This window comes from Salvia hispanica, chromosome 4 (assembly GCF_029641045.1).
Source record: "Salvia hispanica isolate PSC_SH4W2 chromosome 4, Shi_PSC_v1, whole genome shotgun sequence".
NCBI classification, from domain to species: domain Eukaryota; kingdom Viridiplantae; phylum Streptophyta; class Magnoliopsida; order Lamiales; family Lamiaceae; genus Salvia; species Salvia hispanica.
The window spans coordinates 37508154-37558796 of NC_142695.1; the positions used below are offsets into that span (position 1 = coordinate 37508154).

General features: G+C 35.4%; 4 protein-coding genes across 8 annotated transcripts; 1 reads left to right on the plus strand and 3 right to left on the minus strand.

Annotated features, from left to right (window-relative positions):
- Positions 1 to 9726: 9726 nt before the first annotated feature.
- LOC125192593 (Pentatricopeptide repeat (PPR) superfamily protein) lies at positions 9727 to 14018 on the minus strand. Of its 3 annotated transcripts, XM_089069753.1 has the most exons (7): positions 13778 to 14018; positions 11532 to 13672; positions 11323 to 11394; positions 11111 to 11254; positions 10530 to 10826; positions 10260 to 10373; positions 9727 to 10080 (listed from the first exon to the last, which is right to left on the minus strand). In XM_089069753.1, the coding sequence occupies exons 1-2, from the start codon at positions 13941 to 13943 to the stop codon at positions 11613 to 11615; spliced, it is 2226 nt and encodes a 741-aa protein (XP_088925879.1). In that variant the 5' UTR covers positions 13944 to 14018; the 3' UTR covers positions 9727 to 10080; positions 10260 to 10373; positions 10530 to 10826; positions 11111 to 11254; positions 11323 to 11394; positions 11532 to 11612. The 3 variants fall into 3 exon arrangements, with proteins under 3 accessions (XP_088925879.1, XP_047946171.2, XP_047946172.2); XM_048090214.2 differs by having other exon boundaries at positions 11532 to 14018; XM_048090215.2 differs by lacking the exon at positions 11323 to 11394 and having other exon boundaries at positions 11532 to 14018.
- Positions 14019 to 15945: 1927 nt separating this feature from the next.
- LOC125196979 (synaptotagmin-5-like) lies at positions 15946 to 23444 on the minus strand. 2 transcript variants are annotated; one of them, XM_048095658.2, is made up of 13 exons: positions 23118 to 23443; positions 22901 to 23005; positions 22755 to 22805; positions 22541 to 22661; positions 22156 to 22277; positions 21121 to 21222; positions 20787 to 20861; positions 19897 to 19976; positions 18635 to 18785; positions 18304 to 18534; positions 17175 to 17471; positions 16905 to 17018; positions 15946 to 16407 (listed from the first exon to the last, which is right to left on the minus strand). In XM_048095658.2, the coding sequence occupies exons 1-13, from the start codon at positions 23220 to 23222 to the stop codon at positions 16264 to 16266; spliced, it is 1698 nt and encodes a 565-aa protein (XP_047951615.1). In that variant the 5' UTR covers positions 23223 to 23443; the 3' UTR covers positions 15946 to 16263. The 2 variants fall into 2 exon arrangements, with proteins under 2 accessions (XP_047951615.1, XP_047951616.1); XM_048095659.2 differs by lacking the exon at positions 21121 to 21222 and having other exon boundaries at positions 23118 to 23444.
- Positions 23445 to 25041: 1597 nt separating this feature from the next.
- Positions 25042 to 28982, minus strand: LOC125197349 (calmodulin-binding receptor-like cytoplasmic kinase 3). Of its 2 annotated transcripts, none has more exons than XM_048096085.2 (8): positions 28802 to 28982; positions 28163 to 28452; positions 27780 to 28025; positions 26883 to 27166; positions 26225 to 26390; positions 26049 to 26138; positions 25564 to 25859; positions 25042 to 25485 (listed from the first exon to the last, which is right to left on the minus strand). In XM_048096085.2, exons 2-8 carry the CDS (start codon positions 28401 to 28403, stop codon positions 25279 to 25281), a joined length of 1530 nt encoding a protein of 509 aa, XP_047952042.1. In that variant the 5' UTR covers positions 28404 to 28452; positions 28802 to 28982; the 3' UTR covers positions 25042 to 25278. The 2 variants fall into 2 exon arrangements, with proteins under 2 accessions (XP_047952042.1, XP_047952041.1); XM_048096084.2 differs by having other exon boundaries at positions 28163 to 28557.
- A 5177-nt stretch (positions 28983 to 34159) lies between these two features.
- Positions 34160 to 35920, plus strand: LOC125196510 (heptahelical transmembrane protein 1-like). Its single transcript, XM_048095046.2, has 3 exons — positions 34160 to 34627; positions 34720 to 34812; positions 34989 to 35920. The coding sequence occupies exons 1-3, from the start codon at positions 34335 to 34337 to the stop codon at positions 35719 to 35721; spliced, it is 1119 nt and encodes a 372-aa protein (XP_047951003.1). The 5' UTR covers positions 34160 to 34334; the 3' UTR covers positions 35722 to 35920.
- Positions 35921 to 50643: the final 14723 nt, after the last annotated feature.

A 50643-nucleotide genomic window follows, 5' to 3' on the forward strand; every position in this document is an offset into this window, starting at 1 on the left:
CTCTGATGTGAGATCTGCTATTAAGTATGGTAGAGATACTGTCTCAATAGATTTGATTAGGCCTGTCAAATTGGGTACCCGATCCCGAAATTCCCAAAATTCAATACCCGATACCCACCCAAATTTGATTTCGGATACCCGGATACCCGACTCGGGTATCCAGGCCCGAAAAATCGGGTATCCAGGCCCGATTGTGATTGTAATTTTGATTTTTTTTTTTTTAAGAAAATTAACTACCAACTTTTAAAATTTATTTAATATTTCAAATTTAACACAAATTAAGTTAAAGTATTCAAGACAAAAACTAAATACAAAATGAGCATTTCACAATTATTAAAAATATATGGCAAATATTAAGTTACTACTACTGTATTCTGCCAATTCTCCATGTACTACCAAGTAGTAGTATTAAAAGTTGTGTCAGCAATTTTAAATATTGAGGTAGTGACGGGACTACTGTTCCGAGAGGAGAGGGAGAGACTGGGCAGTAGAGGATAGAAGAAAGGGAGAGCGGCTGGCGGCGACTGAGAGGAGAGGGAAAGACTACCGAGAGGAGACGGCCGGCGGCGGTGGGAGGCGACGAAGGGAGGCGCAGCGAGAAAGCAGGAGGGGGGAGGGAGGTGCTGTGAATTTTGGGGTATTTAGCCTAATCCTTTATGCTAACTATTACAGTAGTCGGTAAGTATTAACTATAAAGTAGAGTAATTAAGAAAGAATTTTACATTAACTAGAATAAAAACAATTTATTAATTTTTAAAATAAATCGGATAGTTCGGGTATACCCGATCGGGTATCGGATAACCCGATATCCGATAATCCAAAATTCTCACTACCCGATCCTGATCCGAAACCTGAAAAATCGGGTTTCGGGTATCCAATTACCTGACTTTTTTGGGTTTGGATACCGGATATCCAATACCCGCTATCCATTTTGACAGGCCTAGATTTGATTGTGAGCTCTTTGAAATCTAAGGAGTTAGAAATAAAAAAGAAAGGGGGTGACAAACCTTCTTAGAATAGAGCCTTTCATGTTAGAAGTAGATCTAAATCAAGAGGGGGAGGTGATTCTTCAAACAATGTTAGTCACCAAGGTAGGAAAAAGTTCAGAAGTAGATCCAAAAGTAGGGATCCTAAAACCCATAGGAGGTGTTATAATTGTGGGGAAATTGGGCACTACAAGAAAGAGTGTACTAAGCCTAAGAAGAACAAGTTCCCAAACCACAACCATAACCAAACTGATATTGTTGCTAATGTTGCTAAAGATGAAGTGTATGACTCTGTGCATATGGTTCATGATCTGTCTTTTGTGAATGTTGCTTCTGATGCTACCTTGACTGATAATGATTGGTTACTTGACTCTGGCTGCACTTACCATGTTAGCCCTTTTAAGCATGTGTTCACTGACTTGAAGCCTGTCCATGATACCTATGTGTCCATGGAAAATAATTTGAAGTGCAAAATTGAAGGTGTTGGAACTGTATGCTTAAAGTTTGCAAATGGCTATGTGTTGAACTTGCATAATGTTAGATATGTCTCTGATCTGTGTTATAACCTGTTTTCTTGTATTACCTTGGAGTCTGAGGGTTTTAAGGGAAGCTGGGGAGATGGGATTATGAAAATATGCAGGGGTTCAATGTGTTTATTTAGGGCTGAAAGAAAAAATAAGCTCTATGTGTGTTCTGCTAAACTTTTTCTCTGTGCTCCTGAACATGCCAATATGATTAAGCATGATAAGACTATGTTGTGGCATAATAGGTTAGGGCATATGAGTGACAAAGGTTTAAAAATCTTAAGAAAGCATGAAGTCCTCTCTGATAATGATTTGAGTGGTGACATTTCCTTCTGTGACACTTGTGTGTTAGGAAAGCAACATAGAGTCTCTTTTCAAACTCCTGTGCCTGGTAATGCTAGTAAATGTGTTTTGGAATATGTGCATATGCATGTTTGGGGTCCTGCTTCAGTAACTACACAATCTGGTTCTGTTTATTTTCTGAGTATTATTGATTACTTTTCAAGAAAAGTTTGGTGTTTTCTGATGAAGCACAAGTCTGATGTGTTTGATAAGTTTGTTACATGGAAAAACTTGATTGAAAACCAAACTGATAGAAGAGTCAAAGCCTTCAGAACTGATAATGGTCTTGAATTCTATAATAAACAGATGGATGATTTGTGTGTGAAGTATGGCATTAAGAGACATAAAACTACTCCTTACACCCCTCAACAAAATGGAGTTGCTGAGAGGATGAATATCACTTTACTTGAAAAGATAAGATGCATGCTTTCTAAATCTGGTCTTTCAAAGAAATTTTGGGGTGAAGCTTTGTTAACTGCAACTTATTTGATCAATAGATCTCCTTCTGTGCCTCTTAAGGGCAAGTGCCCTGATAATGTGTTCTATAAAAAACCTATATGCCTTTCTCATCTAAGAGTCTTTGGTTGTTCTGCTTTTGTGCATTCCAAAACTGATAAGCTTGAACCAACGTCCAGAAAATGTGTTTTTCTTGGTTATACTGATGGGGTTAAGGGTTATAGAGTTTGATTAAGGGATGAACCTGGTTTTAAGGTAACCATTAGTAGGGATGTTGTGTTTAATGAAAATGAATTTCCTTGCTTGAATCTATCTGTGAACCCTGCTTCTAATGCTAAGGATGATGACCCTCCTAGTGAGGTGGAGTCCTTAGAAAAACTCACTGATGTAGAAACACCTCAGGGTGTTCCAAGTGAGGTGGAGCAACCTTTTTGGAATGTTTATCCTGTTGTTGAACCTTATGTGGTGCAAAATGAAGGTGATAATCTTGGTCATGCTGCTGATAATAATAATGATGTTTTACCTGCTACTCCTGATCATGCTGCCGTGAATGATGATATTATACATGATATTGTTGATCAGCAGGCTAGTCCTGTAAGGACAGTGCCTACTCAAAATGTTATTAATAGTCCAGGTGGTGGTCAAAATCCAAACTTGATTGGCTACTTGTTTACCAGAGATAGGGCTAGAAGAGCAAATGTAAAAAGACATGCTAAATATGATGATTTTGTGGGAATGGTTACTTTGGTTAATCTTGCTTTTAATGTATTTGAGTCTGATGGGGATGAACCACAATCTTACAAACAAGCCCTGAAGTCTAAATTCTGGAACTTGTGGTATAAAGCCATGCTTGATGAAATGAACTCTCCGTGGATTAACCATACTTGGATTCTTGTTCCCCTTCCTGCTGGTGCTTCTCTTGTTGAATGCAAGTGGTTGTTTAAGCTAAAGGAAGAGATAGATGACCTTAGATATAAGGCTAGATTGGTTGCAAAGGGCTTTACTCAACAAGAGGGGGTTGACTATATAGAAATTTTTGCTCCTGTGGTCAAGTTTACTACAGTCAAATTAATGCTTGCCTTGTGTGCTTTCTTTAATTGGGAAATGAAGCAAATGGATGTAAAAATTGTCTTCTTACATGGTGACTTGGATAAGCCAATTTACATGAAACAACCTGAAGGTTTTGTTGATCCAAAGTTTCCTAATCATGTTTGCTTACTTAAAAAGGCTTTGTATGGTTTGAAACAATCACCAAGACAGTGGAATATTAGGTTCAATAATTGCATGCATGACTTAGGTTTTGTGAGAAGTACCTTTGATGCTTGCCTATATGTAACAAATCTGAGCAAAGATCCTGTGTTTGATGTTATATGCTGATGACATGCTTATTATAGGTCTTAGCTTGAATGCAATTAAGCTTGTGCAATCTGCCTTGTGTGACAACTTTGATATGAAAGATCTTGGTGATGCAAAGAAGATCCTAGGAATTAATATCTTTAGAGATAGGAAAAATTCTATTTTGATTCTTCACCAAGAACCTTATGTGCAGAAAATACTTGCTAAGTTTAATATGTTGAATGCTAAACCAGCCTATGTTCCCTTGGCTGCCCATTTTGTGTTGAGTAAAGACCAATGTCCTGCTACTACTTTTGAGATGCTTGAAATGAAGAAAGTGACTTAACCTAATGCTATAGGATCTGTGATGTATTTGATGGTCAGTACAAGACCTGATATTGCATATGCTGTGTCTTGTTTGAGTAGATACATGTCGAATCCTGGCCATGTTCACTGGGAAGCTTTGAAATGGCTTCTCAGATATTTGAAGCATACTATAAAATATGGTTTGTGTTATTCAAAGTGTACTGACAGTGTTGACTTGATAAGATTATGTTGATTGCGACTATGTAAATGATAGAGACAAGAGAAAATCAACTACTTCTTATGCTTTTACAGTGTGTAAATCTTGCATCAGCTGGAAGAGTCAACTTCAACACATTGTAGCTCTATCAACAACTGAATATGAATATATTGTTATCACAGAGGCAATGGAGGAAACAATTTGGTTGAAGGGAGTGTTGTCTGCACTCAAGTTTCTTGTGAATATCCCTTCTGTGTTTTCAGATAGTCAGTCAGCTATACAATTGTGTAAAAACCATGTCTTCCATGATAGAACCAAACACATAGATGTTAGGTTTCATTTCATTAGGGATGTGGTCGAAAAGGGGGAAGTCTCTTTGAACAAAATACACACTGATCACAACCCTGCAGACATGGGTACAAAGTGTTTATCCATAGAAAAATTACTGTCATGCATAAAGCACTTGCACATTGATTTTAGGTAGGACATTGAAGAGCGGGATTTTCTCGTGTGTGTGTGTAATAATAGTCAGACTTCTCAGATCCAGAGAATCCGCTAGATCACGGGGTCTAGGAACTCAGAGAACCCTTGAAACCTTCGGTCCTTGGGTACACAATCTTTTTCTACTTTTCAAAACCCTCAACCCACAGTACTAAAAACTAGTATAAGGAAGTAGGGATCGAATCCCACAGAGATGGAAGCGTAAGAAAACATGCAAGAGATTTTGGACACTAGTTTTGGCTTCTTCCACGCATTTTTTTGGGGTTGAGACTTAACTACTAGATTCGGGAAAAGTAAATGATCTGTCCTAACAACTAGATCTAGGCAAATATAACGAGAACATGCATGACGAAAAACAAGATGTAAACAAGATAACTCTCCAGCGATAACATTTTACCAAACCTAGTGAACAACTTTTCGTAAAAATACCTAGACAGGGGAAAGACAGATCGTGGGGACCATTTCCCAAAATAGCAAGGTACGAATGAAAAGCTGCAAAATAACTAACTAAAGGTTCAACTAACAACTAGCTTCATCTTCTCTAACAATCCTTGATCACAAAATACAGAGAAAAACAGAGTAAACTATAAAACGAAACAGAGCAAGCTAAATGAAACTATTAAACTACGATTAACTACAAAAATTAAGCAGATCTACTATCACTAGACGAGGTAAATGAGAAAACAGGACCAAACATAAAAAACCATGCAGAACTATAACAGATCTAGGCATCGGACGCTTCATCCGCTCCGGATCCAAGCCATCCACAACAAACCACGACAATTCTCATCTCCGATTTCAACGATCCAACCAAAATTCAACCACAATTCAACACCATTCACTTAAAACAACCCAGATCAAGTGCGAAAAGCATCCAAGGTAAAACAACAAGCAACGTAAACATGAAACGAAAACATAACATAGATTTCCATAGCAAAACAAGTGCAGATTCAACAGAAATTCAGCAAAATAAGGCCGAGCTTCGAACAGTGAAGACTCGGGAAATTCAGAAACGGAAATTTAAAACAGAAACTGTAAATTGTATCTTCGCCTCGCTTAGAGACGGTGTTGCACAAACTGATTCTCAAACTATGAACCGAACCGCCAAATTTTGGTACCCCTTGATGTGTGTGTAGAGTGTGAGAAAATGAGCTAAGAGCTAAAAAGATGATGGATGATCCCTCCTCGAATGCTTCTCACGTGCTCTTATTTATAAGGAGTTGAGCTTCTAGATCCTTCCTTGTATTCCCCATTCTGCCCTTTGTCTAGGATGCTCCTCCGTCTGGTAAATTCTCTTCTTTCTGCTCATTTTCTCTGCCAGACTCCTTCTCCAGGCAATCTTCTCCTTTCTTCCTGGATCTGGCATTTTCCTCTACACACCTGGCTTATAAACTGTGTTAGACCCAAGAATTTACAGAATTTACCCCATAACCAATGCACGAAATTAGTCTTATCAGACATGCATTGCATTTGGGGAACACATAAGACCTTAAGCCTAATGGGTCAGCTCTTTAGGGGCCCTCTAGTGGCTAAGGCAGTGAAAAGTCCTTTATGAACTAAGTGGGCCCAGCCTATGTTGTTCAAAGGCAAATATTTTCTTGTACTTGTCCGATGACTTAGGGAGCAATCTCTTGTGTCAAAAGGTAAAGTGCCTTGAGGGCAATGATGAAATTCACCATAACTGATAGCACTCAATGGTTTCCTATAATTAAAGTCCAAGGTGGAGAATGTGAAGATTGTTAGAGTTTGTATACTAGAAATCACGTTTCGAGTGATTGAATACTGTAAAACTCTTATTTTATTTTCCAATGAATAAAACAGATTATTTTTGTCATAATGTTGTTATGTTTTACATTTAATGGATGTTAATGCATGTTTAAATGTATAAGTCAACTTAACAAAGTCTAAGTCTTTGTTTTAGTAGACCGGTTGTGGGCGGCGTCCACTTTAAGGTAACACGGTCAGTTCTAAACAAAGAAAAAGATGAATTTCACAACCTAGTTGGAATTTGACTATCCATCGAGAAAGGTTGCAATGTCAGTCCGCATATTTCTAAGCCTTAGTGAAATAAGATGACATTGGTGTGGTATAGCACTGAACGGATCTAACAGCAACACTTGTCCTTATGCTATCTACTGAAAGGCGAGGTCTTGATAAATATTTGTTTCCTAATCAATGTAGGTTAGCATTGAGCATACGGTATTGATTATGCATTACTTTGACTTATCAAATGGTGCGTGTTTTTCGTAACCCAATGATCCTGATATATTGGGTAGTGGTGATCAATACCTAGCGGTGCTAGGATTGCTATTATATTGAATCGTGCGCGAGCTGAGTCTCATTTGATAATGTCCTCAAGAGGAGCGCGAAACAAGGTTTTATTATTCGAAACCTAGCTAGTTGGAGTTTGATTACTCTATAAATAATAAATGAGCGTTTCATGCTAAGTCCACTCTTGGAATTAATAAGAAGTTAATTAATTAAGTCCATAGCAGATATTAATTAATTAATGGAAATTTTTATCTTAAGCGCGGGAAATGAAAGTTAAACGGAAACCCGGATTACTTATAATTTCGGATTTGGATGGGGAGAGTTCAATATTACTTCTGTAGTGGCTGCTCGTAATATTCCAATTATAACTTATATTAAATTGTGGGGTTCAATTTAATTAGTAAAAAGTAAATTGGATGAGCCCATATCCAAAACCTTCCATAGATCTCTATCTGGGCCCAAAAGGAACTTAATATAAATAGGAGAATAAAGGAGACAGAATCATCACAATTTTAATTCTTGAAATTTTTGAAAATTTCGAACTCCTCTAGCTGAAGAGGATTTCGAATTCTACTCCTATTCCCAAAAGGATTTCTTCTGTCTTCTTTATTTAAGTCCTAGTATTCTGGTGAGATCAGCCCACACTGATATCGGAGTACAGTTCGGGAACCAGAGAGAAGTTTTGTGGGCTAGTATTCAAAGCGTCACGTGGAGAAGCAGCTAGCCATCTTCAATTCTTTGGAGAATTAATTAGGTATTTTTCTGCTCCGTAGAAAAACATGTTTTAGGTTTTAATATTCTTAAAGCATGATTAAATCAAGTTATGAGCATGTTACATGTAAGAATTACGCGAATAGATTTTGTCTAAATAATCTACTAAATAGATCTGATTATTATGTGATTTATTGGTGTGATTAATAATTGTTAAATTATGTTAATCCATGCAACACCGCTTCCGCTGCCAGTTCCTTCAAAGATTATGTGGACTTTATTCTTCTGGGCTTGGGTTATTGTTTCAGCCCATTGGGATTTAATTGTTGGCCCAATACTTTTGGCCTGCTTTGACCGAGACCTGATATCAATGGCTGAGATCTAGTCACGTCTCAGCTCACCTGGATCATTGATTGCAGCCGTTGGATCTAGGGTTTCCTGTTGATATGTGTGAGGTATGTGAGAGTTATTCTCATTCCAGTTTTCTCTCTCTCTTTCTCACTCTCTCGACGATGATTTGTCTTCGACCTTCTCTCTTTTCCATTCTCCGACGATTCTCCGATGACTTCTTCCGATCAAAACCTCGGTATTATTGAGTGTTGATCTGTGATGGCTTCGGCGGCGGTAACCACTTTGGTTTCCGGCGGTGACGACGGTGAAAGGCGACGATCTGTGAGATCCGTGTATGAGACCTAATTTCAACGGTGAATTGGTGATAGATCTGGTGTTTGAGGAGGCGGTGTGGCTAGATCAGCTGTGTGACTGTGTCTGGGTGTCTGATCTTCGGTGTTCTCCTTGGATCTTGATTCTGGTTGAATAACTCGGTGCTATCGGCGGTGTCTGAGCCGATAGCTTGATTTCTTGAGATATTCTTAGTTTCATTCTTAGATCCGAAAGGATCATTTTGTTGTTTTACTAACTATTTTACTTAGTGTGCAGGAGCTTCTATTCTAGGGTTTCCAGAGGTGTCTCGGAACAAAGTGACCGAAGCTATGTCTGTAACTTTGTAATAGTTAGAGACTTCTTGTTGTAATTGAAGTATTCTTTTCTTGTATTCAATTACTTGTAAATAAGCCGCTTGGGTGAGGGTCTGGCTTAGCCCTCTTACATAAGAACAAAAAGGTCCTAGTAAATAATGAATCCAACTAGTACTTACACCCAACATCACATATTCACAATAGTCACTTAAAACATGTATAGCTCAATTTGTGGAAAGGTTGTATAGCTCAAAATTAGGATTTATGAAACTAATTGCAACATAGAGCAATTCTAAAAATAATAGCACCATAGATCATCCAAACAAATCTGAGACATGCATTTAAGTTTGAAATTCCAAACATAAATGTTGAATAGATTTATAACAAAAGAAGTTCAAAATTCATGGATCTCCCAATTTAATTATATACTCCTTTAACACAATTTAATTATATACTCCTTTAACATAAGTAGTTAACTTCTCAAATGTCAAAGCGAATGAAATAATGGTTTTAATATAAGAAAATGAATAGTTTAGTGTTAATGTGGTAATAATAAATAAAAATGAGTGGCATAAAGGAATTAAATAGTACGTCTAACAACCATTTCTTATTTTTATACCCAAAACCTTTTTTTGGAGATATAGTCAAGGCTTTCCAAGTAAACACCATATTATGATTTTTTGGATTTATATGATGCAATAGAAGAAATGCCTAGGTAGGAAGATGGTGACTAGACAAAGAACGTGGACCGTAGATTTTGAGAGATGACATTCAAGTTCTTTTATCATTATAAATTTTGAGAATCAGACAAAAAGAAATCATATAAATCAAGATTATGCAAAATATATGAATTTATAAAGAATACACTGTTATAAGATTTAATCCAGCTATCCATTACATTGGAAAGTTATGGTGTAATTTTTAGCATACATTTTCAACCCAATAATAACACGTTGGTGAAACATTTTCAAGTCGTTATATCAAATAAGAGAGGCAAATTGAAATAATACCCTTTTATATATTCGAAATATTACATTATAGTATAAGAAAATGTATTTGTCTAAATTGTCTAAACCTCTCACTGAACAGAGATGAGCATGTCAGTTTAAGAATGATTTGTTTCCAAATTGGTACCATTCCACCAATCTTTATACATGCGATACATACAAATTGTTTCTGAAATCACATCACTAGAGATTATTTGTTGATGTATCTGGAAGAATTGGATATGTGTCTAATGGCTTTCCCTCTGTACATAGATTAATATATATAGCTGGACATGCTCAATAGCTTGATTGGATGTGGTATCTACTACATCCGGTATATCGGTTGTGGAGTCCATTGAGATGCACGTTGAGTTTTCCCGACTTAGCCCCATCGAGAGGGATGCAATCTTTGTATTCGCCTTCCATTAGAACCCTCGTCAATGTTAAGATGCATCTTCCCATGTAATTCTGCATTAAAACCAAATGTTTCAACAAAACACGCTTTATGATCCTTGAAGAGTCAGGTGTCAGTAGCTAACTCAACTGTAAAACTAATGACAGATGCTTGAAGAACTACCGATATCTTTTTACTTTTTCTATGATTTACTGGTATAATGCACCAATTAATTACGAAGGAAAGAAGGTACCTTCCCAAATGTATCATGGTCCCATAATTCGAGAGTAAGCATATCGTGTAGTCCATCCTCAACAACAAAATCGAAAGTCTGATTCCAGACGGGATTCAGACATTCATCCACAACCTAGAAACACAAAGCACAGATTGTAATAATTGACAATCAGAACAACAATGGATGATCTGATCTAAGATATTCTATAAAAGACGGCATAGTGCAAAGAGGAGAAGAAAACAATTGATGATGTTTTCGGGTGAAGTACTTGACCAAAGAGCAACATACCCTGGTTTTATTTTTCGATCCTGTTTTCTTCATGGTGAGAACCACATAAGGGTCAGCCTTCCCCAACAGGTCAGCTGGCTCCAAGTCTTCGGCAGAAATGACCGTAACAGAGAGTACACCTCTTACAATCACCTCCCTTCCATTGTTGCCTTCACCTCCATTTTCATTTATATTATTCCCACCATCTGATCCATGTTTAAATACCTTCTCCAGTGAAGTCATGGAGTATTTCTGGGCAAAGGGATTGATTAACCCATTCTGCATGCCGTTAGGGCAATACAAAAGCTCCAAGTGCACCTAGAAAAAAGAACATAACACCCAGGGATAAGATGCAGGCATGCACCAAAGTGTAAAATTAAGACAAACAAAGTTTCATACAATAAAACTGATAAATATAACTCACTAGCTTATTTAATACTAAGAGTTAAGAGAAACAAGTGCGCTGAGATATTTATTTACTGAATAGTACCATTAAAAAAGTGCATCAGTTAGATGTTTTCTCATCAACTTCCTCATCCTCATATTGATCAACTTCCTCAATCTTAAAAAATACTAGTTAATTGTAGAATTGTCAAACTCACAGATAGTTCAAGTTCTTCAGATCCCCCAGAGAACTGGGAATTTCACCAGTTAGCCGGTTAACAGAGAGGTTGAGCGCTTGAAGCTTTTCTAACTTCCCAACAGCGGCCGGAATAGTACCAGTGATTCCATTGTTTTGCAGTAACCTAGAGAGACACGGGAATTAGCAAAATCATACTCCATCCAAGAATCAAGCATTATCTAAACTACTTACAGAGATTGCAAGTTAGTGAGGTTCGCTATTCGAGGCAACAGAGTTCCAAATAAGCCAAGGCTAGATAGTCCTCTGGTTAAACATCAGGTAAGATCAGTGATAAGATTGAAAAACTTTTCACTATTATGCAAGCATTGGTAACAAGAAAGATTAGTGATGACATTGAGAAAACTATGTCAGGATTAGTTTCGGCGGCTGAGCAACTTTACCTGCAAGAAACACCATCAAGTTCAAGGCTTGGTTATATTCCATTTACTTGACAGACCACATTGTGTGGTCATTCTGCCAGTTTATGCAGCACTCCAACCCACAGTTTTTCTTACCCCTCTATCCTTCATCTTTTTCCTCACTTGCCCTACATCTTCCCACATGCCCATAGAGCCATAAAAGTCTGAGACCAATATGTAATACCCATCATTTTCTGGGTCAGCTTCAATAGCATGGTTTGCTATCTTCATACCCATTGCAGCATTATTATGTAATTTACAAGAATTTAGCAGAGAACCCCATATGCCCCCATCAGGGGTAAACGACATCGATAAAACAAGAGCTTCAGCCTCATCCAGATAACCAGATCGCCCATAAAGATCCACCATGCATGCATAGTGCTTTAGTGTGGGTGCAATAGAATATTCCTTCATTTGGTGGAAGATTGACTTGCCCTCATCAACTAAACCAGCATGAACACATGCTGAGAGTACTGCTAGAAATGTTAGGTCATTTGGTCTAACATCAGATTCTTTCATTCGTTGGAACATCTCAACTGCAGATTTTCCATATCCATGCATACCATAACAGGAAATCATTACATTCCAACATATGATATCCCTATCACTTAGTGAGTCAAAAATTTCTTTTGCCATATCAATTTGTCCACATTTGGCATACATATCAACCAACGATGTAGCAACAGAAACTTCACAGCCAAATCCAGCTTCTATGATATAATCATGAACTTTTTTCCCCTTTTCAAGAGATGCAATCTGAGCACAAGCAGACAACAAAACAGCTAGTGTTGCTTTGTTAGGCTTTAAGCCTCTCGTAATCATTACATCGAAAAGAGCTATAGCCTTGAGACAATTACCATTGTCAGTGTAAGATGAGATAAGAGAGTTCCATGTAGTAATGTCATGTGATGTGTGATTGAGTAACCTTTCTGCTTCATTCAACTTACTACATTTCCCATACATTTTTATCAGTGAATTAACAATTGTGACCTTCTCAAGCATCATTGTTTTCATCATACAGCAATGTATAGAACGAGCAAAATAGATGGCTCCCAATCTTGAGCAGGAAGAAATTACTGATAATAGACTGGATAAATCAGGTTTAATCCCTTGATATTGCATTTGTCCGAAGAGCATTATACATTTCTTATCTAATCCTACCTTTTCATAGCTAGACACCATTAGACTCCAAGAATCTTTTACCTGATCGCGGCATTGAATAAAAATCTTCTCAGCAAGATCCACGAGGCCAAACTTACAGTACATTGACAATAACGAAATATGTACCTTCTCATCAATCATATAATTCCTCCTTATAATAAAACTATGGAGTGCCTTCCCTTCAGAGACTCTATGTGAATTAGCAAAGCCAGAAACCAAACAACTAAATGCCATTCCATCAGGATGTAAACCAGCAGCTTGCATCCTCAAAAATATATCAAAGCATTCAACAATGCACCCCAACCTTGAAAAGACACCCATGAGTAATGTCCATGATATTAGATCCTTATCTAAAACTTCAGAAAAAGACATGCGTGCATCCTCAACACTACCACACTTGGAATACATTGACAAAATGGCAGACTGAATCACATTTGAGGATACAATTCCTGATTTTAGAGCCAGCACGTGCAAGCACCTACCTTCAACCAAAGCACACAAGTTTCCACAAGCCTGAAAACCCCCTTCTAATGTTCGGAAATTCAGCTTCTCACTATTGCCACCAGTTCTATGCATCTCACAAAGACAGTGAAAACCTTTCTCACTCTCGCCATTCTGCACGTGCCCTATCACAAGTGCAGTCCAAACAACCACATCTTTAACAGTAGTTTCATCAAACATAAGAGATGCATAGTCCATAGTTCCACATTTCGAATACATATACACGAATGAAGCACCAACAGCAGAGTTTCCATCGAAAAGATTCAGTTTTGAGATTAATCCATGAAATTTCATGCCAATAGAAAGCGATTGGAGTTCAGCACAAGCAGAAACAACCATTGGTATGGTAAATTGGGTAGGCAAAATGCCAGCAAACCTCATCTTGGAGAAGAAGTTAATAGCTTGCACATGGTCCCCATTAGAAAAATGGGCTTTGATGATGGAGTTCCAAAGAAAGTGGTCTGTAAAAGTGAGGGAATCAAATACTTTGGTAGAATTATGGGGCTGCTTGAGGGACGCATAATATGCTATTAGCTTTGATGCGATAAATTTATTGTGTGCGTTACCGGTTGTTATGATAGCGGCATGAGCAGATAGAAGGGTCTTGTGGTCCAAGTAATCGGTAGTAAGGAAAGAGTCAATGTGTTTGGTAAGGTAACTCGATAGCGAATCGACAATCGAATTAGATGAATGGAGATGTTTGTGGAGCTTCGGGAGTGTGAATACAAACATTGAGTGTGGGAGGAGCTTCGGGACAACCGCGAGGCTGTATGGAAGGAAGAAGGAGCTGTGCGATGGAGGCGTAGGCCGCATCTGGGGTTGAGGAGTATTAATTTATAATTTGGTGGGCTTTTTGGTACTTATAAAATTATGTGAATTTTAGAGAAAAAAAATTAAAAATAGGGAGAAAATGAATATAATTTATTGGGAAGTGAGAAAATATATATACTTTTATTTAATTTTGATTTTTTAAATTAAATTCGATTTTTTTTAAAAAAAATTGAAAATGCTAAACGCTATGCCGTTGGCCAATCCCGTCGCGCCACGTCGCCTGCTCGCTGGCACGGACGTGCTTGATGATATATTTTTGAGTGAACTACATAAACGGTACCAGATCTTTCACTTTTGCGCATAAATAGTACCTGATCTTTATTTTATATCGTTTTTTGTACCTATTAATCACATTTTTGGTATCTGGTGCAATTTTCACCCCAAAATACCCTCTAAACAAATTCGTTTTTCCATTTGTGTCATAAAGGGTATTTTGGGCATTGACAAAACTAGTACCAAAAGTGATATTATAATACATTCTCTTGTACTCCTCACTCTTTATACTATTATTATTAATCAATATTAATATTATTATTTTGATGTTATAAATTTAGAATTAATTTATTTTTAATATCATTTAAATATATTTAATTATAATTATAGTGATAATTATATTTAATTATTATAATAATATTATTGTTATAATAGTAAAAACTAATAGTAATTAATAAATAATAATTATTGTTTATATTAAATTAATAACTAATCAATATAGTTTTAATCAAAATTTAAAATTGTGAATTGTATTCATAATGATAAAGAGTTGATTTATATTATAAATGCAATTAGATGTACGTATAAAATAAAACACTAAAAAGAGAAAAGAAAAAAGAGGACATAAACTAAGGAAGAAAAAGAAAGAAGAAAGGAAGATAAAATACTAAAAAGATTGAAGAAAAAAGAAAGAAGAAAAAACTAAAGAAGAAAAAAAGAAATAAGAAAGGAAGAAAAAAAATTACATATTTGGTTCTATTTAATTAAAATTTCCGAAAACATCCTTCATAACAAAAAAATCACTTGGTACGCAAGGTTATTTTTGTCATGGGATACCAAAAACGATATAAAATAAAGATCGGTATCATTTATGTGCGAAAGTGAAAGATTAGGTACCGTTTATGTAGTTCGCTCTATATTTTTTATATCACAAAACGCGACGTTTTTTTTGTCATGATTTTAAAAATTCAAAATATAAATTACATTACGAAGACCAAAAAGGAAAAGAGAATATTTAAGAATTTAATTAAATACGTATTTCTTATAATTCTGAATAACTTTTATAAAATAGACATAGTTCAGACTTAGTGATATGTTCCAAAAAAATAATGAAACAATTAAATATAACCATACACAAAATGTAATTTGCGTTCGAAATCGAGAAATAAAAAATAATGAAACTTGGTTAGCGTATTTAATTACGTCACATATTCACAATAGTCAATTTAAACATGTATAGCTCAATTTTTGAAAAGGTTGTATAGCTAAAATTTAGGATTGAAACTAATTGCAACCATAGAGCAATTCTAAAATAATAGCACCATAAATCATCCAAACAAATCAGAGATTTATGCATATAAGTTTGAATTCCAAACACAAATGTTGAAAAGATTTATGATATATACTCCTTTAACATAAGTAGGGAGTAGTATCTTCTCAAATGTCTAAGCGAATGAAATAATGGTTTTTATGAATAGTTTAGTGTTAATGTGGTAATAATAAATAAAAATGAGTGGCATAAAGGAAATAAATAGTACGTCTAACAACCATTTCTTTTTTATACACTGTTATAAGATTTATAATCCAATTATCCTTTACATTGACAAGTTAGTATACATTTTCAACCCAATAATAACACGTTGGTGAAACATTTTCAATTTCAAGTCATTATATCAAATAAGAGGAGGCAAATTGAAATATAACCATTTATATATTTGAAATATTACATTATATAGTATAAGACGATGTATTTGTCTAAATTGTATAAACCTCTCACTGAACAGAGATAAGCATGCCAGTTTAAGAATGATTTGTTTCCAAATTTGGACCATTCCTCCAATCTTTATACATACGATACATACAAATTTTACTTCAAAAATCACATCACTAGAGATTATTTGTTGATGTCTCTGGAAGAATAGGATATGTGCCTAATGGCTCTCCCTCTGTACATAGATTAATATATATAGCTGGACATGCTCAATAGCTTGATTGGATGTGGTATCTACTACATCCGGTATATAGGTTGTGGAGTCCACTTGAGATGCACGTTGAGTTTTCCCGACTTAGCTCCATCGAGAGGGATGCAATCTTTGTATTCGCCTTCCATTAGAACTCTCGTCAATGTTAAGATGCATCTTCCCATGTAATTCTGCATTAAAACCAAATGTTGCAACAAAACAAGCTTTATGATCCTTGAAAAGTCAGGTGTCAGTAGTTAATTCAACTGTAAAACTAATGACAGATGCTTGTTTTGGAAAGCACGATCGAAACTAATCACTCACAGTTGAACTATATTCGTCAAACCAGAATGAAACAGATTCTCGTTGAGATGAATCCATGTTTCCCGTCTTGCAAAAATGGGCTACTCAGTCTCTTAATCAGTATCATGTAACTTAGGTAGGTATTAGGTAAGGATACTTGATTCAGCCTCTTAAACTACATAACTTCCTTCACATGATTGGAGTTTATTTCTATGTACCTCATCCTCATTCTTCAATAACAACTTTAGGATTTATATGTTTTGTTGCTAAACACTAATAAGCTTTCTGTTTTGAGCATTTTATATGAAGAACTACCGATATCTTTTTACTTTTTCTATGATTTACTGGTATAATGCACCAATTAATTACGAAGGAAAGAAGGTACCTTCCCAAATGTATCATGGTCCCATAATTCGAGAGTAAGCATATCGTGTAGTCCATCCTCAACAACAAAATCGAAAGTCTGATTCCAGACGGGATTCAGACATTCATCCACAACCTAGAAACACAAAGCACAGATTGTAATAATTGACAATCAGAACAACAATGGATGATCTGATCTAAGATATTCTATAAAAGACGGCATAGTGCAAAGAGGAGAAGAAAACAATTGATGATGTTTTCGGGTGAAGTACTTGACCAAAGAGCAACATACCCTGGTTTTATTTTTCGATCCTGTTTTCTTCATGGTGAGAACCACATAAGGGTCAGCCTTCCCCAACAGGTCAGCTGGCTCCAAGTCTTCGGCAGAAATGACCGTAACAGAGAGTACACCTCTTACAATCACCTCCCTTCCATTGTTGCCTTCACCTCCATTTTCATTTATATTATTCCCACCATCTGATCCATGTTTAAATACCTTCTCCAGTGAAGTCATGGAGTATTTCTGGGCAAAGGGATTGATTAACCCATTCTGCATGCCGTTAGGGCAATACAAAAGCTCCAAGTGCACCTAGAAAAAAGAACATAACACCCAGGGATAAGATGCAGGCATGCACCAAAGTGTAAAATTAAGACAAACAAAGTTTCATACAATAAAACTGATAAATATAACTCACTAGCTTATTTAATACTAAGAGTTAAGAGAAACAAGTGCGCTGAGATATTTATTTACTGAATAGTACCATTAAAAAAGTGCATCAGTTAGATGTTTTCTCATCAACTTCCTCATCCTCATATTGATCAACTTCGTCAATTAATCATGTTGAAACTTGTTTCGTGTTCCAAATATACTTGATAATGATCTTGTCTCTTCTATAGCAACTTTTAATAACCCTCCCCTCTTATAAGGCCTTTTAAGGGGTATCAAAGCAGGCTGAAGTTGATGATGGGTTTATTTATTTCAAGTGTAGAAGTCCAATGGTTATTATTCCGGCCCACACGTGCAGGGGCACATTGAGAACTTGGCAATGATGCAGTTTATTCTATATAAGAATGGATATGTGTGGCCCATATCTAGACTCCACTAATCAATTTCAGTCCCTATTTCATGATCTCCTCCGGATCACTCTCTTCATCTGGTACAGAGGGAGCTTTATAATTATCAGTAGGATTTCATTTTAAAAGGTATTAAACCAACAATCAAGGTTTGCCATTAAAAGCCTGCCTTTGATTAACAAAGTAAGCATGTGATTTATAGTTTCAAGTTGTTCTTCTCCACTTCCCCATCTTGTCTACACACTACAATCACTAACGCTACACAGATATCTGCCAATTTTTTATGTATTAAAGAAAAAAAAAATCATGGAAAAGATGCAGGTGAAAAATATAGTTAAATCTATTACCTCCCCCCTATTTTTAGTGTCTCTCTGAATCTCCAAATCTTTCACCAATTTGAGCCACACATCCTTCACCTTGCCAGGCTGAAGCTCGGATAGCTGAACTTGAGCAGCACCAATTAGTTCAGCTGCCTGAAGCCCTTCATCATCATAGATTTTTACAGTCAAATGCTGAGTTGCAAGATCTTCAATTACAAACTCAAAATGTTCATTCCAGACTGGACTCAACTGGTTGTTCTGCAGAAAAAGTGAACAAATGAACGGATACATCTCTCTGCTCTGAAGTAATGAAGGAATCATGGAGAACTATATATTTTAAGCAGATTAAGAGTCTTACAATGGTCCTGCTTTTCTTCATTTTATCACGCAAAGGCCGCACATATAAAACAGCATAAGGATCAGATTTCCCTATAATGTCCTTATTTGTTAATTCCTTTGCCTGCACGAGCTTCACCTCCAATTTCCCAACAGGCTTCAGTTCAAGGTCACTAGAAACAAGAACTTGAATTTCAATAAAAGCTATTTCAGACAAAAAAAATAAGGTGTAACTAATAATGCCACAGATACATAAATAAATAATCAACCGAGGCAGCAGTTTGTTACAAAACTACTAACCACCCCAAGTCCCCAACATATACACATATATTTATACAGGGTTTGTTTAACTAAAAATCATTTTTTAACCTATAAAATATGAACCACTTTCAGCCCTTAGATGGTTATTATCTTAAGGACCGATTGTTTTAGATCTCCAACTTGTTATGAATTCATCATTTCCACAGCAAATTTATCATCATTCAGCAATTATTATCTAACCCTCTAGTCGTGGGTTCGAGTCCCATGGGAGGTACGAATACACTTAATAGTTCATATTTCATGGAGTACTACTTTAAGTGACATATTAGGAAATAATAACAAAAGTAGTCATGAATATAAAACACAAATGTGTATCTACATCTTGGGGCGTGTGGATTTCACGATATAATTCTCGGATATACAATGAGAGAACAGATATATATATAGGCAAAAGCAGCAAACCCCAAAAATAGTAATAATCCCAAAACTTCTAGCTTTTACACAGGGGGAGGTCCACCACTTGGCTGTCCCCGGAAGGACAAAATGGCCTCCGAAGCTTGTTAATGAGGATTGTGAATAATCCTGGGAGAACAAATTTCGTACTAACAGGTGTTACTGCTAGCTAAATAATGCATCATGACAACATTAGAATCTCCTCCCCTTGGTTGATGGTAAAATGCCTCTTATCATAATGAAATTGAACAGAAAATTTCTCAAATACGGGCTACTAAAATTGCCTTGTGTCTACTTTTCAGTTTTCATATATATTAGCCTTATTATACCTTTAAGTGTAAATAAATTTGCTTGATTGGAAAAATATCCATGTATGGATTACTTAAAGAGATACGAGGCAGGCTCTCCTCACTAATGGCACTGGCGCAGAGTGAACTCTTCTTGTTTTTTTTCCACTTTACTCTTTCAATCTCCATGATTCTTATGTTGGGCAATAGTGGTTGTTACCATGATTATGTGACTATTGTGAAAATAAAAGCAATCGAATTAGTTAATGAACATGAGACTTACCTATAATCTCCAGGCAATATAGGGATTACTTTTCGAACCGGCCATGTAATAGAATCTTCTACAGCATCTCTTATAGTACTCTGTATAAGCAAACACTCCTCAATAATCAATGTGAAAAGAATATTCAATAGATAAATCAAAAGTTGGATTTTGTGAGAGAAATAGTAAGGTTGCAATGGGTAGCTTACATATGAATATATAGGAAGGTACTAGATCTGGAAATCATCAAGCAGAATCAGGCAGTAAAAAGACCAGACTTCAGACCATAGATTATAGTAGCTATTAAAAGCAAAGATAAAATAATGAAAACTGCATTTCCTTAGAATGACTTTCAATCTACGAAAAAAATATCTAAACACCACTTTCTGTATGTATTCTGCATGTGCACAAAATGAATACATGTGCCAGAAAATTATATAGGCATCAAAAATCGAAAATTTACTGATCGTTAGTGCCATTGAAAATTCTACACATGCTGAAGCAGATTATCAAAGAGTAACAACAGTGGAAGAGTCATAGTAGTGAAGACTAAAGAGCTATGGCATCCAAGTAGGAAACAGAATTTTATAGTAGTACAAAATTAGTTGTCAACTTTGGATCCAACTATTGAATAAGATTTAACAATTCATATAAAAGTTCTCTACTTGGGCTTTCCTAAATTTCCCCATAAGTAATCATACCAATTCTTTTACATCCCTGTTAATCTCAGTTTGCCTTGCATGCAGTTCTTATATTCTGAACCAAGCCAAGCGATATGAATTAAAATGGGCTTAAAAAAATGCCAAATTAGTGCCTTATATAGTTATACTATTAAAAGCATTCACAGCCATTTAATGTCAAATCATAAATGATCAAACAAATCATGTGAAATAAAGACAAGATATACAGACCTCAATGGCATCAGAAAGGCCAGGTATCGTTGATATGTCTCCTCCCACAACTTTGAGTGTGAAATCTAGCTTTTTCTGAAAGTCAAAAATGAATTTAATTGAGATGCTTTCAAGTAAAAAATGATTTTAATATAAATGGGCAACATAATATCTTGTTGAATGTGCAATTAGTGCATGGTACAAAAACTTCAAATTTTATTAACATGACCACTAAGGTGTCATTATGGAGCATTGACAGGTCCCAAAGAAAGTAATGCTACACCTGTGCTATTTTCATGATAATAACAATTCCAAAATTATAAAGAACCAGAAACTGGATGGATAGGTACTGTACTTTGTGACGTAATGAAAAGCAAACAGCTCCAAAGCAGGGAATCTCATCCACTAACGGTCTGAAAATCAACCTGAAGACACCAGTGAACCCAATATTTTTCACCTAAATAAAGAGCAACCGTTACAAAATTAAGGACTGCAGTTTTAATAAAAAAAAATACTCCCTCCGTCCCAACTAAGTTGAGACAAATCTTTGGGCACGGAGACGGAGATTAAGAAATAGTGTTGAAAAGTAGGAGAGAGGAATAAAATAGGAAAGATGAGAGAGTAAAGTAGATGGTGGAATAAAGTAAGAGTAATTTGATGTTTTGTGTTTTGTTAAAAGAGGAAATGACTCAACTTAGTTGGGACATCCCAAAGATGAATACGACTCAACTTAGTTGGGACGGAGGGAGTACTAATAAGCGAACATAAAATTTGGTGAAATAGCAGTATATCAAAATGTAAATGGCGCAGCTGAGTGACTACCAAATGCAATGGTATTGGGTATTTTATACTCATGCCGAATAAGGTTATGAGTGGATGCATATGCAAACATTCTTTTACACGCAAAAACACACTTGCACTATGTGCAGGCAGACTCTGATAGCTATATACTCTGATGAATTTACCATGAAGATATTGCATAGTAGTAGTAGTAGTAGTAGTAGTATTTGTTATTAGCAGATGAATTTATCATGAAGATTTTGGCAGATACGGCGAGAAAGAGCAAATATATCAGGCTTCCAGTTGAAGCCTTTTATATATTCTACCATCTACAGAAAGAGCATACAAGGCAAGAGAAATGCTTATTGGCATTAACAAATACGAAAAATCTCTGTTAAGAGACAGAGAGCACATGCACAGGTTGCACACACACAAAAAAAAAGAGCAGTGGTTGGTTGAAACCATAGTCTCTGTAACCAGTAACCACATGCACTTCAGATTCAGAAAATCCTAAAGGTTTGGCCTTTAAATCATCAGTCACACTCCTGGGCTTATTCCAACAACAATGGACAAATAAAATTCTAAAGACAGAGAAATGTCAACAAGATACCTGCACGGGAAGAGCAACGCCAAGATAAGTCTTGATATCAAGTACTATATTGGGGTTACCATCCCACTGCATTTCTAATTCCATAGTGATTCCATCAATTCCATCTTCTAGTATTGAAACTCCTGAAGCATCATAACTAAAGTGTCATAGTGCAATTTGCAAACAAGATGGCAGCATTTCATATCATTCAGCTTGAGCAGAGAAAGGAGTGATAAGCTCATGAATGAATATCCTATATTGTGACATTACATTTTCTTTATCCAACCTTCAGCAATAATTCCTCAACTGCCCCCTCAATTTTTGTTGTATATGCACATTAAATTCAAGAGAGTAGGAGGGGCTACAGTTGATATAAAACCAAGTAAAGGGAAATGCAGAATCAAACCTGTGAATTGCGGGGCTACAGTTCCAAGCGTGAACTTGGAAAAGGTCAAAGAAGCTAATATAACTGGCCTATATTGCTCGAGGACTGGCTCCACATTAGCCTTTATCAGCTCCGACGCAGCCTTCAAACCGCCATAAAATCCAACATTAACACAAATGCAGCATCGAATTAGAAAACAAGAAATAGATAAAAGTAAAAATACTTAAAATTGCACCTCATTCACATATGGCCAGATCTTTTCGAGCTGAACATTAAGCCAAGTCAACTGAATTTCCATTTCCATTCGGGAAAAAAAAAGAAAGAATACATTAGTCTCAACGAATCCGCATAGATACGAATTGAATTGAACACGAAGCAAACCTTCTGGCGCTGCGAAAATACGACCCAGGAAGGATAGTACTCCGGCGACAATAACTTCCTCGAGTCCTCCACCGTCATTCTGGCAAATGAGGTAACCGTAGCAGCCTTTGAAAAGTTAACAAAATCATAAATAAATCAATAAAGTGTAAGATTCAACTACACAGAAAACAGTAATTCAACTCTAATTTGAAAGGTGGAATAGGAAAAAAGAGGTTACGAGATCGGAACGGTGCTTGGATCGGGCATTTTCGGAGCGGACAAAAGCAACAATGAGCACTAAGCCGACAACCAATCCGATCACCAACCCAGCTACGAAGGACATGTGGAAGAAAATGAGCTAGCTCTGCAGCTTCTGATTTATGAATTCGAAGCTGGTAGTGAGAGAGTGAGTGGTGTGGAGTGTGGAGTGTGGATGGGGACTTGATTCTGAGTTCTGATTGTGATTTAATGGCGGATTATAGTCTGGGATTAGTGATTTTCAGTAAGCTTTCCGCTTCTAATTTTGCCGTTGCAATCAATAGCAGTTAAAACAAGGGCTAATCATTTATTTCCACATGCCTAAGTTCATGTTGAATTGAGTACATTTCTACCTTTCTGGTCTTTTATTTTCTCATTTAAATATATTGAGCAATCAATCGGCCGAACATTTTTAAATTATTTATGATTGTGGAAAATAGTGTTAGCAATCAATCGGCCGAACTATGCAATTCTCTTGAATTAGTAAATTTTCTTGGAATAGTAATGATAAAGAGGAAATACTAATAAATGTTATTTGCAACTAATTAACTAACTGGAACTTTCTTTAGCTAACTAACTATAAGCCATTCATAACATAATCCCTTAAATCCATTCTTCTACTGCATTGTTCAACTTCATGGTATCACATCACTTTTTATCTCATTCACTACTCAAAAATAGTACAACACCACATTTCTATACATGAATTTCACTAGTTAATTTTATTTAATTTTATTTTGTATTCATCCAATTTAGTTTAAATTAAATATGATTTTAAAATCTCAAAAATGACATTTTATTGAAAATTGAAAATTACATGATTGAAATTCGAAAATTACAATTTATTGTAAGCGATAAAATATAGTACTCCGTATAACCTAAAATCGAAACACTAATAACGACTGTCAATTTCGCCCAAATGTGTTTGGTTAGATCTTCCTTGAGTCATGGGCGATAGAATTGTGAGACGACTCCCGACTCTCGATGTAGGCAATCAAATAATCTAATTCGTCAACAGATGAATTTGTTACCATCAGAGGTCATGTTTGAATTGAGAAAAAAAGTGTTTTAGAAGAGCGAAAGATAGAGTTTTTTAGTATAAAAAAATTAATGGATTTAATGAGATATTTATATATGAGCTTTTGAAGTTTTAGAGGATAATAAATGATAATTAGTTGGGCAACAAATATAATTTGAATTTTTGAATAAATATATTGTAAATGGACAAAATAGAAGCTCACTCGCAGGCAAATTAAAGGTTGTCACATTGAGGGTGGGGTGGGGGGGGGGGGGGTGACAACCCACCTCCCCTCACCCATCAGACACAACTCGAGCCAAGAGGGGCGCATCATGCAACACGTCCCCCCATCTCGTTCTGCTATTCAATGATACTATCCATTGTTGTTCATCATCTTTCCTTCCTACATGATGGTAATTTGTTGTTGCATAGCCAAAGTAAATAATAATTCATTCGTCCATTAATTGTGAAATATCGATTGCTTGTTGAACTCTATGAATTGCGTGAAAGTATGATATTCAAAATTCGGGGATCATAGAGTTTTAGAAATTTTCTTGGTGAAAAAAAAATAGAAGTAGTATATAATTTCGATTAGCATATATTTTAAGAAAATAATTGATCCATGTATATTTTTACGGATAAAGTGTATTTACCCACTAGGTAGAAACCAAGGAGTAGTACTTACTATAAGAATAATGATATACTTACTATTTATGAACATAAAAACAAGCAATTGTTATGTAATGGTGGTGTATGTTGGATGAGCACAATAATTAATGTTTTAAATAATAGTATTGGGGTTGATAAAGTTACTATGAATTTCCAAATATTTAAAAAAAGCTCGAGGCTTGACTCGATAAATCAAACTGGAGTTGACTAGGCTTGCTGTTTTTCAATTCTTTGGAGTAATATTTATCACTGTATTTGTGCAACTACACTAACTAAACTTGCCAAACATTTATATACACCATTCATCTAAAAAAACACACTAACTAATATGGAGAGGGAGAGGGAGAGAGAGAACTTTATAAAGGGTAAATATGAATGAAATTGATGCATGAAACTCTATAAGAATAGTGATTGAGCAGCAAACAAAGCATCAACACAGCACAACTTACGTTCACTATCTTCTCTCACTCTTGAAGTAGTCCATTCTAATCCCCCACAACTGCTCTCCCACGGCTTTCATATCCGGCCGATCCGCTCGTGTTGGTGCAGCGCACTGGATAGCCAAACCAAACATCTTCTCCAATATCTCCTTGCCTATCTTCTCATGTAGCAGAGGATCCACCATCTCCCAGAATCTCCCTTCGTTGTACTTGCGAAAAACCTGCACACCAACCGGACGTATGGTCCCAATTACGGTTCCAAAATAAGCTGACCCCGGATGTAAAACACACAAACTTACCCATTTCACAGTCACCCTCTCATCTGGCGCTCCTCTGGGGTCCACGGGCCGACGCCCGGTTAATATCTCTATAAGCAGTATCCCGAACGAGTACACATCGCTCTTTGTCGTAAGTTGATACGTCTTCATATACTCGGGATCGAGGTAACCCACTGTCCCTTTTACTTTGGTCGATACGTGAGTTTTCTCTGTGTCGTCTCCCAGCCTAGCAAATCCAAAATCTGCGACTTTGGCTCTCAAGCTCTCCGTCAGCAGAATGTTAGAGGACTTAACGTCCCTGTGGATTATCTGCTTCTCTGCAAAACCATTAACATCATCAGCAGTCGAAACCTCCATAAAATCAAATCAATCAGATATCGAAGCAAACAAAACTAATGCAGACGGCATAGCAGCAACAGACTCGTGAATCAGGGCTACAAGTAAATTTTGAATGAATTTCAATATTCAAAGCTGTTAAATCTAGTCTGTAGAATTTGAGCTGTTACCGGCATATAGATGGAGATACGTTAAGCCATGAGCAACATCGATGGCAATCTCAAGTCGCTGATTGAAATCCAATATCTTTCCCTTGATACCTACCAGAAACACCAGCCAAACATAGTGTATTTAACATCACATAACAAGCAAAGAATTGGCATTTTCCCAAGTCTAGAGGCTTTACCGTCTAAATACTCCCTAAGGGTACCATTGGGAACATACTCCGTGATGATCAGGCGTTCGTTTCCTTTTTCAAGATAACCTAGAAGCTTCACTAGGTTGCGATGCTCGATTTTAGCTAGAAGTTCGACTTCACTTCGGAACTCAGTTCGCAGAGCTTCAAAATGCTCCTGCACTCAATCCCACAACAAAATCAAATATACTATTTGCCAGAAGAAGCATGACATAGGGTCAAAATAAGGAAATTTATCGTTACTAATGTTTACTCATTTTAACTACAAACCTATTGTTATTAACATCATGAAAACTTCACTTGATTTTATCTAATCACGTTATTCAGGATAACATCTACCATCTCACATGTTCTAAAATGATTCCCAATAGTTCTAAATTGTATAGCTTGTGATATCTCTTACATAAGCTTAGGCAAGCACTTTGCAGCATAGCTTTTTTAAGATAGTCAAAACGTATGTGTATCATAATAATTACCAGAATCACGAAATCCCTATCTATTTTAGTAGAATGACTTCCTTTTCTTTTTGTAGTTCTACTTAAATGTGAACGCAACGATCAATTTTAGAAATCTACACTAACATTTAGAGTTACGTGTAGTGTAGTGTATCTGGAACTGTGCATTTAATGAAAATAAATTGATCCAGTACCTTTCTTGCTCGTTTGATAGCTACAACCTGGCCATCTGGTAGTTCGCCCCTGTAAACAGTTCCATACCCTCCTTCACCTATTTTTAATAAAGATGAAAAGTTTTGGGTCGCCTTCAAAACTTGGTGCATATTTAAACGAACAGATCCGAGCCTATTGAGTTTCGGAGACATTGAAAATCTTGAAGGACTTGGGGGCACTCTCAAGGGGCTCGGCGGAACTCTTTGTGGGCTGCCAACAATCTTTTCAAGTATAGGATTCATTTCTAAAGATGTAAATGCATCAGCTGCAAGAACAGTGCAATGTCAGCAAAAACAAATAAAGAAATACAGGATCCTCGCTTGCAACTTAAATATGAATAAACACAGAAAGAGTTCTGCCACTGTGATATCGCAGCATGTGCATACATTGTTGTATAAAATAGATGATGAAATTAATCATCCAAATACAGACTAACAACTCAAGAAACACAAATTATTGGACCATCAGATCAAGGGTATCAAATTTCAGAGCTAAATGTACAAATTAAACTTCAAAGAAAAGAAAAGAACCACAGTTAGCAATCAAGAGAAAGGTATTTGATAAATAATCTAGATACAACCCTATGCAAGGGTAGGAAAGACAGAGAAGCTAGACTCAAAGAAAGTTCATGGAAGCCGATATGTCAAAACCATACACTAATTTTCTTTAGTAATCACTTATAAAAGTGAGGATGAAGCCAATCCACCATACTCAATTACACAAGAAAGAATAGCTTAATGTCCAGTTTAACCAAACTTGGTTCCAACATATGCTTATCAGAAGAAAACATGTAGCAACAGTCCCACATCCAAAAGAAACAAAAAATAAAATAAATGACAGCAAACATCTTAACAGAGTTGGTGATGGATGTAACTCACTTGAATTTGGTTCCCTGGAGAGAGTATGACCAGAATCCTTTTTCCTTGCCTGAAAGCACGGACAGACTAAAGTACAACACAAAAGAAAGAAAGCCGGCGCTGCCATGGCTAGCATTTTCGGTTTTGATATAGGATTGTCATATTTATCCTTTCCACCCAAAGTTATTTTATCAGAATCAATCTCACTATATCCGTCTCTAGCAACAGCGTGGAGGGATTTTCTGCCAGACAGCAAAGGCAGTTTCTCTGCAATAAGATAAATTATTGGAAAAGTATCAAGTATAAGAACAAAATCTAGGTGATTAATACTGAAATCTCAGTTTTTTCCTGAAAACCCACAAATATGATATGTATAAGTTGATATAGTGATATATTACTAGTACCTAATGACTGGCAATACTTGTTTCTGATATTGTCCTGAACAAAGCATTGTCTCTCGTGATGATTGCGCATAGCCTTGCAGAATAAATACCGCTCTACCAATTTGCCGTTGATATAGAAGAGTTGGCGACTAGGATCATTTGAGTTACTAACATGGTACTTGCCACAATCCGTTTCATGATCCAACAAGCCAGAGGCAGCAGATTCCACAAGCAAGCACAATGTTAGCAAAACTAGTCCCATTTCGTTTGGAAGGGCAGAGCCGATGAATCTTCACAAGCTTGGCTACAACCTAGCTAGATGAAGCCATAATTCAATTACAAAACTGAATCTCCATTCAAGGTTCAGAAATGCCTTTTCTCAAACACACACCATAGTGAAAAATCATCGGAAAGTGCTGCAGAAAACCAATAAACCAGATAAATAAGCACAGGTTCAAAGTTTTTAATGGCCAAAAATCAAGATTATTCAAACCCACAAACAACACCAGAGCATAAACCATTGAAATTACAGAAACCCAATCAAACAGAAACTATGCTCTCTCGATTCAGACCCAAGAAAGACTGCAACTTTATCATAAAATAAATACACATCTCACTTAAAACTTTGTCAAAGCATTTATTGAAGTCAAAGGATCAGACCTGAATAAAGGCGGCTGATAGCAGAGATACACCCAACAAACATGCATCACTCTATGTCCAATTTGAATATACTATCGAGTGATGATGGTAGTGCTAATGTCAAATGAGAGTTAATTTAGATAAACCTGCCGAATGCGGAAGGATCCCGGAAAATTGGTGGGACATTATTCAGGAGTATTTTTTTCTTTTAATTAATGAAATTCGGAGTAGAATATTCAAAGCTTGTTTGATGGGGTACAGTGCACATTGAAATTTCTTCACTCTTCATTTCGCAATTCTTGGTCAATTGAATAGGCGTCGCCGTTCAATCCATATTTATCAAAGCTGTAGTTTTCAGATTAATCTCTTCATTTCCAAGTTTGACTAAACTATTGCACACAATTGGGAAATATCTTACCTCTTCAAATATCTTTGTACTGCTAGTCTACTTCTACTATATTTGTACTATGTTTTTTAGTTATGAAAATTGTATTTGCAAAAGGAATCAACTTGCAATATCTGAGATAAAGAGTTAGTGGAATTAGTGTTACTAGAGTACGATGTCCATTATATAAAATGGAAAGTTTATATTTTTAGAAAACGGATCAAAAAGAAAAGAGTTTTTATTTTTTTGTAAACTAAGGAAGTATAATTTTTTTCAAAACAAGTGCGAAAAAGAAGCGTCTCGCTTATCTTGAGAGGAAAGGAGCATCATTTTCCTAAGACGATGGCTTAAAAGAAGTGTTTCATTCATAGTGGGATGAAGGAAGTACTACTAGTATTAGGGCATCCGCAATGGGGCGGACGATGGGTGTCCGCGGAGGATACCCATCGTCCGTCACATCGTCCGCCACTGTGGACGAGGCGGACGATGGGTCACGGACGATGCGACGCGGTTTAGTTTTTTTTTTTTAATTTTATTAAATTTTCAAAACCTATATATTCCTCTTTCACTTCATTTTTCACACTTCATTTTTCTCACTTCACTCTCATCAAATTCACTACATTTTCAAGCAAAATGGATTCCGGAGATTATCCGAATAGTCCGATGTTCGGTGGTGCACGATGGCCGGGTACAGAACCCGACGAATACCGGCCATTCGACACCAACGCCGAGTATGATCCCGACTTTTCCACCGACTCATACGGGCTGTCCGACATGGAACCGTCTCCACACCGCCCCTCTGCCGCCGCTGCCGCTTCTGGGTCCGCCTCCAAGAAGAAGCGGACCAAGGCACGAGCCCAGAAGTTGCCTACAACGGAGGTATGTGAAGAGTTCGCCCCGGGAAGGACGAACTACTCCGACCCCGAATCCATCGTCTTGACGAGATGTTGGATTGATGTTTCGGAGGATCCGGTGTACGCCAACAACCAGAGGGTGACTGCGTATTGGGAGCGCATCGCCGAGAAATACAACGCGGCCAAGCCGGCGAACGCGTACAAGCACCACAGGGAACAGCTCCGCAAGCACTGGGATCAAATAAAGAAGCAGGTAAATTTGTTCGCGGCGGAGTACGAGAAGTGCGAGAGGGAGCAGGCCAGTGGCGAGAGTCTTGCGGATGTGCGGGACAAAGCGATGCAGTCGTACATTTCATTGTACGGCGATTTCAAGCACTACCAGTCCTGGGCGCTCTTGAGGGACAAGCAGAAGTTCGTTGGTGGTGTAATTCCCCAATCGACGGCGGCGAGGAGGAGGGCGTCGAAGCGCACCTTCAATGATTATACAAGTAGCGATAGCGGCGCGTCTCGGATGGACCTCAACAGTCCGGTGTTCGAACATGAGAGTTCCGGCACACCGATATCCTCCCGGCGTCCCCCTGGCGTCAAGGCTGCCAAGGGCAAGGGCAAGGCCACATCAACCTCCGTCGCGCCGCCTGACCAGGCCCCGTCGCCGACCCCGAGTTCGAAGCCGTTCGCGACTTCGACTGCGGCCCATGCGTACGCGGATTTGGCGGCCTCCTCCGACTACCGGACGTTGTTAGACGTGCACACCGCCCTCATGCAGGTGACCAACCCGGCTCAAATCGAGGGGATCCAGCGGATGATCGATGGCCTCAGCCGCAAGTTGGGACTTCTCTAGACTAGCCTCCTTTTTTTGTATTTAGTGCTTTTTTTATTTCTTATTTTTTTAACTTTTTTTTAATTAAGTAAAATTTGAATTTCCCTTTAATTGTGTTGTTTTTATTTGTTTATTATTTTTATTTACATTTGCAAACATAAAAATATAAATACAAAATAGTAAAATGCTTAGGGCGTCGCTTAGGGCGGGCTATAGTCCGCCCCACTGCAGATAGAATAGGAAGATGATAAAATGCTGACGTGGCGGTGCATAGGGCGTCGCTTAGGGCGTCCCATTGTAAATGCCCTTATGCATATATAAGAGTGAGGAAGATACAAGCATGACATACTATATTAAATGTGTCACGCCGTATACCATATCTAATGCTATGAGTATATTTCATGGATCATTTATAGAAAATTTAGATTATCTATCGAACCCTTGTGTATATTTTCTCTCATTCAAAGAAAAAATCTACGCCTATGAAATTCTTATTGATAGTGTTCTAACTAATCATTACAGTTGCTTAGAACATCTCCAACCATTTATACTAAACTCAAACTCAGTAAATGTCACACTAAACATGATTTTACTCCAACCATTTAAACTAAATTCAAACTTAAAATAATATTCTCTATATTATGCCTTTTTTATTCATAAAATTTGAAAAACTTATAGGTTTTGGTTTAGTGTAAACCTAAAGATAGGTATTTTTTCCTCAAAAACCAAAAATAAGATTAATTTTTAAGTACTATTGGAGCTAAATACCTATCTTATTTTAGATTTTAGAGTACTCTTGAAGATGGTCTTAGGCGATGATACGCTTATTGGTTTTGTGCAGTTATTGGATCCCATCTATTCTCTTTGATCTAGCTAGTTTTTTGAGAGTTTATATGCTACGAATTTCTATTGATTGATTGTTGGGCTTAGCCCATAGGAGAATAAGTCTTGGACAATCTAATTTATGGATCAATTGAATTAGATTCACATCATGAAAAGATTTTAGAGACGTTCGGCGTAGTGATTTTATGGCGATGTGCTTGCGTTATATATAGACATAATTTTCCGTTATTGGATTAGTTTTGTTATTTTAATCCTGTATTTATTTCTTGTTGTTACTGTATAATCTGAAAACTCAGCAATGACTTATTTCACTCGTGCTTTTGGTTGACTTTTCAAAATAAATTTGATGTTTCTTTGTGTAGCTTGAATACACTTATCTAGAAACATGAATGCACTCATTTATGCAATTATATGGTGTGCATAATATGAATTGATTGAATTTACTGCATGCATAAAAAATTTGTGTGCAAGTGACCTGAATATTAGTGTAGTACGCAAAAGTTGACTTATGTAGCATTGTACATAGACACAAAGCAACAATAACATATACTATGAATTTTGAAAAAATAATACTACTATGTACTCCTCCATATTGAAGCAGAGAGTCAAGGATTCACATTAATATAGGTAATAGGTTAATATTGCAATAACTAAGTAACTAACACCTCCCAACAGTTTTGCCACGCCGCATTCTACAGACACATTTAATTTTAGATGTATCGAGACTCAAAATATTATGGGGCTCTCATTACTCAATTAATTAAACATTTGATGGAATTAATTATGTTATTTTAATTAGAAATTCAAAAAATTAATGTTAATATTTATGTTATTTTAATTAGAAATAAAAACAATTAATGTTAATATTTATGTTATTTTAATTAATAAGAAATGCAAACAATTGGTAAAACCTTACCAATATTTCTTTAGCAAATATTGATTTAGCACTAGCATTTTGTTTTTGTTTAACTTGGAAATTATGAGTTTTCAATTTTAGCTGTTCGGGGTGAATTGCAGAAACCAATAAAAAGTAGTAGGGCCTTGGGGGTTAGTAAAATAAATGTACTCCATACTAGTATATGATTGCCTTTACGTATATAACACTAATATAAATTCCATTTTAAATTGATTAATTAACATGTATTAATGTATGTTTACCGAGATGGAAGGAACTGGATTGCAAGTTTTATATATGTGGTTATTTATGTGTGCAAGAAATTGTGATCCATAGCTTAATTTGGAGTTTCTTAAGGGAAACTCATTTTTCGCAAAGTGTAACAACCAGACGTTTCTTCAGCTAAACTTCGAGTTCGAGTGATGAAAAAGATAAGCAATGGAGTATATATTTTTGTTTTTTTAACAATATAAGTTTAACTACCTAAGCACTCAACATATTTTTACTCCTTCAACAAAGTATTTCGAAGGTAAACCAATTTTTCACTTCTTATCGTTTATTGTGAAACCAATATTTCAAAGACAAACCAATATTTCGACAATATTATGATAATAAAAACATAGTTTAATAGGGGCCGTTTGGTGCCAATTGGCATCGTAAGAGAATAAATACCTAATTATTCTTTTCCCCTAATGTTTAAGCTATCATATGCATATATTTTTTAATATTATAATTAACCGGTTGAGATCTATGCTAGCTCAACACCAAGCCTTACATCGACAACTCTCTAAGAAATCTATATGTGTATCTAGGTATGACAATTCATCGATAAAATTAGTAAAATACATCATCTAATGCTATAAGGAAAAAAAATAACATGGTAGGTGTCCTATATTATCTTTGGTAGTAATTAGGACAACAAAAAGTGTTCTCATTGTTTGAATTAATTAATAAATACTTTAATCATCTTTAAAATGTAATTAACCACAGTCCACAGACTTTTTCGTTGTGGCATTAATTACTTTTTTTTATTAATAGTAACATAATCTTGGAGGACTGCAAATTTATTAAACTCTGCAATATAAACGCCTCCTTATTGCAACAGTTATTACTTATTTTTACATATTAATGTATTATCACTCCAAATATAAAATGTTATTGTACATGATTAAAGAAAACAAGGGTACCAATTTAAATCCCCTCTTAGCTAAAAAATAAAACAAAAAATCATATACTCCGAAAAGACGCAATAATTAAATCAAACACTAAACATGTGATCACGCAACAATTATACATAATCTAAACTAATTAATTTACAATAAAATAAATTACACAATCCAAAAATACAGAAAAGTGGAGTATATATTACAATTATATACATAATAATATCCGTGTAATCAATGTCGTTTGAGAATTGAGATAATACATGTTGTATGTATGTCCACAAAAAACGAAATGAATAAGGCATGGAGAAGTTATTGATAACCTACCCATACGTGAAAACCTAACTCTTGGGATAGTCAAATAATTGAAGCAAGCAATCCTTTATATATTTGGGTTGTTGGTGCAGTTAGTAGCTCATTACTCTCTTCTCCACACACACACACACACACACTATTCTCTCCCAATATTCTCCAATCCAAAATTTCCAATCCCACATCCAAAATACTATTGCAAAAACACAAAATTGATCAAAGCTAGGGTTTCAGATTTATTGCTAAACTCATCAAGATTACACCGTGCATGATAAAACCAGCATGATCACTGTTTGGAGGAGGAAGAAAATCCAGATGGATCGCGACGAGAATCAGAAGATTTTTCTCTTGAGTGAATCGAAAGAAGTGATAGAGCCAAAGATATTGAAGAAGGCGAAGACGAATAAGAGGATTGATGATGATGGGAAGAAATACCGGCTTTTATCATTCAACGAGCTGCCGGATTACATGAAGGATAATGAATACATCTTGGATTATTACAGGGCTAATTGGCCTCTCAAGGAAGCCCTCTTCAGCCTTTTTAGGTGGCATAATGAGACACTTAATGTTTGGACGTAAGTCTCTATCGATTTCTGAAATTTCATAATTTCTTGATGATGACAATTCCATAGCCTTATTATCTGCATTAATTTTGAATTTTTTTCAGGCATTTACTGGGATTCTTGTTATTTATGGGATTGACAATAGCCAATGTAATCCATGTGCCTCATGTGGCAGATTTTATTGCCATGATTTCTGAGTAAGATTTCAAGAACTGAACATATTCATGATCCGATTGAAATGAATTTAAGCAATAATTAATTATTCCTCTTTTTTTTTTTAATTGAAATGAACTCGAACCTGAGACCTTTAGCCTTAGGCATTATACTCACCATTAGGCCAACTCACACAGACTTGTCTGTGTTATCTATGCAGACAGTTTCCATCGAGTGCAGAAGCTAACGCGTCGAAGAAGCTGTCAGCGGTGAGCGATGACTCATTATTCATTTTCCAAGAAATAGAATCAAGCCTCCTCGAAGCGAGCGGAGCATCAGCGGAGACGCGGTGGCCGTTCTACGTGTTCCTGTGCGGATCAATGATGTGCCTCCTGTGCAGCAGCGTGTGCCACCTCTTCTCGTGCCACTCGCGGCGCCTCAGCCTCCAGCTCCTCCGCCTGGACTACGTAGGCATCGCGGTGATGATCATCACCTCCTTCTTCCCCCCGATCTACTACATCTTCCAATGCAGCCCGCGGTGGCAGCTCATCTACCTCACGGGGATCTCCGTGATGGGGCTGTGCACCATCGCGGCGCTGCTCTCCCCGTCCCTCTCCACCCCAAGGTACCGCCCCCTCCGCGCCCTCCTCTTCGTCTCCATGGGCCTCTTCGGCCTCTTCCCGGCCCTCCACGCCCTCGTCATCAACTGGCGGGACCCCCACCGCGACCTCATCCTCGCGTACGAGTCCGCCATGGCGGCCTCCTATCTACTTGGGACGCTTTTTTATGTCGCCCGGATTCCTGAGCGATGGCGGCCAGGTCTATTCGACCTGGCCGGCCACAGCCACCAGATCTTCCATGTCTTTGTAGTCATGGGGGCCCTGGCCCACTATGCCGCGGCCCAGGTCTTCCTGACCTACAGGAGCAGGACCGGCTGCGGCGCATTTGCTTGATTAATTATTTGTGAGATTGATTGATTGATTAATTATTAATTACATGGCTATTTAAGTGTACACTGTGGTGATTCTTTTGCTATTTCCTGTAATTTGATTGAGATACTATGGGAATAGTTATATGTAGTGTCCTGTACATGTTCTGCTCAATTATCTATATAATCTCTTTGGATGTTTATGAAATTGAATATTACTATTTGATGTAATGTTAGTGAAAATGATCATATGTTTAATTAATGATGTTATGAATTAATGAAGTAGTATGATTTTGGTGGGTTTGAAACTCGGCCACGAAAATACTTGTCTAAAACAAAAACCTAAAAGTTAAGTGAACATGAAATACTTGGTCTGAAACAAAACCCAAATATTAAGTGACATGACCGGTTAGGGATGTGAACAACCACATGTGACGGGGTAAGCATTAACCAACATAGTTGTTGGTGGGAAAGTTAACCTAATTATAGTTGAGTATATTGGGTGGGTTGTTCTGAAATATTGTGAATATATGGAGCGTACGTGAATGTGAAAGTTGAAATGTGAGATGTCATGTTTTATATATGTCTGTTTTATTTATTTATTTTGTAGTATAGTTTATTATTTTTATCTTTTTTTTGGCGATCATTATTCTTTTAATATTTTTAGTTATATATTAAATATTTTATACTCCCTCCGTCCATGAAAATTCATCCCGGTTTGACCGGGCACGGGTTTTAAGAAATGTAATGGAAAGTGAGTTGAAAAGGTTAGTGGATTGTGGGTCCTACTTTTAAAGTATTAGTTTTATAATAAAATGTGAGTAGGAATGAGTTAAGGGAATATGAGGTCCACTACCAAAAATGGTAAAAGTGAAATTGGACAAATTTTGGGGGACGGACGGAAATGGAAAACTGGGACAAATTTTCGTGGACGGAGGGAGTAATTATTTTATATTAATAGTATTTTAGTATTGAAGTGTGTGTTGTTGTAAAGGATGGTATTTTTCTTTGTTGTAGATACCTATATATATTTAGCGTTATAGGGGAGTGATCAATTGCCAACTTATCATTTAATTGCTAACTACAACTAATTTAAGGCCATAGGATTTTAGAAACGTGTAGTCTATAATTTGTCATGTGTAATTTTCGTTTTTATTAATAAAGTCAAAAAAGATATAAAAAAAAACTCCAAATTAGGGTTTTGGATGAAAATGTCAATATAGTGTTTCGAAAATATCAACATAATGCTTTGAGAATGTCAACACAATGCTTTAAGTACGTTAACCCATTGCTTATATTGACATTCTACATGTATTATATTGACATATTTTATATAGTATGTTGACATTTCTGCTGTATGAAAAAATTAAAAAATTTCGAATTTTTTTTCAAATTTTGACGTCGGAACATATGCATGTAGGATATCGTTGGAATCCTTATGAAATTATCTTTAATTTGATATATGTTATATGAATTTAAAGTTTTGAGATTTCTTTTAAAAGTTAGTTATAACTAAACATGTAGTTAATTGACATTAATACCCCTATTGATATTTTTTGGAATTAATCCTATGGCCTTATTGACGTTTTTCGTTGATCGTATTGACATTTATGGACTAATGATCTAAGTCCTTAATTTGAATATCTAATGGCTACTATTTAGTTGTAGTTAACAATTAAGTTACGAGTTAGCAATATAACACTCCCCTAGTGTTATAATTAACAAATATTTTCGTATAGAATTTCAAACTTATTTCACTTTTATATTTATAATTTTTTAATATACAGTTTGTGTATACTAGTATTTTTTTATGATGATGTTGTTTTTTATTTTATTAAAAATTTTTTAGAATGTCAAATTAATAGAATGAAAATATTTTAAGTCGTGCATAGTGTGGGGGTTAAAATTTAGTGTTGCATTGACTTGAAATTTTCGCTCCCTAAATCGTGCGAATTTCAAGCCATTCCGATATCGCGTAACAGTTTCTTTATTAGAATTACTTGAAATTTATACGGTGTTTACAGCGAGTTGCGTTTTATTTAAATTAAAATGATGAATGACAATTGTGGTAGAAGCAATCATGTGCACTACAAAGTTGAAAATCCATTCACATTATTTATTAAGAAAATCGACCTCTTTTTTAAGAAACTCGAATAATGTTTGCTTCTACACTTTTTCAAAGCTAATTCGGATTATAAGAGTATATTCCGAAGCAACACTGAAATTAGTATTCCGAAATAACAATGAAATTTTGATATGATGCGAGGGAATTAAATTAGATGTGTCGTACTCACAAAGCAGCTAATATTCTCGAGAGTGATTAATTTTAATTAACAGACATTTAACTAAGACATCGATCTCTTAGTCTTTGGTATGAAATGTGCTTTGTTATTTTACTCCAACAAGTGATAGAGATTATCTTTACACATGGACATCACAATTTAGAACAGAAAAATCTTCGTAGGAATCAATACCACTAGAGTGAATGTTGGGACAAATTCATTCCATTTCTCATTTCTTGGGTGATTTATTGAAACTGTTTAGCCATAATATAACTAAATAACACTCCTCCCTATTTTACAAAAATGTTTTGGAGACCTAATGTCTAAGACATAATGAGGTTAAAGTAGTAATTATGCATTATATTTTATTTTTAATTAAATTTATTGTGTGTCTATATACTCCATTGCCCTTGCATTTATGATTATCTATATATAGGACTATTAATTAAGATCTCAATGCTTAATTACACAAGATATAAATGGAAGTAGTTGGGATCCACTTTCAATTTTACCACTCTTGATTCTTAATCTTTTTTTAAATAAAAGAATAAAGGCCAAAATTGATCCTGAACATATGGTCATTTTACCTTTTTGGTCCTAAACTTTATCTTTTGGATTTTTTGGTCCCGCATATATGGAAATTTGATCATTTTGGTCCTCCGTCAATAGTTCCGTTAAAAACTAACGGTCAACCCGATTTTGACCAAATTAAACTCTTAATTCTAATTTCTAATTCACTAATTAATCTCCTAATTATTTTAACAAATATATATTTAAAATCTGCAAATTCCTGCAATTATAGATCCCCCTCAACGACAAATCACCACAGTTATGCAACTCCATCTCCTGCAACAACTCACTTTCCTTAGCCAAGCAATTTAACATTTTAACCCTTCTTCACTAACATTCATCAACGCTACTCTCCTCAAATTCTTGCACCCTTCAGCTAATATCGCCACCCCTCCATCGATAGCCTTCGACTCAACAACATCCCCCTTCCTAACGAACAACCCTTCTTCACCATTTTCCAACATCCCCGAACTCAGACGAACCTCAATCAATTTATTACTCAACAAAATACCAGAATTTCTAGCAGATTTAACACAAGCCGGAACTAAATTAACATCTTCTAAATGAGGAAAGCGAAAGCTCATTCTACCTGACTCCAAAAACTCCCAATCAATTAACTTAATCGACTTAACCGACTTCCCGCACATCACGCACCACCTCCTGCAAACCAATGAATTCGCAATGTGCTGCTTCCTTTCACGAATGTTACCCAACACCTTCAGCAACAGCTAGCGGTGCAGTCGGTGGCGGCAGGAAGATGGTTAGGGTTTGACGAATCGGAATTAGGAGATTTGTTAAAATAATTAGGAGATTAATTAGTGAATTAAAAATCAGAATTAAGAGTTTAATTTGGTTAAAATCGGGTTGACCGTTAGTTTTTAACGGAACTATGGACGGAGGACCAAAATGATCAAATTTCCATATGTGCAGGACCAAAAAATCCAAAAGATAAAGTTTAGGACCAAAAAGGTAAAATGGTCATATGTTTAGGGCCAATTTGGTCTATACTCTTAAAAAAATTACACAAGATATAAATGGAAGTAGTTGAGACTCACTTTCAATTTTACCACTCTTGATTCTTAACCCTTTTTAAAAAAATTCACTTGTACGCTTGAAAATATGAAAAATGAAAGAAAAGAAGGCCAAGGAAAAATTTATCACTTTGACCATCTTTTTTTTCGTTAATTAATAATGAAAAACTAATAAAACAGATAATTTAAAATTTATTAAATTTTTGAATGTATATGTAATTTTATAAAATAGTAGTATTAAATTTAAAACTATGTTCACCATATCCGTCAACTAAATTAATGTATTCTTTTGAAAATTTATTCACAATTTTTTCTCTCTTTATCTCACTAATTTTTTCATTAATTTTTGGTATGTTATGTTGAATCTCAATAAAAAGTATTCCAATAACAGTTATTTAAATATTCTAAACCAGTTATTTAAAATTTATCACGTGTTTTTAACTCAGTTATTTAATATTTTAAATATTATTTAATATTTTCTGTTTTTCTTTTTATGATATTAGATAAATTTTGCAAAATTAAAAATTTGATATTTTACTCGTTCATACTAATTGAGTTTATGATTTTGATTTTAATTCATTACTTTTCAAAATTGTAATATAACTAAATCCTTTGGTATTGGAACGTTGCATCAAACCTCCGACAAAAAGTTACATATTCTTAACTAATCTATTTAGCATTTTAAAGTCATATAATTAAAATTTTCTCCTTTTTTCTAAAATATTAGAATTCTAAGGCTTGAATTACTATTTCATTGAATATACTAAATTTGATATATGTAGGGGTGAGCAAAAAATCCGAAAACCGAACATCCGAACCGATCCAAACCGAAAATTTGAAATTCGGTTCGGTTTGTTCGGTTTTTTGGTTCGGTTCGGTTTTAAGAATTGAAAATTTTTGGTTTTTCGGTTCGGTTCGGTTCGGTTCGGGTGGCAAAAAAACCGAAAAACCGAATTTATATTTATTTATTTATATTATATATATATATTACTATTATTTAATTATAACTAAAGTCTAAAATACAAGCCCTAATTGGAAAATTCAAGTTGAATCTGAGAACTGAGAAGTGAGAATCGTCCGCCGCACTCTTCCTCCCTCTAACCCTAATCCCTTCACCAACTCCATCCTCAGTCCGTCGCCGGTCGCCGGTCCAACCCCCCTCCAGCCGTCGCCCCTCCAGCTCCGGTCGCCTCTCTTCATCCGGTCGCCTCCCCTGCTCCTGTCGCCCCTTCAGCTTTCACGCCGTCGTGTTCATTCTCTCCACACTTCACAGCTCGGCCTCCAACTCCAGGTAAATTCTACGTCATTCAATTGCATTCCTAATATGGAATTATAATTAATTCATTATTAGTTTTTACCTTTTGTTTCACATTCTATCAATGAAATTTTTAGATTGTTTCAGATTCTATGAATGAAATTTTAGATTGTTCCACGCATAATGTTTCAGATTCTATGAATAATTTTTTTTTTCCAGATTTTGTGAATTAAATTTCAGATTAGTAGATGAAAAAAGTGTTGAGTATCTTGTTTGTGGTCAAAATTGGCTTCGCAAGTCTTCCAAGTTTAGTGTTGAAGAAATTCTTGAAGATGTCCAAAAGATAGAAGAAGGTAGTTTTATACATTTAAGTTTTTTGTTATTGATTATTTCATTCACTGTACTTATATAACTCTTTTTGTGTAGGTATTGCATTGATGTCTACTCAAGATTCAACAAATTAATCAATCTCCATTATTTGTTGAAACTTGCACTTGTTGGACAATATTGAAGACTTTGTCATGGAACTTCATTTTGGTTTTATTTTGATGTAATATGTTGGAACTTAGACATTTTGGTTGATGTTTTTTGTTGTGGAATATTGATTGCATTGTTGGTTGATGCTTTATGGATTATGGATATTATTATTGTTATGTTTTGTAGGTTGAAAATTTCTAAGTTACTGTTATTCTGTTTTGTTTTTTTTTCCTCCAGATTTCGGTTTTTATTTTTGGTTTTAGGATTTTCGGATTTTCGGTTTTTTATATAATTTCGGTTTTTCGGTTTAATTCGGTTTTTTATGTTCGGTTTTTGGCTTTTTGGGTTTCGGTTTTTCGGTTTTCGGTTTCGGTTCAGTTTTGATTTTACCCTAAATTCGGTTTTTTGGGTTCGGTTCGGTTTGGGCGAAAAACCGAACCGAAACCCGAATGCACACCCCTAGATACATGACATATTAATTTCACTTTTAAAATTTTTAACAATTTTTAAGTTTAAAGTTACAATCAATTTCCAATGCATACAGTGGTTTTTCCATTCTTAAATCTAACTCCAATATCTTAAACTCAAATTTAAAAGAAAAACTACAATCATTTTAGAACAAATCACAGAACCCTATATAAATCAAACTATAACTCCAATGCATAATTGTTTTAGCACCTTCATAATTTCAATTTCTCATAATAATAAACTAAAATATAAAGAATTGTAAAAAATTTACAAGTTTTATCATCGTTGAATTAAATGGAATATAAAAAGTTTGAAAATGCTAAAAAGATAGAATTATTAAGTTTATTTGAATTTAATAGGAAGAAAAGTTGTAATAATATATTATAGATTATGATTAATAAGAAAATTATAAAAAGAAACTCCATGGAGTATTAAAACTATTTCATATTTGTTTATTGAAAATTATGTTATACATTTGGTACTGATAAATAAAATTTAAATTTAATATTAAATTTTTTGACTGTATACTTTTTATTGAAAGAAAACGTTTTGCTTCAAAAATTGATAACGCATTTATTTTATACACAAGTTGAAATTATTAATATTAGATAACTAAATATTTTTTTAATATTCCAATCTTGTCGTATGTATATATCCAAAGAAGTGTATTAATGTGTATTAAGAATTTTATATTATGTGAAACAATCATAATCTAATGGTTTAAATTTACTTAATATAGCATTGGGGTAAATTAGTCATGATATAAAATATAGCTATGTCAAAATGACATAAGGGTATTATGTCATGGAGACATTATATCTCTAAATCACTACAACCTATTTTATTAGGAAAATGGAATAAAAAAGAGTACTCCTATTTGTGTAAAATTTCAACACAAATGCATATGGACACACATTAACGAGGAGGCGTGTAATTACAGAGCTTAACATTTAATGACAATTTACAAGGTTTTGTAAGAAATGTGAATTTCATACTAAAAGTAATTTTTCTTGTTGAAGAAATTCTAAATTCAAGCAAACAAGCATTCATCAAAATGGAACAATTCTCGGTAGGAACAAACAAGATTTACTGTTTTACATTATTAATTGCGTGACGATATTTATTTCCAATCGACTTTTTTTTTATATAAATATGGAATAGTATTTTTTAAGTTTTTATTAGCAAACACCAATACATCATAATGTACTCTGCATGTCATCGTATACTATTACTAAGATGAAAGCATTCCTCTTTATTCTTGTTATCGTTTCAATCAATGATGGCCGGTTCACAACTCTCGCCCATAAATTTGAGTTGGAAAGCTGGTTTGAAACCACAGTCGGCGATGCCTCGAGCTCTGCAAAGATGATCGATGTTAGGGCGGACCGCAACGACAATTTCAAGACGGTAACCGATGCCATAAACAACATCCCTTGGTAGTGCCACTAGATTTCAGTTGGAAAATTAAAATGAACTGTCCAATGACCATCTATGTCGACCAATCGGGTAGAGGCAACTTCAAAAGCATTCAAGCAGTCGTTGATTCTGTCCCTCTAAACAATTTGAAATAAATTTGCATACACGTTAAACAAGTGGTATACAAGTATGTGTATTCTCAATTATTCAACGTGAAACATGTCTTTTCTTTATACAATGTTGTGCTATGGAGTATAATCGTTTTAAGTTTCCATCTCGAGAGATAGTTCATATACATGGTCGGAGAGAGGCTGAGAAAAACCCATGTCGTATCTAACGACACTGATCCGATTGATGCAACTCTTACTTTGATTACTCATGCAACCAACATTATTATTGCAGGCATAAGCTTCATTGTAAGAAACTACTACTATTACTACTTAAATCATACTACCTCATGTCCCTCAATAGAAGTCACATTTGGTGTGGGCACGGATTTTAAAAAATGTAAAGAACAGTGAATTGGAAAAGTTAGTGGAATATAGGGTCCACATTTTTATATTTGTTTTATAATAGAATGTGAGTGAAATGAATTAGTAGAATGTGAGACCTACTTACCATTTATGGTAAAAGTGAAATATGACTCTTATTATGGGATGGACCGAAATAGCAAAATGTGACTCATACCTAAACCTGGAGGCATGATTGCAAGGTCTAGTAACTCTGATGTAACTGGAAAAGTGATAGATACACCTCCTGATGCAAGAAGAAGTGGTAGAGCAAGAAAAGCTAAGTCTTTTGGGAATGATTTCCATTTGTACTTACTTGAAGGATCAAGAAATGAAATTAATTTTCAATATCAATATTGCTTTACTATTGGTGATGATCCAAGGACCTACAAAGAAGCTATGGCTTCAAGAGATTCTGCTTTTTGGAAAGAGGCAATCCAAGAGGAGATGGATTCTATAATCCAAAATGGTACTTGGAAACTGACTGATTTACCACCTGGCTGTATAGCCTTGAATAGTAAATGGATCTTCAAAACGAAGATGAAGGTGGATGGAAGCATAGACAAATATAAAGCCAGATTGGTTATCCAAGGCTTTAGACAAAAGGAAGGAATTGACTACTTTGACACCTATGCTCATGTTGCTAGGATTTCCACAATTAGATTATTGTTAGCACTTGCTGCTATACATAATCTTGTAATTCACCAAATGGATGTCAAGACTGTCTTCTTAAATGGTGAATTAAATGAAGAGATTTATATCAAACAACCAGAAGGCTTTGTCATGCCTGGTAATGAACACAAGGTTTGTAAATTGGTAAAATCTCTTTATGGACTAAAGCAAGCCCCCAAACAATGGCATCAGAAGTTTGATGACGTGGTGTTGTCTAATGGTTTTGTATTAAACCAAGCAGACAAGTGTGTATATAGCAAATTTGATGCTACCGGTAAAGGGGTTATCATTTGCCTATATGTGGATGACATGTTGATCTTTGGTATTGACCAAGATCAAGTTGATAAAACAAAGGAATTTTTGTCATCTAAGTTTGAGATGAAAGACATGGGGAAGGCTGATGTGATTCTTGGAATTAAGATCACACATAGAGAACAAGGAATTTCCATTTCTCAATCACATTATATTGAGAAGGTGTTGGAAAAATTTAACTTCAAAGATTGTTCTCCAGTTAAGACTCCTTTTGATCCTAGTGCAAAACTCGTGCCTAATAAAGGAGTTGCTGTGAATCAGCTTGAATATTCAAAGGCTATTGGATCACTAATGTATGCTATGATTAGTACTAGACCCAATATAGCCTTTGCAGTTGGAAAATTGAGTCGATATACTCATAATCCAAGTTTAATCCATTGGCAAGCAATGAATCGAGTATTTAAATACTTAAAAGGAACCATGGATTATAGGTTGAATTATTCTGGATTTCCTTCTGTTCTTGAAGGTTATTCGGATGCAAGTTGGATTACCAATATGGAAGATCATTCTTCCACAAGTGGTTGGGTATTCCGTCTTGGAGGTGGTGCTATATGTTGGGCATCAAAGAAACAAACTTGTATCACGAATTCAACAATGGAATCGGAGTTTGTGGCATTAACAGCAGCTGGTAAAGAGGCTGAATGGCTAAGAAATCTAATATATGAAATTCCATTGTGGCCTAAACCGATATCACCTATATCTATCAGATGTGATAGTGCATCTACCTTGGCTAAGGCATATAGTCAAGTGTATAATGGAAAGTCAAGACACTTAGGTGTTAGACATAGCATAATTCGTGAACTTATTATGGATGGTGTGATATCTGTGGAGTTTGTGAGAACTCATGATAACTTAGCCGATCATTTAACCAAAGGGTTAAGTAGAGATCTTGTGCACAAATCGGCTATAGGGATGAGATTAAAGTCCACTACAAGTCTCTGATATTAAGATACCCAATTCCCATTTAGTATGACACTAGATGCAGAATTCAATGTGGAAGACTTAATATTTGGAGATTGTAACACATTTGAAAATCGTCCCAAGGTATGTGTTTGGACCTACAAGTTAAGAAGGTTGAATGTATATATTCTTAATAGTTCTTTTGAAAAATTGCAAATGTAGGTGCAAGAATAAAGGAGCTACCTATATAAGCATGAAGTTTAGCCGCTTCAAGAAACTGGGACTTGGTTTCGACGTGTTTATGAAGGATAAGGACATAGGCTAGTAAAATATAGTGTCAAGATAGAACATATTCGTATGTAAACTTTTGTGTACATTATCTTCGTGTATTCAATGTGAGTTCCCAGGGTTCAATCCTTAGAGACACCCGGGGTATTCGAATATTTGGAATGTGCAATGTACTAAGGTGGATCGTTACGATATTTCATTTTATGCAAAAGTTTGAATGTTTGAGATGACTTGTTTTAGTTAATCAAGGATTGCACTAAAATAGGAGAGGATTGTTGGATATTTTAGTGTAATTGGATTAACTTGATTGCACATCATTTAAGTATGGAGGTGCGGAGTGCATGCTTATTTGAATTCATTATGATGTTAGGGGCGAAGCCCCTTAACAGATGAATGGGGGTCCGGGGGCAGAGCCCCTGGCTGGGGTCGAGCTTGGAAATTTTTTATTTCCAACGAAATTGCTGTATAAGAAATTCATCCGAAAATGTAATTTCTGAAAGTCAAAGGACTAATTTGCAATTTCGGAAACCTTTTGAAAATTAGTTATTTTCGGTTATTTTCCCAACATATGCACTGTTTCATCAGCAGGTGCATCGGTTCATCTTCTTCAAAATCTGAACTTTTCTTCTGGTTCAAAACATTCTCGAATATCAAGATATTGTAGTTCTGAAATCTTCTGAATTTTATCCGATCAAATATGTTGGTAGAACCACCGAAATTGATTTGATCTGAAAGTGATATCTTCACGACTTTCAGATTATCCATTTGTTCAATATTCAAATTCTCCCTAACATGTAGCCCATGCATACGGGCTGGGAAGTTTGCGAGACGCACGGATTGCAGCACCGGCGGAGTTGCAGCGACGCAGTAGCGATGTCTCCGTGCAGCAGCAGCGTTGAGTGGCAGCAGCGACGGCGGGCTGGCCAAGCTGTGTCGGCAGCCCATGCTCTTGAGCTGGGCAGTTTGCGCGACGCAGAACATCAGTGGTGGTTGTGGTGCGAGTGGGAGCCCTTCGTGGGCAGTTCCTGGACTCGTGTTCCGTCGCCTAGCATAGCTCAATGTGTAACCGCTTTCCAAATTTTGATTAGGATTTCCAAATCCTTGGATTCAATTTTGGAAATAATTTAAGATTAATTTAGAATTAAAATTTGAATATATCTTGTGGATTTTATATATTATATAAGATTTGATTTAGTATTAAATCATGGATTAATGGTAGATTTTATCCTTATTTTATGGATTTGTAGGGATTTAATTCCTAGATGAATCTAGTTAAATTTGGATAATAACCCATCTAATTTTTTTTATCTATATCCTATGGATTGATGTGGATTTATCCTAGACAAATCCTAGTTGGATTTAGATAATGGTAATATTATTTTATTCTTATCCTATGAGTTTATATGAATTATATTCATAGATAAATTGTAGGTGAATTTGGATAGTGGTAATATAATATTTAATTCTTATCTTATAGATTTTATGGATTTGTTCCTAGATAAATCTTTGATAGATTTGAATAATTATAATATAATATTATTTTATTATATGGATTTAATCCAAGATAAATCCTAGATGAATCAGGATAAACATTTATATTAATATATTTTATCCTATGGATTTGAATAGATTTAATTATATTAAGACAAATCTCAGATGAATTAAAATAAGTATTAATCTAAGTTACCCTTATCTTTTGGATTTGTGTCCTAGATAGATTAGGATGTTAATGATACATAAGAAAATCCTTATTTAATTGGATTTAGATAAATTTATTTATCTAAGAAATCCTAAGTAATGTTTGATATATTCTGGATGTCTATTCTAAATAGAATTAAGATTTGTATAAATCTTGGTTGATAGGTTTATATTCTTATCTTAGGGATTATGATGGAACTGTTTCTATCTAGTAATATCCTAGTACGATTTAAATAATGATAATTCTAGATCAACGTTATCTTGAATTATAAGATTTGATTTTATCAAAATAAAATCTAGAATAATCCTAAATGGATTTAGATAGTTAACTCTATCTTGATAAATCCTAAATGAATTTGGATAATTATTATCCAAGATAAAATTTAATAATTTAATTGATTCTCCCTTGACTAGATTAAATAAATTGTCTTTAATTATCTCGTGTGTTTAAATGTCATGCATTAAATGGATTTATCTGTTTATTTGGTGTTTATCTTTTTTAAGTGGATTATCTGCTTTATCTGCTTATGTGATAATTATGCAAAAATCATACAAAATATCTAAGTGATGATTACAATAAGTGCGTTGTATACGGTCTCCATCGGTTGGTCTGCCAAATTTTGTGAAGCTAGTTTCTAATATTATCGCCACCCACTCCGTGGGGACAATAATCCTATGAAACAGTAAGTTCATAAGGGCGGACTTCTCACACAATAAATAGAATGAACTAGAAAGTGGTTCCTAATATTATCGCCACCCACTCTGTGGGGACAATAATCCTAAGGAACTACGAGTTTCAGGGTTCAATCAAAATTTATGAGATAGCTTGATTTTGTCATCAGCACATGAACATTGTCATGGGAGTGTGTTGTAGAGATAAAATTCTGTAATGCTAAATCTGATGGTCGTGTTTAGGCAACATTAGGCGGCCATGCCATTTTGTGGTCTCTGGACTATTCGTCGATGTTGTGAACAGTAAAAATGTTAAAGTTGTGAATGGGTATTGACCTCTTATGGAGGGTACCTGTTTTCGATTTTACAGTTGCAAGATACATAATTGTTTTGTGGTTATTTGTGATTATGTATTGAGCATAAGTATGTGATAATAAGTTTATTTGCCAAATCTTCATTAGGTCATTTAATATTTGTCTGCGATCCTTAAAGAAAGTAAACTCGAATGCCTAAATTATGTAGACTGGAAACGAAAATGGATAAGATTCTCATCGCTGAAAGCTTGGAGTTTATACTCAATGATTCATGTCCTCCATTTCCTCGACATAATTCCACGAAGAATGTTCGAGAATGCATTATGCATGTACTTGACAAGCTCTTTGAGGAATAAGGTCAAGCTATTTTCCTTTAAGTAGCTTGACAAGTATTGGTTAATGACGATGAAAGATGGATAGCAATAGAATCTGTCAAGATGATTCGATTCGAATATCCTAGAGTGACAGAATGTTTTGAGGATCTTTTGATCACTCAAATAGTTTCTGACACAAGTAATCGCCTAAAGTAATAAGAAATGGCTACAAAAAGGTTTAACTGAAAAGTAGAAAATTTTCAGAATAATAGTCGTTATATTACTGTTAGAGGAAAGTAACATGATAGATGACGAATTCATAAAAGCTGCATTTTTCTTTAGTCCTAGTTCATTTGAACAAAAGACTAGATATGGAAGTGGAAGAGCCTGAATTGTCATCAAAGTTTGTTTAAAGCGAGAAAAGATGCTTTGTGAGTTGGATTGACCTATTTTATAGAAGGACAATGACTTACATGACAATGCAACTTCTAAGTAAGAGATCTTAATCCAGTTAGGATTTTGTTGCAGCGGGAGCTATTAATGCTCAACTATTGTTTTATGATTGATGTTCAACGCATCATAGTATTAAAACAATAATAATGCAACAAGATTGAGTATTAAACAACACATCAACTTCTTAAACAATGAATGATAAAGTATTTATGGCTCTTAATCTTAAGGCCAAGAAAATACTTAGCTAATATTCAAACTGATCTAAACTATCAAGATTTTAACAATTTGTTTGATAAATAGCTTGAATGTCAAGAATGTCTGTTTGATGCACTATGAGTTAGAACCATTTGATTCAGAATACTTATAGAAATGTGTCATAGAAATACTAGCAAGTCTTAATGGGTTACACCATAAGAAGACGAGCAAAGTGTTATGATCTGTAGTGGGAGTCTAATCTCCATTAACAAATCCAAGCATTCTTCTAAAGAATGGGATTGTTATGTAAGAAGGAATCAAAGTCTTTCTAAGACAAGTTTGATTAAGTGATGAGTTGTACTCATTAAAATCTTATCATTGATGGGACAGCGTCAAAGAAACTACCAACATCAGTACCTTCTACAAATCACGAGTTGTGGACTAGAGCGTCTCTAGTCTAGCGCATCTCAAGTTGTAATGTTGTTCCAACACGTGTTGGAAAGGTATCCAAGTGATTGGAGTTGAAGTACTGAGGTATGATTTAAGGTTGTCCCAAATGATGTAAATTTATAAGTTCTGTAATCTTCAAAGATAGAATTCTTGTATGAATATCAAGAGAGGAACTACAAACCTAATAATGTGATAACTCTCAAGATAAAGAGAGAGATATCGGATTTTCCACATTACCAATGATTCATACCATTAGAAACTTTTGCACTAATAAAATCAACTTCAAAACCTATGATTGTGAGAACCAGGTCGTAGTGGGAGCGTTCTTAGGAACATAATAAGTTCATGGGTCTAAGAGTGTCGTAGGACTCAGTCTTAGATTAACTTGAACATAATCCCTTTAACTACAATGTAGTATTGGTTCATTTGGATATTCATCCTTGAAAAGGTGATAGATTCCAAACTACAATCTAAGATAGACAACATGTTTTACAAGACTTGCAAAACTACCTATAGGTTATGTCAGTCAGTGGGAGCTAGTATATTTTCAAGTGTAAATGTGGATCTCAAAAGGCTAGACAATGACAATGGGTTATGCCCAAAGAGAAACATCTTCTCGCTTGTCGTTGTGCCAGGATTGATTCGATCCTACTGTCTATCAGAACTTACAT

Coding starts and splice junctions, on each gene's coding strand:
- LOC125196510 (XM_048095046.2), top strand. CDS start 34,335: ATGATCACTGTTTGGAGGAGGAAGAAAATCCAGATGGATCGCGACGAG. Junction 34,628..34,719: donor GAGACACTTAATGTTTGGAC/GTAAGTCTCTAT, acceptor AATTTTTTTCAG/GCATTTACTGGGATTCTTGT. Junction 34,813..34,988: donor TTTATTGCCATGATTTCTGA/GTAAGATTTCAA, acceptor TTATCTATGCAG/ACAGTTTCCATCGAGTGCAG.
- LOC125196979 (XM_048095658.2), bottom strand. CDS start 23,222: ATGTCCTTCGTAGCTGGGTTGGTGATCGGATTGGTTGTCGGCTTAGTG. Junction 18,535..18,634: donor TGAAGAAAAGCAGGACCATT/GTAAGACTCTTA, acceptor CTTTTTCTGCAG/AACAACCAGTTGAGTCCAGT. Junction 17,019..17,174: donor GATCGAAAAATAAAACCAGG/GTATGTTGCTCT, acceptor TTGTGTTTCTAG/GTTGTGGATGAATGTCTGAA.
- LOC125197349 (XM_048096085.2), bottom strand. CDS start 28,403: ATGGGACTAGTTTTGCTAACATTGTGCTTGCTTGTGGAATCTGCTGCC. Junction 27,167..27,779: donor CTCCAGGGAACCAAATTCAA/GTGAGTTACATC, acceptor CTGTTCTTGCAG/CTGATGCATTTACATCTTTA. Junction 25,486..25,563: donor AGAGGGTGACTGTGAAATGG/GTAAGTTTGTGT, acceptor GTTGGTGTGCAG/GTTTTTCGCAAGTACAACGA.
- LOC125192593 (XM_048090215.2), bottom strand. CDS start 13,943: ATGTTTGTATTCACACTCCCGAAGCTCCACAAACATCTCCATTCATCT.